Genomic DNA, 72,089 nt, shown 5'->3' on the forward strand with positions numbered 1-72,089 from the left:
TAATATGACATCAGATTTCGGCACTGTACGTGTACTTCGCTTTCGCGCGGATCATCCACTCGCGGGTATTCGAGGTTCTACTGTATATCGAATGTTTTCGAAATGAAGCAAATCTTCACATCTGGCATCTCTGCTTCCACAGAAGTTCATTTTAGCCGCAAGTGGCATTTGCCCAGAATTCCTTCATATTTGATCGATGTTGCTTCACCGAACAACCAACCATTCAGAGGGGGAATAAATGAGACGTTGTCAATTCAAATCGCCATTTATGTTTATGTTTTCATTCCTGGTAATCAAATTGCCGTCAATTGGTATGATTGGAAAGGAGTGCTCACCTGGGGAAATCGATTAGCAGGCAGACGGAAGTACATGAAATATCCAGGAAATATAAAATCGACTTTGTTTTGTGCGTGAACAAGAAATAAAAGATTCCACGGTTTTAAAACATGCAATGAATGTGACTAAAGAGAATGTGTTGTGATTTGGTTAGAAATGGGTGCTGCTGTATTTCGTGAGAGCATTAATTTTTCAGCTGACAGTTTTTGTTTTGTTTACAAGTTTGCCTAGGGCTGGAAAACAGCAGTGTGCAAGGGGTGTAGACAGGCAGGCAAGGCACAGCAAATCGATTTGTGTTTGTGCTTCGTATGGGGGTGCTGCTGCTGCTGCTTTGGGAAAAATGAACCGAGCAATCGGAGTAAAATTCCGCAACAAATTAGTGTTCGTTCAAGATAAATCACAATAACTCTCGATGACCATTACGTTGCGGAACGGTTTCAGCGCTCCTGCTCGACATCATAAAGTGAGTATCAATTGCTGGACTCGGCTAGAAGTAATATTTTTCCATCCTGCCATCGGACCGTGGCGATCGATGGGAATGGTGTTTTGAAAAGTGGCATACGGAAGACAGTTGGAAATTGCCGCAGCTAGTGCTCTATTTTTAGCGAAAATGACAAATGGTAGTTATTGCTTTGCATGCCGAAAGGTTGTTCAAAGGATTGATTGATTCTCTAGCGGCAAGTGTCGTCTCTTGCGGCACGCGGTTTGTTTATTTCATTTGCTTGTATATCCCTCAGTGTCTGTTTTCAAAGGGCTGTTGAAAACGCCCCTCTGTTTCTGCCAATACAGCTGTTCACCCCTTCCCCTGCCGAGCAGGTGAGAAAGCAAGGTAATGGAAGTGTAGGAACGATATTTTATGCTGCTTTATAGCCTGGAACAGTATGATATGATTCCATTCGTATTTTATAGAAAAAATAGTGATTTATAAATTATACTTACAATTCAACAATGACATTAATGTATGTTTTTGTATGCTTCTTGTTATCATAATTATAGTATAAATGAAAAGATTCCCAAAAGAACTAAATGAACTAGTCCCAATAATAACCAAGTAAAGGTAAGCTTTTGGGTTTATAGCATAACTATTAATACTATATTCTATTCAAGTATGAATTCTATTCGCACATTTCAGTCCGATCATGTCACTAGCTATTTTCTGTTTTTGTCTTGTCTAGTGATGTCAGATTTTCCGAAACCCTTGTTCAGATAAGGGGCTGTCCAGATACCATGTGAACAAGAAAAGCATGATTTTAGACTCTCCCCTCCCCCCACGAGAAGCAGCGTGGGCATTTACTAAATCCATCCCCTCTCGTTCGCGTGGAAATTTTTTGCATTCCCGCGGATCAAGGAAATAATTGAATTGCGACTTTGTTTAAAGCCTAATTTATATTACCGGAATTCTAACGTCAATCTTGATTTATCCTGATTGTAATATTAATTCAAACGATCGGCTTTGTAAAAAAATAAAGTAAATTGGATTTATTAGAAGTCGTGTTTTTCTTGTCCTTTGAGTTTTTCACTAACATTACTCAAGAATTAATTCGTATCGCTCTTCGGTTTCTTCCGAACTCCATTTATGTAGTCTTGATTTTTCCGTTGCCCTTTCTGCATCAAAACATCACTTATAGGCAGTGCCGAAAATATTTACGTTCACGACATTCAAATACGACGAATTTCAGCCTGACTTGTTTTGATAACCTACTGCTCAAGCGAGAGTCGAGAAGTATGGAACAACGTTCTCAATGAACATCAACATCAGCTTGTCATGAAGTTCATCTTTCATTTGCATCTTCATTTTGGTCATGATATTCGTAACGTCGAAATTGAAGATCATTGCGTGTTAGTGAAAATCAAAGCATAAAATTCATCGTCAACCAATTGAGAGTAAAATCGATTTATGGTGGAAAATTGCCATTCATCACACAAAATTCTTGTTTTTGTCGACTTCGGCGATGGAATGTATAGTATAACTCTTGCTATGTTTTATGAATTTACTTCCGATTGGCTGGAAATGGCATACACCCCCAATTATAAATGACAGACGAGCGGAAGACGAACATTATCTTGTTTTGATTTCCGGTTTAATTATACTGACTCTAAATGACCAGGAATGATATAAAACCTCAACGCTCAATGCAGTTCAACGCTAAACGTCGCTCAACCGCTCAACATCGTACAAACGGTCACCGCTCAACGGAAATTAATGTTATCTTTTCCGGATTTCTGGTCCGTTCTTTTTTCCTAAATATGAAAATCAAACACGTTTTAATGAAAATTCACCGCAGGCGATGAAGATCAACTTAACGTTCGTGATAATCACCTGAAATTATTGACAGTAATGAAAATGCCTGAGTGCAGGCTTCACGAAATTCGTTCATGCTGTTTTCGTTTAATGTAGATAATTTCTTCATTCGTGAATAAATTTTGATAATTTGTGGCTCGGCTTATAGGTTTCGGACAGATTATTTTAAGATTTGGCACATGCTATCATATACCTAATGATATCTCAAGACAAATTCTGATAACAACTGATCCTTAGAGAATCATATCTTGGAAGCCCGCTGTCTGATTAAAATACGATATTTGACAAAGTTTTTGGAGAATCAAAATATTATATTAAAAAATATAGCAGTTTGCTGGGAAAGAATGAATCTTAAAGCAGTATGAGAATATAACTTTATTATTTTAAGTGTCAGGATGAGTTCAATTGCATATATCATGCCGTCCGGGAACAAGCGCATCGTGAATCAATGAAAATCCGGATTATCATCTCATGAGTCGGCTGAACTGTTCAACTGTCCAAAACATCACGGTCTTTCAAATCCTGATCCAGGTTGCAATTCGAAGAAGGTCTAACCATTGGCAGGGAACCAGGAGATTGAAGTAAAGGTAACTGATCCCAAAACTCACTCGAAAGTGGTTGCTCTTTTCAAACGGACCCTGGATTTGTCAACGATAGACACGGACGAAATGGTACGAGCTTCGCAATCCTAAAATCAAAAAACAAATGGTGGGTTGAGAAGTGTCGAGACACAAGTTGCATCGAACCGTAATGCAAAGTAAAATCTGGAAGCAAAGAAACGCTCAAGGATGTTCTCCAAGAATTTGCTGATGAAATACGGTTGCGTCGTTATAGATGATGGAATGTACTGTAAGGTCGTTGTTTCTGAAAAGACTGGACAAACAATTTAATATCTCGTTAGGGGTTGTCCACATACCACGTGAACAGAAAAAGTACGATTTTAGACTCCCCCTCCCCAAGCGTGGACATTTTCATACCCCTCCCCTTGTTGTCCACGTGGACATTTTTACTTATTTCACTAGAATAATTGATGAAACAACTGAAATGCGCATAATGCGCTGTCACGCTTTGCTGTGGCACATTGAGGTTTTATGGTAGAGAAACGATTAGCAAAATAAAGCAAAGTTTCGTATGAGTTGAATTTTAGATACTCGAAATACTTTGTTTTTGTATTATCTGCGATATGATGTAAAGTCTATCTGGTTTCCCAACACGGAAACGTGCAAAGTACAGTTGAACAATCCGCATCTGAATTTAAACCACACAATTCCAAAGATTGATTTTGAGTAACGCCAATCGAATAAAAACTAATGGATTAAAAATCATTGTTAGATACAATTTTAGTTCACGATTTTTTAAACACCTTCAAAAAATATGTTGCTATCACATAGAATACATATTCAATACTAGAAAGTACATTTACGTTCACAGCTTTATTTCAGAAGCGTGCTTATTCCATCTGGAAATCATAAAACTTCCTGAGGTGTTGGCAGTAGCAAAAACAATCCTTGAAGTGTGTTGTATATTTTGTCATAATATAACCCATCAGTACCGAACTTTTCGAGCGCACACAAACGAACAGAACAATTTTTCATACATAAATTATTTTTCATTAATAAAATTTATTAATAAAATTATTAATAAAAAATAATTTCAAGGAAAGAAAAGATAAAGTAGGAAGCATGCACTGATATCTATAGATCTACATTTAACAAAGGTTTGAGGAGTAAAGGGTCGAAATTTTCAAGTGATTTCGGAACGCTGTACCGTTTTGACTTATATTCCGAACAGATTCGAATTCCGCACACTTCATTTTAAAATTAAATTTACTGAACATCAATGTTATAAATAATTGAATAATGAAAACCCCGATATTCATGCATTTTTGAGAAATTAGTAAAAACCCATTAAACACAAAATTTTAAGTTCCTCCGTTACTCCTAAAAGATATTTGGTTACATTAATTTGAATATTTTACAACTGTATTCATTTTACACGCAATTCTGTACTATACAGACATTATTATCCTAAGACCAACTATTTTCGACATAAAACCACACGGCCGTTCTACGCATAATTGTCCCTTGTTCCAAAATCAGCAACTGAGAAAAACGCAATCATAGTTTTCTCGCATATTTGTGTACCAAAAACTTTAAGCATTTCAATTTAGCAACGGGTTTTTTAGAAGCACTATACTATTGTTTAATGAAATGTGATGAGATCTCCTCACAGAATCAATCAAGCTTGATTACGGGTTTAAAAGTTCATGGTGGGACTTTTATGCCTAGAATGTCAACATGGGACGATTGAACTTGATGTTGTTTTTTGATATACTGGGAACAAACAATATTTTTTTGTGTTTTTCCGAAAGATTATGCATAGAAACATCGTTTTATGAAGAAATGAGTGATCTGCAACACCTTCGCAGAATATAAATCTCATTGTTATTAGGCATTCGCTAACAATCTGTACACGTGTTCTGTTAAAGTTTCTGTTCTTCCAAACCAGAAATGAGTGCATTAGCCCTGCTGAAAGTGTGACATGAAATTCTTGCACTTGAACCGATTTATTCGATATGGATCTACAAGAAAATACATGGTGGGACAGTTATGAATAGAATATCAACATGGGACGATTGAGCTTGATGTTGTTTTTTTTAAAGCTAGGAACAAACTATATGCTTTTTGTGTTTTTTCCGTAAGATTATGCATATAAACAATGTTTTATGAAGAATAGTAAAAGTCGCCAAAAAGTAACATGGGACAACTATGCGTAGAACGGCAGTAACATGTATAGCAAGTTATATCTCATGAAAAATCATTTACGCATACATGAAATTTCAATATCAATCTTTTGAAATAGTTTAATTATTATAGTTTTGGGTTATGGGCGTCTATGCATACTCCGTAACTATGAAAGTTCGATCAAAGGAAGTTTACATGAGATATTTTTAGAATATAGATTCCACTGAAAAAGTTCAATGATATGAGAAAAAAATATGAACGTTTGACTGAGCTGCACTCTCCGACGGCTCAATCCGTTTATTGATAAATATGGAGAGTTTTGAAATTCTTAAAAATGTAACAGATTGTATTTAAATTTGAATGTATAGGTGATTGTATTTAAAAGTGTATTTGTTCTTCCTATCCACGTGGATGAGGTCTGTACCCCCTTCCCCCTCTCCGTGGACAAGCGTGGACATTTTCTTACCCCCTACCCCCCTAAACTAGTCTACGTGGTATGTGGACAGCCCCTTAGATCTGCAAAGTGCCCAGGAAAATACAAAATAAAAAATTGTCAAATTCCAGAAAAAGCTACATACTGAATGAAAAATTAACCTCCTAACTTAACATCGTAACTCCTGCAACAATAAATCAGGATTCTTTTATGGAAGAAGTTCCTTCAGAAGATGTTGTCTTTTTCTGGTGTGAGATTATCTGCTTTTTTTTACCCTTCTTGGTAAACCGTCACTATTCAGATATGACCGAACGTTCATGAAGTACAACGAAGAATATTTGCTAATTGAGGACTTACTTGACTTGAAAACTTACTTAATGATGGATTTCGGACAGTTTCCTGGCCAAAAAAATCTTACCTAGATGGTGTCTCTGGCAGATTGAAATTCACATTCATGGATAAATTTGCTCGTAAATTCGTGATTTGACAACCTGGTGGAACGAAAGTCAATATATTTGTGAAAGTCTTGGTTGTTTGATGGACTTTTGACGTAGGACTATATCTTACATTAAGAGTGCCAAATCAGAAAACAGGTCACGTTTTTATGAAATAAAGTTGACGTTAATAACTATTTTTGCTGCGAACGGATTTTAACGATGTGCATACCAATCGAAGAGAATATTTGCGAAGTAAACCCCACCCTTGCATGGTAAGTAAGCTGTCGCTAGCTTATAAGTATTGCATCTCCTCTGAGGAAAACTCTCAGATTTTTTCTGTGCCCGAAACAACAAAGGTCGCTTATTCTGCTCGTTTTGTGTTTTATGTTTCCCACTCGAGCTGTTAACGCTAGCGAATATTTCACTTGAAGTACATCTGGCATTGCAATTAACACAACCATCCGAGCCATGGCAAAGTAGACAAAAAAGAGTGCAAGTGATTATATGTCGCTTCTAGCCATCAGTGTTTGACTTTGGGTGTGTTGCTTGTTTTCGTTGCGCGAAACTTAGAACTTGTTCATTTCTTGTACATGTGAATAGCACACCTTCGATACTTTTTGTTGTCTTTTGTATCGCATCGGCTCTGTTCTGATGTAACAAGTTCCTAGCTTTGTTGACGGTTTTGACCGAGAGTCGAGAAACGATTTTTCATAAACGATGCACGGAAGATGCCTTTGTTAAACACTCAGTGCAATGCGTGCATTGATATAAAGAAATAAATTGCGACATATGACCAATTAGGGTATTGTTCATGCAAAGGCAAGAAAAAATCGTTGCTTCTCGAAATGATTCCACAAAACCACGCAAGCCATTAAACCTTTTCAGGGTCCCCGGAACTTTTTACTAAAGAGTTATTTATTAAATTTCGACGTATTCGCGATTAACACAACCATTATCATTTCCGAAATGATAAACCAACAAATTAAAAAAAAAAAAGATTGCGTAGTCCTACGTCCTAAGCGGTCGTGTCTCGGACACAACTCCTCAAATGTTTTGGTTTGAATTTAATTGACAAAAACCTAGATCCACCCAATTGTCCTCAACTCCGCCCAATACAAAAAAAATAGGTAATCTTGAAGCGGAGGGTAAAGAAGATTGGAAAAATAGCTCAGAACACGGCACAAATGATTCGGGACACTTCGGGACAAACTATCGAAAGAGATTGATACTACAGCTTCGAAAATTGTGAATAAATTTCAGACTTCATTTATACTATACTTACTACTCGTGTACACGTGGACATTATTCCCTCACCGTGGACAAGCGTGGATATTCGCGTACCCCCTACCCTTCTAGAGTTGTCCACGTGTTATGTGGACAGCCCTTAATCATATATTTTTCAGCTGATTATAAAACGATACGAACAGTCGCTCCAGTGTCATCGATTAATCGACTGTTCGACAATTTTTCCATAATAAAAAAAGAAAAAAAATTAAAGAAAACTGATTTGTTCTTTTGTACTAGGGAAAGAGGGGGAAAAGTGGTCACCCTAAGGAATATTCCAATTCCCCGCATTCACATACAGCTACAATGCTCGCTCTTCGATCAATATTGTAGCACAACCCCTTGTTGCTCTAGATAGCATACGGTGTTGACTATAAAGATTTGAAATAGTACAGTTTTTATCATAGAAAAAAAATATTATAAAATCGATCATTTTACGTAAAGTGAACACCTATACCTATCATTCTAAATGGGATTCATTTTTGAGTTATTTCTTGTCCGAATCCGTCGTCAAAATAGTAGGTACATGTATGAAATAGGGTTCTATTCCAGAAAACGAGACGAGCAATTCGTCTCGTCTCGTCCCGGCTTCAGTCACTGTCGAGACGAGCAAAACATCCCATTCCAGAACACGAGTTTCATAGAAATGTTTTATTTGGATGACTGGAGAGACTTCAGTCAGTTTTTCTCGATATGATCAGTGATGTCAGATGAGAAGACATGTTTTTGTTTTGAGAAAAACAACAAACAATTTTAAAATTGATCAATCGATACTCTTTTCTCAGTGCCAAAATATTAAAAAACATAACGTTTCATCACTCAGACGTTTTGTTATTATGGATTTATTGGGGGCAATGTTTGTTCACCTAATCAACGATTTATCAAGGAAAGTTTTAAATCTATATATATCTATATATATATATATATATATATATATATATATATATATATATATATATATATATATATATATATATATATATATATATATATATATATATATATATATATATATATATATATATATATATATATATATATATATGTATATATATATATATTAGGCTGTCAAAAAAGTCCTGAGGTTTTTTTTTTGAATTTTCATTTGTTCATAAAATTAGTTACAATCATCTGTTTTAAGTCAAATATGCGCCGTTTTGTTCGATGACTTGTTCCCAACGAGATGCCAACTTCATAATACCCCTGTTATAGAAGCTCGCTTCCTTATTGGCAAAAAACTCGGATAGCCAATTTTCACAGGCCTCTTTTGTGAATACCTAGCTCGTTCGCCATGGACAAAAACAGGTGGTAGTAACTTGGTGCAAGGTCCGGACTATACGGCGGATGCAAAAGAACCTCCCATCCGAGCTTCCGGAGCTTCTGGCGCGTCACCAAAGAAGTGTGTAGCCTGGCGTTGTCCTGATGGAAGACAATGCGGCCTCTGTTTATCAAAGATGGTCTCTTCTTCATGAGTGCTACCTTCAAGCGGCCCAGTTGTTGGCAGTACAGGTCCGAATTGAGCGTTTGGCCATAGGAAAGCAGCTCATAATAGATTATTCCTTGACAATCCCACCAAACACACAGCAGAACCTTCCTGGCCGTTAATGAGGGCTTGGCCACCGTCTGAGCTGCTTCAGCGGGCTTCGACCACGACTGTTTGCGCTTCACGTTGTCGTAAGCGACCCACTTTTCATCGCCAGTCACCATCCGCTTCAGAAACGGGTCGATTTTGTTGCGATTCAGCAGCGATTCACATGCGTCGATACGGTCAAAGATGTTTTTTTGCGTCAACGTGTGTGGCACCCATACATCGAGCTTCTTTGTGAATCCAAGCTTCTTCAAATGGTTAATAACGGTTTGATGACTTATCCCCAGCTCTTGGCCGATGCTATGGCTGCTACTATGCCGGTCTTTCTCGGCTAATTCAGCGATTTTGTCGCAATTTTCGACGACAGGCCTTCCGGAGCGTGGCGCATCTTCGACGACCTCTACACCAGAACGAAAACGTTGAAACCATCGTTGTGCGGTGGAAATGGAAACTGTATCGGGTCCATAAACTGCACAAATTTTATTGGCAGCTTGAGATGCATTTTTGCCTTTGTCATAGTAGTACTGTAAAATATGTCGGATTTACTCTTTATTTTGCTCCATATTTGCGACACTATAACTCACGAACGACTTAACCAAACAAAACACTGTCAAGAACTATATTATAGCGAGCTACTCGTCTGTTTTTAGTCGAGCTCGGCTTGTGGAATATGAAAATAAACGAGACGAGCGCTCGTCTGCTCATCTCGTTTTCTGGAATAGGGCCCATAAGCTGGACCTGTCCACCTAGAATCGTAATTGAAATTTTCTCATGGGTAGTGGAGGCGAAGTGGTCACCTTCTTGTTTGGTAGTATAACCATTGACTATAGATACCGTATTTTACTTCTGTAGAGCCGTCGCATGCCAAAATATAAATAAAAACCGACAGATACCTATTCGGTCGTAGTTCTGTGCGCATCACATCTAAGGAATGTCTCATGAAATTTAGTTTATTCAATCTGATATCTTGAATCAATCAACAGTTTAGACGACTGTTCACATATTTTAGGAGCGGTGAACATATATTTTGTTTAACACATCGAGTGCCACGTGGTTTTATAGCGAATTTCGCTGATAACGTAGTACAGCGATGCGAAGCGCAAAACCAGAAAATTAGAATTTACTCGATGGAATTTTTTAACGTATAAGGGCCATCGTTTCTTATCGTAAGAAGGTATTTCTGCTCGAAGGCAGTAAAATTTATGCAAAGGAAGTAAATAAATTTCTACCTTTATCATCATATTTTATACTGTCAGTCACCGGTGACTGACGCGGCCTGAACGGAAAGCTCTGTGTCACCGATGACTGACGTGGCAGTCAACGTGTTAATCTCAGCGATTAATTCGCATAGAAATTACATTGATGTTTGGGGGCAAAGCGATCTTGGGCGATAACGGCTTACAATGTACTGTTTATTAAAGTTGATATGTCTTATAACATTCTGCTCATGAAAAGGTCCCTTATGCGGCTTTAACCCTGGAAAATATGCCGCACAAACTAAACCAAGTCTCATTATGCGAAGCATTATGTGTTTTTTACTACGCATTTGTATGCTTGAGAAAATTTCAATTATGACTCTAGATGAATAGGCCATGCTTTTTTTGATACATTTACAGGTCGGACTCGATTAAATACAGACTCGATGATATACTGACTCGATTATAGATGATTCGGTTACACTGAGTTCTGTTTTTATGCGTTTGATCCGCCGTCTCAAAAATCGCGTAATTTCGAACAAATCGCGTTTTCATCGGCGCGCGCTTAAAATCTTGCAGAAATTCTCTTCTCAACGAGGCAGCGCTTTCTCATTCATGTCTGTAGATTATACACGATGGAATGCAAAAAGCACACAACAAAAACCCCCCAGAAAAAAAATCGAGGCAACGATGGGCAGATAGCGTAATTTAAAAAAAAATCGCGTAATTTCGAGCAAATCGCGTAAAAAAAAGGAATCCAGTGTATATACAATTTTAGACTCGATTATATACAGTTTGAAAAAATATATTCTGAATGTGGATTATTTCAAGAAAAAATATAAAAGATCAAGGTTAAGGGGAGGGGGTCTCCGTAGCCACATTGGTTGCGCGTTCGCTTAGTAAGCGATCGATCGTGAGTTCAAAACTCAGGGCCCCCATTGACCATCTTTGTGTTGTTACATAATAACTACGTCCACGCAACAATCATCAGCGATGGAGATCGATCCACGGTCGAAATAAGATCGATTCATCCATACAACTGCTCTGCTCTGCCAGAAACATCGGGCTGCTGTTCTATAAATAACTCAACAATGGACCAACGACTGTCTCCGCTGTCCAGTCTTAACATAACATAATGGAGGAACAGATAGAAAACTCTTACGCCTAAATGGCTACTGTGTAAATTTGTACCATTTGCAATGGTATAGAAGGGAATACTCTAACGCCGAAAAATGGCAACTGTGTAATGTGCTAATTATAGATATGATAAATATGTGACATGTACACGTTTAAAATTCGGCTCTATTACAGCTAAAATGCTAATGAGCCTAAAATAAACAAAAAGGGATAAAAAAAAAGGTTAAGGGGAAAGTTAATTGGTTATTTGATGTACAGTGGAGTAAAAATCGTGATTTTTGAAGATTTTGATTGATGGCTCACCAGGAATTGTTTCATATGACATTGCAGCGAAATTAAGAAAGATAGAAGTTGGGTGTCGAAGAACAAATTGTAGAGCGGTTAGAGATCTGTAATTTGGTTGATAGAAACACTCAAGCTGATTCCTGGTATTTCTCCCAGATTATTTTCGGACACGATTCTCGTTCAAGATTTTTCAACCACTTGCAAATAACCTGTTTCTCCGTTACATGGAATAAATGTTTGATACAGAAAATATGATAGAATACAGACAGCCCTAAATCGGGCAATTCTTTTCTCGAGTTTTGCTCTCATCAACACATTCGGTGATCCATTTTTATTTATATAGATAGAATAAGTTATAGGAGTGCGTTTTATCACATTAAAACCCATTTCCACTTTAGCGCAAACATCAAATGGACTGTCTAATCACCATAGGAACATTTATTGCACTCTAACACCTTCAAATGCCAATTTTGGCTCCATTTGCATGAAATTTTTTTGAGTTATGTAGGAAATTTATGCTTCGTTTGTATGGCAACGAGGGCACCCTAGTACCTTCTGCCGAGATGGCCAAGAGTCCATCATCGACCTGACTTTCTGCGGTCCATCGTTAAGGTGAAGGTGGAAGCTAGCCACAAATGGCGCTCATTTCTTTCATCTCCCTCCCTCATCCCTCGCCCGAAAATCAATAATTTTGCGAAACAGTGTGAAGAAAATGATCGTTTTAGCACACTTTCCATCAAGTAATATCAACCAAACTCTAATCGATTACTCACAAGATATTAAATTTTCATCTGCTGTCGCACTGTGTAGTAAAAAACATCGGAAAACTCGAGCTAGTGCCCTAAAAAGTTAAATTTTCATTTTTCAATCTTCGGCAATGGTTTTGTTTGTATTGGTGATGGCATCGTTATTTTTTCGACACTGATGCCAGACAACATCATCGAAACAGCTATAAAAACCACTCAAAAAATGTTATTCCTGAGTCATTGCGTTTCATGTCATTAAAATCAATAGAATACAATTGTGTTGTATCAATATAATTATTATTTTTACGTTTAATGGGCCTATAATGTAAGTTTTAGCAACTTTAACATTGGGTAAGAAAATTGTAAAGCAGAGCTCGGAACACTGCCACGGCTATCTATGCTTTCAAAAACAGTAAACGGAAAAGTATTACATTCAATCAAAATGCCTCGGCCAACGAAGAGAAGGGTTAAGGTTCTCCAACGTGAATGTGTGAAAACAATACGATCAACGAGGGAAAATATTAAGAAATTATCAACATCGAGTTACTATGCGGAAGAACTTATCAATACCAAAAGAGTCCCAATTCGCATGCGTTATTTTAATGTGTTACATAAATTTGCCCATGTTGCGCTCGTGTATAATCAGAATTCTACTTCATATGCAAATGGACCTTCTATATATATATATATATATATATATATTTGTTCATCGGAAAAAATATCGTTCATACATTTTACTTTAGTATTGAATTGTTATTTTTTTTTCAAATGTATTCAAAGACTCGTGTCAATGAAGTGCCACATAGTGGCACTTCAATGGGATTACCTATACTACTACAATGGCTAGCTTCCATCTTCACCTTAATGACGAAAATGAGGTGGAGGGTATGCGAAGGATACATCCACGGTGATCATCAAGCCATCCGTTATACCATTGCACAATGGCCCAGGAGATGTATTTAAGTGGAAATTAGCATTTAGAGCTCGACAGTTATTATCTAGACAAAAACTGTCTTCGACAAAGTTGTTACATACGATAGAGCACTCATTGTTATGTTATCAAAAATAGGATGACCAAAATTGTCGATGAAATGAAAAATCTAACTTTCTTATCCTTAAAGATAGAGGTAAACATAGTTCGACAACGGTGTAGTCCCAGTTATTGAGACATCTTTGTAGAACAAAGTTTTTTTTCTAAGTTATGTTAGGCCCAAACATAACTTGGAAAACATGCGCTATATCGGTTATTTCAAGAGATATAAAAAAACTTTGTTCTACAAAGATGTCTCAAATAACTGGGACTACAACATTTTCGAACTATATTTACCTCTATCTATAAAGATAAGAAAGTTGGATTTTTTATTTCATCGACAATTTTGGTCATCTTATTTTTGATAACATAAAAATGAGCGCTCTATCGTATGTAACAACTTTGTCGAAGACAATTTTTGTCTAGAGAATAACTGTCGAGCTCTAAATGCTAATTTTCACTTAATTACATCTCCTGAACCATTGTGCATTGTCTGTAATCATTGTGATTATTTCCAACATTCTAAACATATTTTTCCTCACACTGCCATCAAAGAAATGGAATCAATCTCTGTTGCTAATTTCCACAATTATTTTTGCTACACCCGTAAGAAACATAATCAGTTCTTTTGAGTGATCACTGAAATCATGATCTACCTTACAATGAACTAATTTCTACATTTAACATTTCCTTGCAGACAAGATTCTTCCTTGTAATGATGCGCCTCAACCTGAAGTTTTTGCTGATATGTCTGTGCTTCGCGGTGTTCCTGATCACGTTCACGTTATGGTCAAATTGCGGTGGCGATTTGACCTTCGCGCGGGGGCTCGTGCCCAAATGGAACAACCACCGATACGATAGTGGTAATATTTAGCTTCAATTCAACATTCTTAACCTCGTTACTAATATTCCCTTCTACCAATCGCAGCAGACAATCAGCTCGAGCTGACGGAGGAGATTGACTGCGTCATCAACCAGGAGTACACAATCGGATGCCGCCGGGAGGGGGAGGAGGTGTATCTGCCGTTCTCGTTCCTGACCAAGTACTTCGAGGTGTACGGTTCGCTCAACACGGTGGACGGTGCGAAGCGATTCGATTGGTCGCACAGCTATGGGAAGGTTAACAACCCGAAGGGAGCATACGATCCGAAGGGGATATTCATGTATTTCGAGAATTACAATGTGGAAATGCGCGACCGGGTGAAGTGTATAAGTGCAATTGAGAAGGTACCAATTTCAACGCAGTGGGAGAGTCAAGGTTACTTTTACGCAACCCAGATAGCGCAATTTGGATTGTCGCACTACAGCAAGAACTTGACGGAACCGGAACCTAGGCGGAAGATCGTCGAAGACGGAGAGAAAGCGCTGGCAGAGTGGAAAGTGCCTAAAAATAGTTCGCTGAGCAGGTCGTACCTGAAGGAAAAGGATACGACTGTGGTGCATTTTTCAACGGGGAGACACTTTGAAAATGCCATCACGCTGCCTATGTATCACGTGCTCGATCTGGTGATGAGTGTGAATATTTTGCTGCGACCGAATTCGAGCTTTACGGTGACGCTGCAGAACCGGGAAACCCAAAAGCTGTACAATGTTATTTATATATTAGCGGATTTGATGATAAGCGTGCAGGACGATAATATTTACTACGGGATTGGACTGAATAGTACCTCCAGCTGGCGTACATTGACGAGGGATTTATTTGTGGATTTGCAGAAAGGTTTGCCACAGTTTATAAATACCGAGAAACGAAGAAAGATGCGACGAACAGAGTTGAAGGTGGTGGAAATATCGTTTCTAGGAAACGGTAGCTTTGACAATTTGACGCTTTCGACAAGTGAACATATCAGCCATTTTTACGACGCTGCAGAATGGTTGATCCGACATCAGGATCAAAGTACCGGCGGATGGCCGATTCCTGTTCGGCGAAAGTTGGGTTCAGGTTTCGGGGAGCTGTCGCGTGGATGGTATTCGGCAATGTCCCAGGGGCATGCAATTTCACTTCTAGCCCGGGCGTATTATCATTCCAAGGGAGACAAGCGGTACCTGAAGGCTGCGCTGGATGGGTTGAAACTGTTTAGGATACCTTCCTATCAAGGTGGAGTGTTGGCTACGTTTCTGGGAAAATATGCCTGGTACGAGGAGTATCCAACAACGCCGCCCTCGTTCGTACTTAATGGTTTTATATATTCGCTGCTGGGACTGTATGATCTCAATTCGACAGCCCCCGCAAATCACTCGAACGAAGCGGCTGCACTGTTCGAGCAAGGCATGGTTTCGTTGAAAAAGATGCTGTTACTTTTTGACACAGGATCAGGCACAAGCTACGACTTGAGACACTTTACGCTGGGTAAGATAATTGACATTAGAGATGAAACGGATATCCGGTAACAATATTAGAAGCATGTTAGCAAGCAAATTTATAATTTCTCATTAACGCAAGATAAATCTCAACAAAATACTTCATCAATATCATTCATACATGATTAAATAAGGTTCGATTTCTGAAATGTAAGATTTTTTTGGTCGCCTTTGAAATTTCAATCAAAATTAACAAATTCCATTCTCTATACTGTGTTTTTCATCCACTGCTCGACTTTTACTGTGTCATGAAGCTGCTTATTGTTAAAATCTCTATCTCTCTTCATTCTTTGTTTTTCCTGAAAATCACATGTATAGTAACGTTGTCCTCCATAAGCGGTCTTTTCACCGTTGGATAATATATGATTATTTAAAAAGTTATTTGCTTTGTAAGTCTGATATTACTAAACATTCTAATGTTTCACCGCGAAAATACTATCCAATTGTCTTTCGGTACACTATATGTGTATGTTCAATTTGTTTTATAATCTCGCGAATTTCCGCTTCATACAAGTTTCAAAGAAACGTCCCTGTTGCAAAACCCAATACCATAAAAGTAAAATAGGGGAAAGAAGAAGTGCATTTTCGTTCATATTTGACTAACGGATCTAGAATCATATAAGAATGTGCACAGAATCAGAAATATGTCGAGGGTTAGGATCCGAATGGAGTCTAACTTCTACGGATTTAGATACTTATATGCTTCTGGGAGATTCAGATGCAATTTCATATGCACCTGGTGCGTGCCGAGCACGAATTCCAACCGTATATCTATGAAATAAAAAATGGGGACCTGCATTCATCTTACGAACAAAGAACAGAAATCGTTTCTTGGAAATTATGCGATTTATTCGTTTTGATAGAAGAAGTAAGCGAACAATTAATTCAGCATTTGCGGACTGACAAATTTGCTCTCATGTCGGAGGTGTGGCTTACAAAATATTTGTTTCACAAATAACTACCATCTATATATACCAGCCGTATGGCACGGTATATATAGATGGTAGTCACTCTACCTACCGTCACCGCATATCTCACTATCCCTCTGCTGTAAAAGTTCATCATCGACTTCACGATATGTCAGATGGTGGTAAATTGGTAATTCGCGATGACAGAAAAATAGTGTCGACGTCTGATGGCGACTTCAAATTAGGGCCATAATTTGGGTCCCAAACTCGTTAGTGTAATCTCTATTAGATTGGAAGACACCAAGCCACATCGTGTTATTTAATTACTTGAGACACATATTTTTGACTTTCATTCAACCATTTGGCTATACAATTCCAACATTGTTACTGATTTTTTCATTATAATATAAAGTTGTCACCATAAACAGTTTTCGTATGAGACTTTTACCCCAACTGCAAACAAAAATGTTTTTAATTTAAATAGAATACTAATTTGATATGGAAAAGCTAATTTTCATTCATAATTTTAATTTTGAAAACGTTCATTCCGACTGAAAATCAGCTATTCGTTGACGCTCCCCTAAACTAGTAAACGAAGCACAATGACGCCAACGCGGATCGCTGTTTTGAAGAAAACAAATACTTTTGACGTTTGAGATGTTGGCACCAAAAACATGGCGGGTGTCATACAGCTGATATATACAGCCATTCCATGTCAAAGCGATATAGTGGTTCTCAGATTCCCATCTCCATTTGAGGGTGGTCCGAAAAATCATTTTTTTCCACTTTTTCTCAAAAATGCCTTTTTCAAAAATTCATTACTTTTGAACCACTGAACCGATTTAGATAATCGACTTGATTTAGATGTCGGACTTGCGTGGAGATTGAACGAGGTCTTCAAACATGTTGAATTTGCAAAATAATAACTCAAAAACGAAAAAAAATGCATCTCTGATATCGAGATATGTTATGTAAAAAAAACCTCAGTTTTCCAGAAAAATTATAAAAAATATATAGCTCCCTCTATCTTGAACCGAGAAAACTATAAAAAAATAATTCAATTACTAATTTCAGAGACAAAAATCCTATTTTTTCGCAAAAGTAATATTTATCAAAGCTCCAATTTGATGTGTCGATCATCTAAATCGGTTAAGTAGTTCAAAAATTTTCGTAGTTAAAAAAGGGGGAAATTTTGTTTTTTCGAACTATCGGTTAACTTTGAAAAATCATATCTCAAAAACGAAAAAAATACCATCTCTGATATCAAGATATACCATGATAAAAAATTCTCAGCTTTCAAGAAAAAATATAAAAACATATAGCGCCCTCTAGTCCAAAGCCATGAATACAGAAAAAAACTATTACGATCAATGATTCCGAAAATAAAATCTTTTTTTTTCTCGCGAACTTAATATTTTTGAATAAAAAGCTAGCTCATTGGCTTCTATTTGATGTGTCGATCATCTAAATCGGTTCAGTAGTTCAGAAGTTATAAATTTTTGAAGAAAGTAATTTTTGGGAAAAAATGGAAAAAAATGATTTTACGGACCACTCTAAAATGGAAATGGGCACCATGATAAAAAATTAAAAAATACGGGTCTAATGTTTTGCGATAAAAAACAAAATTACCACTTATCACGAAAATCTGAGAACCACTATATCGGTTTGGCATGGAATGGCTGTATATAAAAAAAATGGATTTCTGTCTGTCTGTCTGATTCTTATGGACTCGGAAATTACTAAACCGATCGACGTGAAAATTGGTATGTAGGGGTTTTTGAGGTCGGGGAAGCTTCTTATGATAGTTCGAGACCTCTTCCCCCTCTCTAAGGGGGGGGGGGGGTCTGCCATACAAATTAAACACAAATTTCTTCATAACTCGGAAATTTATCAAGCAAATGGAGCCAAATTTGGCATGGGGGTTTTAGGGGGCAAGAAACGTTTCTATGGTAAGTAGACACACCTCCCCACTCTTTTTGGTGGGGGTCTGCCATACAAATGAAATACAAATTCTGCACAACTCGAAAACTAATGTAGCAAATGGAGCCAAATTTGGAATTTGAAGGTTTTAGGGAGCAAGAAACGTTTCTATGGTGAATAGACACTCCTTCCCCTCTCTAAGGGGGAGGGGGGTTACCATACAAATGAAGCATAAGTTTCTGCATAACTCAAGAACAGATCACGAAAATATAATCAAACTTGGCATATAGAGGTTTTAGAAATCGATAAACGATTCTATGGTGGTTCGACACTCCTCCCCCCTCTCTAAGGGAAGGCTGCCTTACAAATGAAACACAAATTTCTGCATAACTCGAGAACTTATCAAGCAAATGGAGCCAAATTTGACATGTGGAGGTTTCTATGGTGAATCAACACTCCTCCCCTCTCTCTAAGGGGGAGGGGGGGCTACCATACAAATGAAGCACTTATGCTGCATGACTCAAGAACAAGAATGACTCGGTATATGGAGGTTGTAGGAGGCAATAAATGTTTCTGTGGTGGTTTGACACACCTATCCACTCTCTACTGCCACAAAAATGAAACACAAACTTTTGCATAACTTGAGAACTAATCAAGCAAATGGAACACTCTTATATTTTCTTTTATCTATATAAATAAAAGTTGATCGCCGAATGTGTTGATAAGGCGTCGTGTACAAATTACGTAACGCTAAAAATCCGGATTTTGGACCCCCTCCCCCCTACGTAACGCAATTTCCTATCTCTAATACACAGAAAGTAACGCAACCTCGACCCCCCTCCCCCCATCCCCTTATCGCGTTACGTAATTTGTGCACGACGCCTAAGAGCAAAACTCGAGAAATGATTTGTCCGAATTAGGGCTGTCTTTATTCTGTCATACTTTCTGTATCAAACATTTATTCCATGTAACGGAGAAACATGTTATTTGCAAGTGGTTGAAAAATCTTGAACAAGAATTGTGTCTGAAAATAATCTGATATTAGAATGACGAGTTTTGGTAGAACTACTAGGATTTTGATAGTAATATGTAATTTTTAAAGGAACGACTAGAAGATCAATCAATGAACAGTTCTGCGATTAGACCCATCATCGTGCGCTTAGTAATGTAAACGTGAATGTTTTAAGGTATCGATAACAAAAAATAAATTTTGGGTGGGACGAAGTTTGCCGGGTCAGCTAGTGAAATATACTAGATTATACATCAATATCGATATTGTCCCCTTCAAAGTACTCCCCATCGACTGCAACGCACTTATGCCAGCGCTTGTTTCAATCCTCGAAACATTTATTATATTCGATTTGCGGTATGACCATTAGCGCCATCTTCGATTTTGACATTATCTCATCTCGGGTGCTCAAATGTAGTTTCTTGAGTCGTTCGAATACGAAAAAGTCGCAGGGAGCCAAATCAGGTGAATTCGGTGGTTGCTGAATGGCGTTCGTTTCGTTTTTAGCTCATTTTGTATTTTTCGAAATAAATCCTACAATATTTCGTGTGAACGTCAGTGATTGGTTGTATTTTTCAGGGAGAAATTTCAAGCATACCTTCTCGATGAATTTGGATAAATTTGCTAGTGTGTGATCTGCTATTCAACCTTTATCAGTGTTACTTCGTGAGAATAAACCATTAATTATAATGAAAATTTCCACGTGCTTTATTCCTCCAGTGCTAACAAAAAGCTATTCCAATTGACACAATGTTGTTTGTTTGTTGAGTAATATAGTTAAATAACTGTATCATTTGGACCACTGTAGTCTGTACCTATTAAGACTGTGATATAAGATTAAACATAGTAATTCATTTTCTCGTTGAAAAAATCGCGAAAATCACATACTTTTTATGGTATTCATAGTGTACTACCCCCTTGAATGGTTTCAGAAGCCTAACGCACTGTTCCGAAAAGTCCCACTGTTGTGTCATCAAATTAGCGTGTGTGTAGCTGTCTATGCTAGATTTGATGAAGTAAGTGTACTCTCTCTCTCTCTCTCTCTCTCTCTCTCTCTCTCTCAGTTTATCATCCCTGAAGACAGATTGGTTATCTTCACTTTTCGTATCCTTACTCTTACGATTTTTTTCAATATATGCACAAAAATTTCATCATTGTAATAGAAAATCTTATCGCGAAAAAAAAACTGTTCCTTGCAGAAAACATGATATTCTAATAATGGATATTCATTCTAAACGAAAATTTTATTGGTCATTGATTGATGTGTATATGTATTCCTCAAAAAATGTGTATATGTATCCCTCAAACCTAACATGCCGGGGGTTCGGGTTCGATTCCCGTTCTGGTCGGGGAAATTTTTCTTCCAAGAAATTTCCTCTGACTTGCACTGTGGTCACGCGTATTCTAGAGCTTGCCACTCAGAATCAATTCAAGGCGTGTTATTTGGCATAGAAATCTCAACTAAGTACTAATAAAAATGACGCAAGTAATACTACGTTGAGACGGCGGAGTTCCTCTAGGAACGTTAGTGCCATATAAGAAGAAGAAGAAGAAGATATGTATCCCTAAAATGTATTCCTTTAACTCATGTACAAATGCAGTTTCTCCAATTTTCGAATTCACAAATAAAGACCCGAATATCCGGCTGTCGAATATTCGGCCATACAGTCTCAAAGCTTGCCGGATATCCGGCCAAACTACTATCCGTTTCATCGCTAATCAACATATTCTGACTCTCTACTCATTTACGAATTTTCATACTTCCTTATCTTGTACAGGGATTGCGCCCAATCTAGCGCGCTGGGATTACCACGCGACGCACGTGAATCAGCTGTTGCTACTGGCCACGATCGATCCGGACCCCATAATCGCCCAAACTGCCGAAAGGTGGAAAAATTACATGCTTGGTAAGCGAGCGCAGCACAATTAGTGTTTAACGTTAAAGTGAACCGAAACAATGGCTCTTCCTCTTCCTCCTAATGCCTTAACATGTAAGTACACAATGATGAGATGGAAATAACAAGAAAAAAAAGTAGTCAAATGCAAAAAGTACAATGCATTGTAGTCTTTGATATTAAGGGAAAAAATCACAAACACTTAGATCGACACAGGACACAGGTTTTGTAGGAAATCTATCACTTTATAACATTGGAGAGGTCACTTCTTCCTTGGTGCCCCGTTAGGAAACGACGGTTGTTCGAATAGATGCAGGAAACACGTACACATCTTCTCATGAAGGACCACCACACGAATGGAACACTCACTAAACTCAAACAATTGTTGCGCTCTTGTATCGATAAAGTTAATAAAAAGGAAACTTTGCGTGGAAGCAAACAAACGACGCATAATTGTCTAACACATTGGTTAGTAGAATAGGTAGTGTAGAATGATGTAGGGTATTAGAATAGAAACAAACTGAAAATGATAGTGATTGTGATCGTTAACGAGAAGTGCGCGCATTTTTGTTCCGAGGCCAGAGAATTGTGTAAATAAAAGGAACTAGTTGTTGCTCGGGTCGGATTTGGGAAAGTTGAATGTTTTCGAAGTTCGTTGTTGATACGAGGAAAGGCAACCATTTTCAGTACCGGATGAAACACATCACAAAGATTGATTTCTTGCCGTCTATTAGCTTTTGTTGAAATGTTTTTTTTTATATTGTAGGATGAATTTGCCTTGCAATTTTTATGAGTGTACATTTGTTTATTAAGTAATTAGGTAGTGTATAATATTGTTGAGCGATATATTATTTATTATCTAGATTAGTGTTGTACATTTTTCCATAACAATTATGATTTCTTAGAAAAGACTCCTTTGTTTAATTTTCAATGCTAAGCGATGCCTGGATAATTCAATACGAGAACAATACATATTGTCTAATTATTACAAGAATACACCGAAATATAAATATTAATTATTAGAAGAGCTTCTCAAGCAAGCGAACAATCCCAAAAAAAATAGACGCATGTAGCAGTTTCAAAGGAATTTGTTACGAGCTGGTAAATGCTTAGGATAATAGTAAGTGCTCAAATGGATAGGCGTGGTAAAGTTCATATGGACTATTAATTGAAACGAGTATTCATTCCCTCATACTGGATCTTTTTTATTGTTTCATACGCACACGAAATCAACCATTCCAATGAGTACTTTTTTTTTGTTATTTTTCCTGTTGACGAATCTCGCGCCAACTCGACCAGATGTTGGCATGACCCGCTCAGAACCTAAAGAAACTTTCTGGGCGTGAAGACCTTACCTAATAAAGTACCTTGGCATACTTAGTTTTCCGAAAATTTACCTATACTAACATATATCATTTTTTTTACTAGAAACTGGTAAGTCCTACAAAAAAGTGATCTATGGAAGAGTTTTAGGAAAATAATTGAATTTTCAGAAATAAAAATTCTGAAAAAATATTTTTTGAAATCCTACACTGAAAAAAAAATGTTTTAAAAATTAAAAGTCGATTTTCTCAAAATGGTCATCTCAGATTTTGATGAAATGGTAGATAAATATGTGCCCTACAACTCTTCCATACATCACAACTTGTGCACATTTAAGGCAAAAAAGTTTTTCTTACAAATACTCTTTCAATATTTTATTGAAATTAAGTTTATTTCTTCTTCCAGTGCAGAAAGCCAACCCAAAATAAAAAAAAAATCTCTGTATATATTATGAACTTTTTTTCATATTTTGAATTAATATTTATGAACATGCGGTTAGAGGAGACGAAACAAATGATGCTTGATGCATTTTTATGTGTATTGTATGATGATTCGACGCGCCAGGATACTGCAATTCTGCGATGTCGTGAGCAGTGCCAACAATTCATGGTCGACATGCACGCAAAGGTAGAGAGTAAACGACTGCGATTCCTACGACACAATAAACAGGAGCGGCGCGATGAAGAATACATTTACTTGCGAGACGCTATCATGAGCAATACCGACACAGCCTTTGCTATCGCCAGATAGGAACGCAATACACATGACATCACAACACGATGTTTGAACGGGAAGTGAAGTATCGGTAGAATGGCAAACGCGAGGATTATCTCATACACACATTTTTAGTTTGGTTAGTGGAAAAGACGGGTGGGTAATGTCGGGGACATAACCGGAAAGACGCAGGACTACACCAAGGGGTGTCCATTGTTCAAATATCATGGAGCACAGATCCCAGAATTACCAACTTTTCATGCACAAAATTACAGAAAAAAATCATAGGATAGAATAAAACCCCAGCACACAAATTTTGTTTTTTTTTGTATTGGCACCCTAAAACACTCAAACGCGATGCAAATGGTTTATTGTTCAACCGGCAACTAACACACACTTGATGGCAAGCATATCGTAATAGGAATTTACCGTCTGGTATCGTGATATAATTTGGATTTGCATTCCTCATAAATAACTGTGTTCTACTAGTCAATCCCTTTCACTTGATACCCATATTGATGGGGTTTAGAGAAAATATGTAATCCGCCATTTTGTAGTGTCCGCCATCTTGGATTTTCAAAATCATGAAATACGCAGTTTTATAATGACTGCAGCGATAAAGGTGTGTTCCAAATTTCAGATCAATCGGTCAACAGAAAGGGGGTACAAATATGTCACAGCTAAATAAAACCTTTTGAAAACTCAAGCATTCGTGCGCGATTAGCCTCTCCTTCGCCCGGCGCGACGCTTCCACCCCTTTTAACACACTTCGATAGGCTCTCCTGCTCCATATCCCATAGAAACTTCTGTCTCGCCCTCTTGCGGTATCGCACCGCATAAATCGCCTGCAAATGCATCGATAACTCTTATGCTGAAAACCAATCTCAAGATAGCGTCCTTCCTGCTAGGCGACCGATGATAGAATGTGGCCAAGCAGGTAAGGTAAGGTATTGTATTATAGAGACTTTAAACTTTTTCAGTTCATTCGTCTCTAGTCTTGAGAAAGGCCGTTGGAAAAGTTTACTCTACTCCAGCACCACTCCTCCACCCTCTTGCCTTGGGAAAGGCACTCGATCCCTCGCCGTCCAGCTCGTCCAGTAACGATGTTGTCCAGTCGGTGTCCACGCAACGAAACACCACCATCGCTGTCTTTATATAGCCATATAGTTACCGTTGTAGCGACCGCCTATATTTATTTATTATTTCTTTTTCGTCCCCCACCTTCACTTTGTCCATACGTTTTTCCCGTATCCGTAGTTGCTTGTAATGAATAGCTGTTTGCTGCGGGAGCGCAGACAAAATGTATGGGAAAGTAGGGATTTCTTTCTTCCAATTTTTCATCAATTTGAACTTTATATGAGTTGAAAACCCGTAATGTGTAGCATGCAAACAATTGCTGAGGATATTTCCTATCAATGTGTGTATTTGGAACCAAAATCCATTCATTAGTTGTGGAGGTATTTAACGTTCAAAAACCAAACACTTTTTCTCACGGAAATATTGAAATGATCCCCTATATTGAACGGTTAGACGTAGGCCTACGTCAAAAAATGGGCGGGTTATATCTATGATATAACCGCAAGGCTGACGTGGGACTACCTCAGCTTAGCAATTATTTTTTTGTATTGATTTAATTTTTGATTGAATGAATCAATTTCCGAATTCAATTGAATTCAATATATTTGCTTTGTAAGTAAAAAGATTGTATAATGCCATGTGAGGTCAATTCATGCATTTGGATAGATTATGTTCTTCGTTACAAGTAAATTTAATGACAGTCCTTTTACGTTTGGTATGATGACATCTTGGTTTTGAAATCTGTGTTAGCATTCAGTCGGAACAAAAATGCCCCCGATTTGCATATATTTACAATTCCGAGTTCCCCAGACACCTTCGCTTAAAAATCTATAATAGGTAAACACATTTCAGTCGGAATAAAAATGCCCCGAATCGCATGTATTTGCAATGCCAATTTTCCCACGCTCCTTGGATTTAAAGTCTGTGTTAAAGAAACACATTTCAATCGGAAGAAAAATACAGCCGACCTGCATGAATTTGTAATGCCAATTTCCCCAGACACCTTGGTTCTGAAGTTTGTGTTGGGGAAACACATTTCAGTCGGAACAAAAATGCCCCCGACTTGGATGTATTTGCAATACCAATTTCCCCACGCTCCATGGATTTGAAGTCTGTGTTAGGGAAACACATTTCAGTCGGAATAAAAATACTTTCATGACCTTCATGTATTCGTAAAGCGGATTCCCCCAGGCACATTGATTTTGAAGTCCGTGTTAGGGAAACACAGCTTGGTTGGAACAAAAATACCCCCTACTTGCATGTATATTTGCTAAGCGGATTCCCAGAGGTACATTGATTTTGAAGTATGTGTTCGGGAAACCGTGAATTGGGCCAATCAAAACTAGGCAGTTAGGGCGTTTAGATAACGCTTGACATTTCACGGTTATTCAATTGTTTATCTAATGAAAAATAACATTTTGTTCATTGCGATAGGAGCATAGAAATATTCCGTATCAATTGATGCCACCATCTTTCCGAACCAGTCATAAATGTTCGAGTTAAAAGCATTTGGAATCTTTCATTTTTTCCTTCATGTTCTGTGTTTAGGTTTTCATTTCACAACCCCCCCCCCCATATACTCCGGTTAGACGTAGTCCCACGTCAAAAATACGCTCGATGAAATCGATAATGTATTTTTTTCGACTCCTGATCCTACTACAGATGAATTACTCACTCTATTCTGAAATCCGAGATCGAGTCAGAATTACTCGAATATGACAACCTTGCCATGTGTTTATACCAAAAATCATAAATCACTGCGAGTGGAGAAAAATTTTGAACGAAAATTGTATCTGATAATGATTTTAAATTATGGACAAAGCTTTGACTGAGATGCAAGAAAATTTATAGAAAAATAGTTAAGTCAGGGTCATGTCTTCTAAGTACAGTATGTTACATCTAATTTGACATCTAGCTAATTGGACAGACCTGTAATGCAACACGTTTAATTGAACATTTTTGTAAACATAGAGTTCGGAACCTAAATTATTGCCCCACATTGAAAGTCGCCACCAGACGTCAATACTGTACCACTGTCATAGCGATTGTCCAATTACCATGTATATATGTTAACTTATATTCTAAGAGATACAATCATCATATATTTCCAATTTTTTCTTTTCATCTAACATTTTGAATTTGAAAACTTTTAGCTGCTATTTTCATCTACAGGAATAATGCAATGAAATTTTTGTGTTCCCGATATTGTTTTCGTATGATTGAATGGTTCCTCACTTGCCTTTTCTGTATGCTGTTCTTTGGATACGTAACAGGAATTCAACTCCGTGATACATTTGTCATTTTGTTTAACTGCCCAATCATAAAGATCTAGTGCTGTTTGGATTGTGTTTCCGTAATTTTGGGCAAGACTTGCTCTCTTTGCCATTCGTTTTAGTGTCCCTCCTATTGTATCACAGGGTCCTTTCCCGAGGGAGGTGGCAAAGAAATGCCATTCTGATTCGAGTCCGTAAACTTTTTTGAAATTACACAGGCTGGCGAAATTCTTTTTGTTTTTGTAGTGTGCTGCCAAAGGAGCGGACATGAGAGTCATTTTAGTAAAATCGATTATTTTTCTGACAAATTCTATCAACTTTTCTATAAACAACTGCACAGCCACAGTGTAGTGTGTTAAAACTTCTAAAATAATTATGATGCTTACGTTTTATAGTTTACCATATTTTTGTAGTATATTTCAAATGGCTGAATAGTTGCTTGCGAGTTATTCCAGTGATAACCCTGTGCCGCATTTTGAATTATGAATGGATAATTCTCTGAAAAATCACAATTTCTTGCGTCAAAGATTCTTTTTTTATTTCGCAAAAAAGCAGACTGCTGTTCGTAAATAACGTCATGCTCTATGAGTTTGTCTACTTTATCAGCGAAATACGGCACAAATTCATCGATTAGTTTTAAAATCGTTCGTTGAAATCAGCCATTTGATGAAAAACGATTTCTTCTTTTCCGCTGTCCTTTAATAGAAGAGTTGTTTCTTCATGAATTGATGACTTAGAAACACAATCCAACCAACACTAGAGCTTTATGATTGAGCAGTTAAACAAAATGACAAATGTATGTAAAGGCAAGTGAACTTGAGGATCTATTCAATCACGCGTAAACAATATCGGGAACACAAAAATTTATTCCTGTAGATGAAAGTAAAATCGCAGCTAAATGATTTTCAAATTCAGTAGATGACCCCAAAATCTTCAAAATGTTAGATTAAAAGGAAAAATATGATGATTGTATCTCTTAGAATATAAGTTAACATTTACATGTTATAAGATCAATGAATAAAAATGAATTTAATGTAGAAAAAAAGGCATAAGTTTTATTACATTTGATTTGAACTAGAGACCTCTGAAACACTCATTCAACATTTTTATTATTATTGTTTATTTTTTATTTTGGGTTGGCTGTCTGCACTAAAAAAAGAAATAAACCTAATTTCAATAAAATATTGAATAAGTTTTTGTTAGAAAAACCTTTTTGCCTTAAATATGCACAAGCTGCGATGTATGTAGTTGTAAGCCAAATATTTATATCTACCATTCCATCAAAATCTGAGATGACCATTTTAAGAAAATCGACTTTTAGTTTTTGAAATCGATTTTTTTCAGTGTAGAATTTCAAAAAATATTTTTTTTTGTATTTTTTTCTGAAAATTCAATTATTTCCCTAAAACTCTTCCATAGATCTCTTTTTTGTAGGACTTACCATTTTCGAGCAAAAAAAAAATATAAAAAATGATGAAGAATATGTTAGTCTAGATAAATTTTCGGAAAACTAAGTATGCCAGGTTGCTTAATCAGGTAAGTTCTTCATGCCCAGAATGTTCCTTTGAGTTCTGAGAGGGTCATGCCAACATCTGGTCGAGTTGGTGCGAAATCCGGCTATAACATAAACTCCGCGCAAGCTAACTACTAACTAACTAACTTTCTAGGAAGCATATTACTTGTAACACAACCAATTAACATACTGAGCTAAAAGCTGTTGGACTTAATTAGAATGAGTATAACTTTAGAGTGTCAGAATTTGTGTGTTCTACTTGCACAGCCTATCTATACTTGGGTTACGTCTCAAAATTTTACAAAACTCTCGATAAGAAATAATAACTACGAAAGACTGTTAACAACTACGAATTAGGTTTTGTAATCAAGGGCTTGAACGAACATGTTTAAATGAAAAAAAAGAAACCCACAACCTTGATTTTCGATTTCAGTTAAACTGATTTTGAACTATCAATACGTATCATTATATTCTAATACGGATGTTACGTTATAGTGCGTTTTAAAAAGACAATAAAAGTTTTGGAAGAAAAAGTTGTAGAGATAAACACTTTAGAAAAAAAAAGACACCAACAATGTCGAGTTATACTTTTTTATATCACGAATAAAGTAAGCAAAACAAACAAACTGTAGTTTCACACGTTTCCGCATTCGATAACTCCAAACCAGACTAGTTGAAAATGAACAGCGTAAATGATGCTTTACTCGAAAGTGCGCGAGAGTGGTTAGGTTAAATTTGCGGCGTCGCGATGCGATTCGAAGCTACCTATACCTTAAAAATGAAAAAAAATCATAAAAAAAGGCAAACAGCGAACTCATACAAACACAATTAACACAAATATTTAATCAATAACTGTACAAAAATACACTTGAGAAAATAAAAAAAACGTGAACAAGTAGATAAATGTGATTGAACAGACAATTTTAAATTTTTGTATCGCAACACCAGGCCAGAGATGCGACTGAGTGACTCAAATCAATTAATGACAACTCTATCCGATCGTAATATCAATACCAACAATTGCACGCAAACCAAACCAGTTCCTCAAAAAAAAAGTGTGTTTTTTCAAGTGAAATTTAGCCGGCCTCAACCACACGAATGATAACTGCAACTGTTTCACTCAAAATGATGCCAGTTGCCGTTTTTGAATAAACCACGCAAACTCACTACGAGTATCAGAATACATTTTTTTAACAATCTTGTAACTAGTAGGGAACACACACCACAAAAACAAAAACAAAAAAACATGCAAATGCAGCACTTAATTGTACCACAAGAGCGAAAAAAACATGATGATGCTTCAGATGTGAGCAAACCACAGTAAAATCAATGTTCAAACCACTACCAAAACCGAACCGCATGTCAATACAAGAAATGAAACCAACCATGAGAAAATAAAATTATGATAAAAAAACTAAAACAGCAGGGATTCATCATCCGAAATGTACTGTTTCGTATTTTTATTTATTTATTTACAATGATGCTACATCCCTTGAAGAGATTAGAACCGATTCACCGAACCGAACCGAATTGTTCCGCCGATGCACTCAATTCATAGCTACAGTTCACCAAGTTCACTGGCTGCACCAATTCTTGCCAACTCATGCTCCATCTAATTCAACCACCTTACTCGCTGGGCTCCTCCAAGTGCTTGCGATTCCTCCTCAAGCATCCACCATGCTTCGTGCCCATAGAGAACAACCGGTCGAATTAGGAATTAGTGCATGGTACACTTCGTACGGGCCGGAATTCGTTGTATCTTAAGGATTTTGCGGATCCTCTAGACTTCCATTGACTATGCGTCTTTCACGGCTGTTGTTGTCAGTTGTTATCAACGAGCCATGGTAGATAAATTCCTCTATCACCTCGAGCTCGTCGCCATCGATCACAATATAACTACCATAAAGAATTCTGTCGCGATCAGTCCCTCTTACTAGTATGTATTTAGTCTAAAAATCGACGAAGATGTGATGCGTAGGAACCTGATACTCGCGGCACTCTTGGAAGATCTGGCTCAGTGGAACAATCTGGTCCGTCGTCGAGCAACCGGGCATGAATCCGGCCTGATAACTTCCCACAAATCTTAACCTTACCAGCTGCTTTGGGGTTCATTAGCTGGTTAATGACCTCCTTAACTTCACCCGGCAAACTTCGTCCCGTCCAAAATTTTCGTTATCACATCCACGTTTTCTTACCAAGCGCACTTTGATGGGTTCAATCGCAGAACTGTTCATTGATTGATCTTCTGATCGACCTTTTAAAATTACCTTATACTACGAAATTCCTAGTACTTCTACCAAAACTCATCATTATAATATCAGATTATTTTCAGACACAATTCTCGTTCAAGAATTTCCAACCACTTGCAAATAACATGTTTCTCCGTTACATGGAATAAATGTTTGATACAGAAAATATTATAGAGCGAAGACAGCCCCAAATCGGACAATTCCTTTCTCGAGTTTAGCTCTTATCAACACACTCGGCTATCCATTTTTTATTTATATAGATAGAAGACGATATGGGAGTGCGTTTTATCACATGCTCCTCCTTGCTCTTAGAGAGGGGGTAGGTGAGTCGAGCCACCATAAAAACATGTATTGCTCCCTAAAACCTCCACATGCCAAATTTGGTTTTGTTTGCGTGATTAATTCTCGAGTAATGTAGAAAATTGTGTTTCATTTGTATGGTATCTCCCCTTAGAGAGGGGGGGAGGAGTGTTTTACCTCCATAGAAACATTGATTACACCATAAAACCATCAAAACCAAGCTTTGTATCAAGAGAATTTAATTCAATGCTAGCATTATAAAACTTTGACAAGGAACCCAGTATATTTTTAAACGATTTTATTTAGCTTCACCCGTTTGTATGTACGTTTGGACAGTGTTGAGCAGGGGACAGCGCATCGAGAAATATGTGCGCGTTTGTGCTGAGATCGTATTTTGAATGGCCGAAAAATAGTTCACTCTGCCCTAGTGATTTCGAAACTAATATAGTTTCATTGATATCATTTTTTATTATTCTCATAAATTCTTTAATTCTTCAATTCTTTTTTTTTATTTTTTAAAATCATTAGTTTTTTAATCTTTCAATTCATTAATTCATAACTCTCTTCCAATCCATCCCACCGTCGCAATCGAAGTTCTATAAAGAATACACTCAATGGTTTACGGAATTATTCGCAGGTCCTAGATCTACAAGAGCTTGATAAGTAGATCACATTTATTTATTGAAGAAATGCAAATCCAAAATGACCACAACTACAAAACGGTGAAACGGTGAATATTTTTTTTTTCAATACCCTATATTGATAGGTATCAAATGAAAGTGCTATTAGATTATGAAAAATCCAAATCCAAGATGGCCGCAGTCCCCAAATAATCAATAACTTTATTGAAGGGTTTCATTCCGCTTGACCTGTTTGTAAGTATATTTGAATGTCTGTGGGGTAGGTACCATGCATTTTTGTAATCCCCTCAATGTCGGTATTAAATGAAATTATTTGACTAATAGAATACAGTACATCATAGAAAACGTTAAACGGTTTCTTTGTGATTAAACATAATAATAATACAAATACTGTACTAAAAGCTAGAAAATAATTAGGCAAGTAGCAGTGAGCAGTTATCATACCCCTTCCTTCATTAATTAAGGAGATTGATGGAACTAAAATAAAATCGTGGGACACGTGGAATTTCCATTCTTTTTCATCATGTACTAATTATTTGTATTATTATTATGTTTAATCACAAAGAAACCGTTTAACTTAAAAAGTTTTTTTCAGGCTAAATTGAGTGTTTGTCAGGATATCAGGGAACGTACCAAAAAGCCTGGGAAATCCTGAAAAATTAGGAAGGATGACATCTCTGGATATATCGGTATTGGAGGCTGTGTGTGGAAGAAGGTGCTACGTATGGCCATGTTCTTGGAGGCAGCGAAGTCGATAAGTCTTAGGCCACGTTCGTTGGTTCGCGAAAGGGTGCTGAACCTATCAACTCCTCTGAACTCCTCCTCTTGGCCGACCTGAGCATTCAAATCACCGATGACGACTTTGATGTCGTGTTTTGGGCAGCGATCATATTCACGCACGCTGCAAGCTGCACATAGAATTCTTCTTTATCGTCATTGGTGCTAGTATACCTACGATCGCACCATCGAACCTTTCCAGCACACCTTCTGCAGCGCTACCATGTTAAAATTGCGGGCTCCCAATATTTCCGAAAGAATTCGGGTCCTCGCAAGAAAGTTGTGAGACTATCAGTTCATGTTCCGAGTTTCCAATCTGTGTAGGGATAGTAGTTACTGAACAAGAAGCTAAGGACCGCGGATGGGGTCTTTTTTATGCCTGCAGGTATGCGTAGTACCGATGGTACGCTTAGTCCAGTCGTTTACCAACGTCGTTTTGTGATGGTAAACGTTATTATGATCTGAGTGCTGACTGCTCACTAGTTAGAGCGAGATTGTGTAATGGAAATCGCCGATGACTTCTTTCATACCAAACAAGTAGCAAACAAGCGAAGATTAAGTTGCAATATTTCCCTTCTCCACAGTGTCCGTAGAACGAACACACAATCATCAAAATCGTAGCAAAAACAGGTATTAATATTGGAACTATTTCATAAAAATCGGAAATGTTTTCTGATTTGGCACACAATTAAAAGTCCCTACCATTATCGAATATTTGTAATACACAAAATAGTTAAACCATCAAATGCCATTCGGTAATGGATAAAAATAACAATAATGCGTATGTTGCAGAAATACACAAGCACTCTCCACTGAATGGCATGGAAACCGACGGGTTGTATAATTTCATTGAGTTCTACCTTGAATTTGAACTGCACCACGATTTCATTCACAACACGACACTATCAATGTTAACTGCTCACTAACTATCTACTCACTGCTTTCACGCTCTAGCCGTGTGACAATAAGTTACCATCGGGCGGAGCTAATATTGCAATAATTCCTCTCTCCACAGTGTCTGTTTTCATGCAGTGTTTGTTTTTTGCATCCACATTTCGAGCGACCGACGGTACGGATAGGTAAGCACATAAGGGGCTGTCCACATACCACGTGGACAGAAAAATCATGTTTTTGATCACCCCCCTCCCCCACCGTGGACAAACGTATACTTTTCCTATACCCCTCCCTCTGTTGTCCACGTGGACATTACAATAAATTACATTTTTTTCTAAAAAGATCAAAATAAAATTGAACTTCACTTAAATTTCATTTTGGGATTGCTTCTATTTTCTATTTTATAGTTTTATGGATAAAAATGTTAGTTTAATTAATAATAACGGTTTGTTTTAACACTTTACCGACCGGCCGTCGATTATTCGACTTTTGCTCCACAGCGCTTACCGACCGGTTGTCGATTAATCGACTTTCGATCTTTCTGTTAGATTTTTTTAGGTTAGACTGACAAGTAGCAAGCAGCAAGCATTTCGTATTCAAGAATATAATTTTGGAACCTTTCGAATGCAACTCTGGCGTAAGAATTATGCCAAGTTCCTCTGAAAGCGTAATAGATATTGTGAATTTATTCTTTGGAAGTGACCAATGAATGCGGCTGAATGGACGGTGAAAAGGGCATAGTATGTTCGAACCGCTACTGGTCGGTAAAGTGTTAAGAAAGATCTTTTTTCAATAAACAAAACAATTAAAAACATTGAAAAAATTGGTGGCAATATAGTTGCCACCTGCCCGTCTAGCGGTAAACACTTGATGGTAAAAATGTTTTTCTTATATTTGAATTTTTGATGTTAGTTTCAACAAAAACAATTAATAAAAATCAAGATGAGATTAAACCAGGTCCTTAACAGTTCATATGTATTGAAAACTTCAACAAATAGACTGTTTTTCAATGACTTTTCGGGAAATTTGCTCTTGCTGCTCTAAATTGGGAGTTGTTAACACTAAATGACTACAAAATGAATAGTTTTTAATTTGTTCGCGCCCAAAAAAATCAGACACGTTACTAGATATCAGAACTAATTACCACAGTTAGGCTAGAAGTAATAATTTATTGTTAAAGAGAAAAAAATAAAATCGTTGATGGCAATATAGTTACCACTACCTGTAAAAGGGTTCAGGGAAAAAAAAACCAAAGCATCACTCTTATAGACACACAATTATTCGAGTATACTGGGTCATTTAAAAAGTATTCGCGTTTCTCTGTTTTATTTCTGAATAATTATTTCGAAGTAAGACTACGTCTAACCGGAAGATTAGGGGGTAAAATGATAATCTAGGCACTGAAAAAATTAAAGATTTCGGGCGCTTATAACTCGATCATTTCTAAATAGATCAAAATTTGCAGGGTCTTATCTATTTCGTGGATGCATCAAAGCTTCCCAACTAATCGCCCTATTTTTTGGCGCGTCATCAGAGATTTATGTCACACTTTTCTGTTGATCGATTTTGGTGGTTTCTTCCATAATCGCATCGTGAAAACTATCCAGTTGTGAACCGCACAACACTGAATTAACCTTTTGGCTATGTAACTCCTCATGATCGAAGATTCGCTTCCAGTTCCACCATAAACACAGCGTCCCTTTTTTGGAGTCAAGGCTTTGATGATATTTGTAGTGGTTTGTCTTGCTTATCCCATGAACTTTTGCGAACGATATCGTATTTTTCCAAGTTCTATCACCCGTGATTATATGCTCCAGAAATGGGTTGATTTAGTTGTGCTTCGCTGATAAAAAATAGTCAATCAACTTCCTTTAGAATAATCCATGCGGCTTCCAAACATCTAGTTTCTCTGCGTGGCCTCTTTTTCAAACTATTGAGTGTCTAATTCTTATTCCTAGTTTACACAGTGTGTGGTATTGTTGAATCGATCCTTCCGCAACATCTAAGCCCAACCTCCCAAAACATGTTTGGTTTCTCGTAAAAAACTGGGCAAGGTTATTTGTTATGCTATGAGTGCTATGAGTCGAAATTATTGCGCTCAAGAAAAGTGGCCCGAACAATTGATAACCGGAAGGTGCAATATCTGGTGAGAACGACGGGTGAAATTGCACACCTTAGGGAAACATAACATATTCGGCCGGGCTGTCAAAATGAATGAAATTTGACATTGTCCGGTGGAATACGACGTCTATCATATTGACTAGTTCTGTTAGTTTGTTCTGGATCGCTGACTTTAATTTCGTTTAGTTATAAACAGTACTTGTTAGAATTTATCGAAGCTTTGTAGAAGCACATAAAGTAGAATTTTTAATCTCACCAGACACAAGATGCAATAGTATGGAACCGATATATTGTAGCGTTCTACGTAACCAAGCTTCACCATGTAATTCGTTGTTCATTTTCCTTTGGTTCATCACCTTTGGAGTTCTCCAAATACAGATACAACAACAAACCCTAAACTATGTCGTGCATTTTTCAAATTACAAGATTCTAAAATTCTTTGATGGTGTCTTCGTCCTGGCGGAATGTAAATAAGTTCATCATTCTCAGTTCATGTGAGTTACTCTCAGAATACGCTTTTCAGCGAAACATCCAATGATATGAAAAAATATGATCTTATATGGAGTACACGTAAGGAGCGGAAAGATTGAAATTCGATGAAAATGCAGAGCAGATTTCATTTATTTTTGATTATAGTATTTTCAGAAATATTTATTTTATGTGTCCACGTGGACATTATCTAAACCCCCTCCTCCCTCACCGTGGACAAGCGTGGACATTTTCGTACCCCCTACCCCCCCCCTAAAGCGGTCCACGTGGTATGTGGACAGCCCCTAATGAGCAGTTAAAATTTTTTTCGAATTTTCATCAATTAAAATCAGTTACAGACGAGATGACTGTAATGTATAGCATTTTAAACTCATCATTAGAGACGAATGAACTGCAAAGTTTAAAGTCTCTTTCAAACAAAGAACAAAACGAACGAAACTTATCATGGAGAATTTTCGAAGAATTTTTTTGGTATCCAAATAGTAAAAATTTATTCGCATTCGTAAACATCTACATATTTTCTACAATATAAGGAGAAACATTTGCTATTTTCACCGTTAACACATGCTATGATCTCAATTTCAAACAGTCGTCTTCGAGATGAGAAGCGGTACTTCGTACATCGCAATTCATGCATTCATACATTCGTTATTATTTGAAGTGGTAACAAACGCTTATCTACCGTATGTGTGATGTATGTATGCGTGTTTGGGTTTTTTCGCATAGACATGAGCTGTCATTATTCATATCAAAATAGGCTGCGAATCAATGGAGCCGGTTTCCTCAGTTTGAAAGTTGCACCCTGACAAAGCGGAAGCGTATTCATGATTTGTCCCACTCGTGGATTTCAGTCGCCGCGGGAGTGTTCCGGGGTCTTGGACCGAGAACAGAAAGCGAAGGTGGACACAGGTCGTCCGAGGTCAGCTCGGACTCCGAGAGTTACGCTGCACACCAAAGGAATATTTGGACGAATCCAGTAGGTCCAATGAAGAAAATGGTGAAGGAACACAGAATCAGCGACTTTACGGCTCGGAAGTACTTATAGGAAGTTTGCGGGGGAGATAAACCCGATGTTAATTCCAGAAGGCGACAAAGAAAACACGGAGGTTTACATTGCGACCTTAACTTGATGATGATGATGACCCACCCCATACCCCTAGAAAGGTTTGAACTGGCCGATTTATCTTATAGATAATATTTATATTTAACCAAATTAAGATTTCAGTATTATAAAACAAAACAGCGAACTGACTCTGTTGCAGGCATGAATTTCTATTAATCGAACATCATAAATAGGCAAAAACTTTAAAAGAAAAACAATGGTCCTATCCTTATCGACATTATCATAATGATACTCCCAACTTCAGACCCAAAGTTTTTTTAAGGCATGTCAAGAAAATTTCCAACCCGGGAAGATCCTTGACAGATTGGGAATCGAACCCAATATCTAAAAGTGTCTACTTAGAACATGATAGAGATCTGCCACATTCAGAAATACTCGATATAACCATCTTATAAAAAGATAGTTTACGACAATTCTGAATGAGCTATCCTCATTCCTGTTTCCAGTTTCCAGTTAGGAATATGGAATATGTTTTCCGTGTGTCAGAGAGCAGTACGGCCCCAAGCCAGATGTTGTATTTCAACATTTGATGATGGAACTCCATACCACACCTCGAACTACACTCAGAAGTAGTTGCAGGAATATTTGTCGATCTGAGCGAAGAATATGTGGCCGCCGTCCAGTTCCGATCTTAATCTGCTGGATTAGTCAGTATGGCGCCTCATGAAGGCCAAGGCCTGTTCTAAACATCACCCGAGGAACAGCAGGCTTGAGACAAAAATTGATCTCTTATACTCTTATTTTAACGTTTGTGACACCCCTCGGACATGAGCTAATATTTTGCATAAGGTATATTATTGTGCAAATCAACATTTCGTAGCAAGTTCCGAATGAAAAACCGAGATAACTATTTTTATTGGCACCCTAAACCATACAATTCGTTTCGCATGCCGAAAAAGAGTCCCAGAGTGTCGATTTTTGACAAAAATTTTTTTTTTTTGAGATGACACTAGATCTCGACGTTTCATGCCATTTTAAGACATTTGGCATCAAAAAAAAAATTTCGAACCCCCGATTTCGTTTACTCCTCCCTTGGGTGATTTTTCGATTTTCAAAAAACCAGAGATCGAAATGCTCGCCTATTTGAGACGAAAAACATCCATTTTCACCCACAGAGAAACATAGCTGAAAATATAGGAGGCGAGAGAATATTATACGCTCACTTCGATTCTCGCTGAGAAACGCAGAGCCGATTTTTATTTTTCAGTGAGTTATAGCTGATTTACACATTGACCAGTAATTGGCGCCAGTTACTTGAACGTCAACGGCACGCCATATTTAGATCACCAGTTGACTGGTGCTGTGCGTTCATACACATTTTCAGCAACTGGACACCTTGGCTGTCACTTTATCCTCGATGACGAATGACAGTGTCGACGTCTGGTGGCGATAACCATTTTGGGAGGCAAATTAATCTTTATCGGTTTTGTAGGCCCGGAGGCAGTTTTAAATTGTCAAAATTTGAATTAAAAATTTCATTTCTTGTTAATTTACTAATTAAAACACGTCGTACTGAACCTTCATCAGCTGTTTTTATTTATTAATTAAATATATATTATTATTATTATTAAAATTTATAAATTTCCTGATATTTCCATGATTTCATTGTCTATTATCATTTTCGCTTCACAAATCGAACACATGAAGCACAATGCCGTCAACACGAATGAAGATTCTTCCATGTATACGTTGAGGGAATTGAATTTGATTTTGATTATCCGGAAATGTATATTTTTTCAGTTTTGTTTGTTTTGTTCTGTACGGTAAGAACACAGATTTTTCTCATAAAGCACCGACAGGAACAGTATTTAAACGGTTTTATTTAGCTTACCCTGTAATTTGTAGGTTTGTATGTTTGTACGTTTATATATTTGCAACATGTTTGTCTGTAGCGCTTTACCACATGAATAGAAATTTGAGCCCCTTCCTGTTGACCGATTGATCTGAAATTTGGAACACACCTTTATCTCTGTAGTCATTATAAAACTGGGTATTTCATTATTTTTAAACTCCAAGATGGCTGCCGCTACAAAATGGTTGATTACATATTTTCCCAAACTCCTTCAATATGGGTATTAAATGAAAGGGCTTGGCTAGTAGAACACACTTATTCATGAGGAATGCAAATCCAAAATGCCATTTTCTAGCGGCGGCCAAATCAAATTTTCCATCAACATGGAATACGCAGTTTTATAATGACAGTAGAATTAAAGGTATGTTTCGATGTTTGTTGGGATTTTTCATGATCTACTGTGTTCTATCAGTCGAGCACCTTCATTTGATACCCATATTGATGGGCTTTGAAAAAACATGGCGCCATTTTTTGATGGCGGTCATTTTGGATTTACATTTTTCATAATTTTCCATAAATTTCTGAAAATATGTAATCCGCCATTTTGTAGTGGCCGCCATTTTAGATTTGTATTTTTCATAAATAACTGTATTCTACTATTAAAAGGGTTTTGAGAAAATATGTGAACGACCGTTTTGTGGTGGCGGCCATTTGGGATTTGCATTTCTCTTGAATAACTGTGTTCTACTAGTCAAGCCCTTTCATTTGATACCCATATTGATAGGGTTTTGAGAAAATATGTGATCCGCCATTTTGTAGCAGCCGCCATCTTGGATTTTTTAAATAATGAAATACCCAGTTTTATAATGACTGCAGAGATAAAAATGTGTTCCAAATTTCATACCAATCGGTCAACAGGAAGAGATAAATTTCTTTTAATGCGGTAAAGCGCTACAAACAAACATGTTACAAACATACAAACATACAAATTACAGAGCAAGCCAAATAACACCGTTTAATAATTGTCTTCACCATAGCCGAAAAAGATTTTTCACCTTCCAGTACAAATAAATATGTGGCAACACTGAAACTACCTGGCATTTCGATTTCACACAAATGTCTAATATGACGCACTGTTTGGAAGCAATTGTCATTTATCTATTGGCGCCAGTATCTAGAAAATTTTCTATTCGCTGGCGTGGCCAATTACTTGTGCGATACTTGCGCAAGTAACTGGAGCCGGGTGTTTACATGGCTCTAATAACTAGACTCTAGTGATTGGATTCTTCTACTAGCGCGTTGACTGGCACCGTCTAAATCAGCCTTTATGATTGCCGAAAAATGGTCTCGTTTTCAGTGACTCCTTGATGCCGATAATGGTTTTTCACTTCTTCAGTACAGCTGAAAACATGCGGCAATACTGGGTTTCATCGTGAAGTGAACATGAGATGGATTAATATTTGTACAATTCACATGCTGTCCAAATGCAGATCGTTTGGACGAAAAAGCATTCTCGTTGAACTTCCGAGATAGAGATTTTCGACATCTCTTTCTCTCTGAAAAATAATTTTCGGTGAAAAAGAAGAGACGAAAATATCAACGATACATAGTTCATCGAAAACTAGATTGATTGAATGAATATTTATCGCGCAGCCGAGCGAGAATTTCGATCTCTGCAGAAAACTCTAACTTTGACCGCTTTGCACCACCCTCCCTTAAGTCCGATTGAGCTGATATTTGGCATAGGGTGTTTTTTCGAGGTGGTGAACATTTTCTATGGGGTAACTTTTTGAAACTCAAGATGACCATTTTCATTGGCACCCTAGTGGATACAGCCCAAGCTACTAGAGCTCGTGCTGAATTTCAAGGAAACAGCTTTGTGATCATTTGTCACAGCGCCCAAAATAGTCGCAGACATCTCTTCTATCGCTAGATCCTTCACGAAGTGAAAGACGACGACAAAATTTCAAAATTCATTATGCTTTATTTTAATAATTTAATTTCATTAATTAGTTTTCGAATGAAGTTTATAGCGCGCACATAGGCCAAATTCTAACCATCAAGTTGCAAATTTCTTTCTCTCATCTCCCGATGTATGACTTCGATCAATTCTTTGCATCCACCGGGGGCACCAATGTCGATATCCATCCTGTCAACCACCCAGCGATCGTTTATATACTTGGAGTGCGGCAAAACGGACAACGTCGAGTTGGTGTAATGGGTCAGTGGATTCACGTGGAACAAATGTCTTCCCTCCTGGCTGGCGACCTGTTTCGGTTCCCGTCGAATCACCCGCATCTGCTGGTCAAGTAGGCACCGAAACTGTGTCAGCTGATGGAAATCCATGCACTCCTGAGTGCGGGAAATCATCCACAGCACCGGATGGCTGCTGTCCACCGTTTTCGTTGAACCCCAATAGGTGAAGTACTCACTGGAGAATGTGTGGAACAGATTGAGGATCGGGAAAGGGGTTATTTTGATTACCGCATCCGGGAAAGTGATCTGCTTCAAGTTCGAGATTACCGGCGCGATGTATTTGTTTGGGTCGGACTTCAGATTGTAGAAGTAAACGATGACTAGTATTCCACCAACATGCTTCACGGCTTCCTTCCGATCCTTGAATTTGGTGCTGAAGTGGACCACGTGCATTTCCAGTGGCAGCGACGCCCCATCGATGGTATGCTCACTCCCATCGACAGCCGAGTTTCCCCAGTGGAAATGTATCTGCGAGAACAAATAGGTTCCCTCTAAAGGGCCCCCTCGAATGGATGGATGCTCCCCTTCAGCCCACCTGGCTCTTATAATGACAGTTTCTCCGGTGTTGATCAGTTTAAATTTCAAAGAGGTTTTCTCATAATTATCCCACGAGAGAGCTGGTAATTCAATGCGTTCGGCGTTGTTAATGTTGATGTCGATTGGGGATGGCAAGGCAGCTTCCTCGCATCCCAGGGCCACGATTATATTGGAAGGTGCTTCATTTAGTTCGGAACTATTGACTTCTGACAGTGTGTCAGCAGCATAATGGTTGTCTTGGGCCATCACAGATAAGTTCAATTTTTTGACTTTTTCTTCATAGATTACCATGATCGAATGAAAAATGTTTGTGGGGCGACTGTGGAATGCTTCTCTATCGCCTTTTTCTTAGCGATTTTTTTCGCTATTATTCATCATGTTTTCGAAGTGAAATTTTTTCAACTTTCACCAATAATTTTAAGTGCAAGCATCAATCGTGTAGTTCACATTTTACTCAAGAGGTTTCTCCTGAGCTGAGAGCTACAGTGACTCAAACTCGAAATCGTACCCCACAACGAAGATCTTTTTTCACTACTTCTGAGAGTCGAAAACAAGTTATTTTGATTTGTGTGGATGTAGTGAACGAAAATATCAGGAAGAAATAAGAAATCTATTTCTTTCTGTCTTTTCAAAGATTTTAGGGATTGACTTTTTTTGCCAACCTAAATAAAAAGTAATTTAAATTACCTTAGTCAATCAGATTTCATTTGGGTCCAACATTGTTCATGTCGTACTTTTCCATATAAATATATGAACGAATACCAAGCTTTTTTCTTTGATCCATTTTTGCAACAGGCAAAAATCGAAATCACGTGTAAGAAAAGCAGTTGTCAAAAATAAACTGAACATTCAAAATAACCGTACTTGTCACCACAAGTGAGAGACATGAGTGCCAACATAATGCCACAAAAACCCGCGTAAATTCGAAAGTCGCGATACTTTTTGAACAGACCTCGTACATGCTAGCTGCGGTTTCTTTTACTCGCTTGCATTTGTAGGGATCGGAATAAGGTAGTGTACAAGAAACTAATAGCGAATTAATTTTTGTTCAGTTTCAACCCCAGTGCCAAACTAACTGCCGTCAAAACGTTTTTTTATTTACTCAGTTTCAACCAGGGTTGCCAATAATATTTTTCAAAAAACTGGAAGATTACTCTTAAAAAAACTGGAAGAAAACTGGATCTGTAAAAGCGTTTCATTTTAGGAAGATCGACTATGATTTATCTAAAATGATTTTTTTAACCATTCCAATGCTTGAGAAATAGAATTTTCTTTGAAGCTTCGTGTAGTATTTATATCTTCTTCTTAAATGGCACTAACGTTCCTTGAGGAACTTCGCCGTCTCAACGTAGTATTACTTGTGTCATTTTTTTTATTTCTCTATGCCAATAACACGCCTTGAATGCATTCTGAGTGGCAAGTTCTAAAATACGTGTGTGACCACAATGCAAGTTGGAGGGAATTTCTATGAAGAAATATTCCCCCGACCAGAACGGGAATCGAACTCGGCCACGGGAGCACGTATTTATATGTAGTTCATAAAACTGTAACTGTTTTTACTGTGAAATAATATTTAATAGACGGTTTTATTTTGGGCAAAACATGAAGAGTCTCGTATTTATCGCTTCATGTCCATAAAATCGTTGATAGAAGATCGTCACAAACCCGCGAATAGTTCGATACATCAAAAAGGTACGGATTAGCATGAGATACGAGGTAAAATACTAAAGAAAAATACCATAAACAACTTCCCACAATATTGTTTCAATACTCGAATAAGCACATTCAATGCCAAAACAACACTGCTCAAGTATTACTTTGGTATTGAAATTGTCAAATTTTGGTATTGAGCTATTGAGCGTTTCAGCTATTTCTCTCAATCTTTTTTGGTATCAAGATAAAAATGAGGTATCTTTAAATATTTCCTCTCAGTCGAGAAAGTATTTTTGAAAAAATATGCATAGTACTATTTATGTATGAAATTCATTATATTTAGAACTAAAATTCCTCTGAGTGACCATGAGAAACTAATATTCATTTGATGTAAACGGAAGCAAGGTTACTTAGGTTTTATATCCATATCAATTAAAGTCAATGGAGACCATTTACTCTCTATGACCTTCTGAACTTTAGTAGGATTTAAAGGACCTAGAACATCTAATATTTATATTAATCAAAACACAGTATAGCTCGTTGCTTCTTTGGTAAGCTGTTGAATAAGATAAGACGAATTCAAGAAAATGGGAAGAACCAAATTACAACCTCACCTGTCGCAGAAGTTTATGAGGTAGATGGAACACGACTGAAAAACAGTCATTTTCATCACAGGCATTGCATGCTGCCCGTATTGAATTCGGAAGTGTAAGTAACAGTGAGTTGACTGTGTAAAAAAAGAGAGATCGACCCAAGGTCGAATGATAAATGGTAAAAAAAAAGACGGGTGGGTAATGTCGGGGACATAACCGGAGTGACGTAGGACTATACAAAGGGGACAGCTTTTGTTAAATATATATTTTAAGTATATTGTTTTATTTTCTTCTCCTACGTGAATACCTACCTATCTACCTGAAAAATGGATTAGTTTACTGTTTACTCTTTATGAATATGTTGATGGTTCTGAAAAGAACCTTTGGTGTTGTGTTTTTGTTATCACTCGATATTCCCATCTTGTTCGGTTAAACCTTCCTGTTTAGCTATTGCGTTTGCACTCGCCACAGCTTTCACAGTTGGAAAATTTCTTCCCATCCAGCTTGTGACATGTTGTTCAGTAAATTACATTTAATGCGACGTGCCGGAGAAACACTTTGCCACTCACTGAAACTAATTGTTGCCTTGATGAGCGCCGAACCGAAGCTGCTCTGTTCTTGATGCGGGTTTTCTGATTGTCGTGAGCAGCTTTGCAAGCCAACTCGAGCACTCCGACGGCCGAAACTCTATAATCGCTGTTAGGTATACTGGTGCTCCGGCACCAATCCGTTCGGCCTAGTTACCCTTGCGGAGCAATCAGTGAATGCGACCAACAGGGAACTGGAGACCTGCAAGGTTCGAGTGAGACTTTGCCTTTCCCTTAACTTGTTCTCCTTTGTTACGTCCACGATGCCGATGCCGTACAACCACACGGGTTTACGATTTGAAAGAAAATAAGATATTTTTTTGGGGTCCGCGTGTTTTATACTCTAGCGGTACGCACTCGCAGGATAGAGAAAAATCGGCAGACTCAGCCAGAGGGGCGAGTCCAACGAGACGAACGAATGAGCGTTAAAAGGGAGCGATGGCAAAAAAATACATTCTAGAGGCGAATGAACTGCAAAGTTTAAAGCCTCTTAAAAACAAAGAAAGAAGAAGAAGAAAAATACATTCATTACGATTTGTTCGCTCGTTGGATTCACATGCAGGCTAAAAAGGGTCCTTTTCAGGATCACAAAATTTTCTTCAATCTAAAGAGTTTATTGTTTTGTTATCACTCGATATCTCCATCTTGTTCGGCTAAACCTTTCTGTTTAGCGATTGCATTTGCCACTCGCCACAGCTTTCACAGTTGGAAAATTTCTTCCCATCCAGCTTGTGACATATTTTACAGCAAATTACATTCAATGGCACGTCGCATTACCACCACTCAGTATCAGATTGGAGGTAATTTTAACCTGTAATTGAACATTTGCGATGACAGTGGTACAGTGTCGACTTTCAATGTGGGGTCATAATTTGGACCCCGAACTCTATGTTTACAAAAATGTCCAACTAAATATGTCGCATTGCAGGTCCGTCCAATTAGCTAAATGTCGAGATAAGTGTAAATTACTGTACTTTCAATCTAGAAGCAATTTAAGAATTGGTGAAAATCAATAAGCTCAGAACAACTGCCAAATTCACATAAAGGGTGTGTCACATCAAATTGCATCACGGAAAAAACGCTGTAGAAATTTAATTTTTAGGAATTATATCTTCAGCTTTCGCTTATAATCAGATAAGTGTGTATAGATCACGTTGGCCATGCTTCACTGTCAATTTTTCGTAAATTTGGAAAAATGTCGTCGAACGAAAAAGAGCGTCGTGAATTAATCTTGTGCACTCATTTCGAGAATTCGGAGTTGTCACATCGGGACATCGGTAAGATGCTGGGAATCGTCCAATCCACGGTCAGCAGAGTACTAAAACGATACTTCGAGAACCTAACCATCGACCGGAAGGTGAAGAACGGCAAAAATGGATGCTCCGTCAGTGAAAAAGAACACAAGCGCGTAGTTAAACAGTTTAGACGTGATCCGAGAAGTTCGGTCCGGGATGTCGCCAATAAGCTGAATTTGTCAAGTTCATTCGTCCAGCGGACCAAGCGGCGGTAGGGCCTGCGTACGTACAAGGTTCAGAAGGCTTGTAAATATCTACGGTCCGCAGGGCCAAACGGTACGAAGCCAGCTCACGCCATTGCTTGAGAATCAATCGACACGGATATCGACTAGCTTACGAAACACTTCTTACCTCGTCAAGAGTCTGCGGAGAAAGATGACCGGCAGCGCTGACGTACCCACATCCGCTGTGCCGAACTGTCAAACTTGACGTCTGTCGTACCACCATTGCATGACAGTGTTACCAGTAGTTCAAATGTGAGAGAAATGAATCTATTATTGTTAAGCCCAGCATGCACCTTACAAGGCTCCTAACCGCGACGAAAGGCACAACATGGTGGGGAAGACGCGAGCCCGGGAGCTGTACACCGAAATGCTGACGAAGCCGCATTGCCTGGTAATGGACGACGAAACCTACGTCAAAGCGGACTTTCGTCAGCTGCCGGGCCTGTTGTTCTTCTCCGCAGAGGACAAATTCAGCGTTCCGGAGGAGATTCGCAAGCAGAAACTATCCAAGTTTGCCAAAAAGTACATGGTGTGGCAAGCGATCTGCTTTTGCGGAAAGCGGAGCGCCCCCTTCGTGATGACCGGCACGGTAAACGGGCAGGTTTACCTTAAGGAGTGCCTACAGAAGCGCTTACTACCACTATTGAAGCAGCACGAGGGCCCGCCTATCTTCTGGCCGGATCTCGCTTCGTGCCACTATTCAAAGGACGTGTTGGAGTGGTACGAAGCCAACGGGGTCACCTTCGTGCCAAAGGAAATGAACCCGCCCAAAGCGCCGGAGCTTCGCCCAATAGAGAAACATTGGGCGATTATGAAGCAGGCCCTCCGGAAGAACCCAAAAGTTGTCAAATCGGAGGCGGACTTCAAGAGAAAATGGATTTCTGTTCAAAAAAAACTACAACCTGACGTTGTACAGAACCTTATGGACGGGGTAAAGAGGAAGGTGCGAGCATACGGGCTTGGGCTCGAAGTATGAATAAAAATAAAATGCCAAAAGTTGTTTAATAGTTTTTATTTTACTGTCTAAAATTTTCAAAAGGATCGGTCTACTGGGCGAATTTCTACAGCGTTTTTTCCGTGATGCAATTTGATGTGACACACCCTTTACTCATCATATCCTGGCAAACAAATTATGAAAAAATCTATTTGTGTTTTATTATTATTTTGGATATTGTTTTAGAAAGCATTGAACTGTATTTCCTAAACTCTTTTTTGGAAGGTTTAATGGCCCTGAAAAGCGCCTTGTTTTATGGAATGGTTCCAATTTAGAAAACTTAGTACTTGGGTTTTGAAAAAAACCATTTCGAACGCCCTCGATGCCGCCTTGTTCTGGATTTGCCATCAAAGCAGTTTGTATAAAGAACAAACTTTTTTCTTCTGCTACCTGATACCATTTTGCGATTGCGTTTGCCACTCGCCACTCGCTGCAAGTGCCTGTTGTCTTGATGTCCACCGAACCGAATGTGTTCTGTTCCGAATGCGGGTTTTCTTATCGTCGCGAGCAGCTTTACCAGCTAACTCGATCACTTCGGCGGCCGAAACTATATAACGCCGGCTAGGTGGACTGGTGCACTGGTACTAACGCGCTCGGCCTAGCTACCCTTGCGGGGAACTCCAGATCAACACGGTTCGAGCGGGATTTTGCCTTTCCCTTCACTTTTCCTCCTTTACCATGTCCAGACATGACTGCTTGTGTTGGTTTGTTGATGTGATGTGATGCGAAACGATGTGGTGTACGGTTTGAATGAGAATGATCGTTACGGCAGCGGAGCGGGGATTTTTAAGCTGACTGGCTGGCTCGAGAATTGGCGATCTAACGCAAAACGTAAACGATCGGTGAGACATCTGGATTTTGTTTTTGAACTAAGAAAATGATGCTAATGTAACCTAAAATTCAAAAACAAAACACGTATATTTTACTTCCGGGCTTTCCAAGGTAGTTCTCACATGCAGGAATCGTGCATTTTTCTACTTGTGTTTGATTGTGCTCTCGAATTTCCTTCTTTAATTCAACCATTGTCAACATTTTTATAGTTTTCACTACTGAAAGAAGTAAATAAATAACATGTTATATATAAAACTGCGCAGCATTAAATTTCTTACAAACTCATCGCATTTTATGATTATAACATTGTAATTTCTGGAAAGAACTACAAACCTTCCATAAGCTCACATGGCAAAATTTAAAACCATCATCACTTTCACCGCAGCGCCGTCTAGGTGTAGATTTGTACGTTAGATCGCCAATTACGCATGTGTGAGACTGCGACCAATGTTTCGTTCATTTTTTTCTTTTTCCTTTCCAATAGTGCTTCATTCTAAAGGGTGTGTCACATCAAATTGCATCACGGAAAAAACGCTGTAGAAATTTAATTTTTAGGAATTATATCTTCAGCTTTGGTTTTATAATCAGATAAGAGTGTATAGATCACGTTGGCCATGCTTCACTGTCAATTTTTCGTAAATTTGGAAAAATGTCGTCGAACGAAAAAGAGCGTCGTGAATTAATCTTGTACACTCATTTCGAGAATCCGGAGTTGTCACATCGGGACATCGGTAAGATGCTGGGAATCGTCCAATCCACGGTCAGCAGAGTACTAAAACGATACTTCGAGAACCTAACCATCGACCGGAAGGTGAAGAACGGCAAAAATGGATGCTCCGTCAGTGAAAAAGATCACAAGCGCGTAGTTAAGCAGTTTAGACGTGATCCGAGAAGTTCGGTCCGGGATGTCGCCAATAAGCTGAATTTGTCAAGTTCATTCGTCCAGCGGACCAAGCAGCGGGAGGGCCTGCGTACATACAAGGTTCAGAAGGGTCCTAACCGCGACGAAAGGCAAAACATGGTGGGGAAGACGCGAGCCCGGAAGCTGTACACCGAAATGCTGACGAAGCCGCATTGCCTGGTAATGGACGACGAAACCTACGTCAAAGCGGACTTTCGTCAGCTGCCGGGCCTGTTGTTCTTCTCCGCAGAGGACAAATTCAGCGTTCCGGAGGAGATTCGCAAGCAGAAACTATCCAAGTTTGCCAAAAAGTACATGGTGTGGCCAGCGATCTGCTCTTGCGGAAAGCCGAGCGCCCCCTTCGTGATGACCGGCACGGTAAACGGGTAGGTTTACCTTAAGGAGTGCCTACAGAAGCGCTTACTACCACTATTGAAGCAGCACGAGGGCCCGACCATCTTCTGGCCGGATCTCGCTTCGTGCCACTATTCAAAGGACGTGTTGGAGTGGTACGAAGCCAACGGGGTCACCTTCGTGCCAAAGAAAATGAACCCGCCCAACGCGCCGGAGCTTCGCCCAATAGTGAAATATTGGGCGATTATGAAGCAGACCTTCGGAAGAACCCAAAAGTTGTCAAATCGGAGGCGGACTTCAAGAGAAAATGGATTTCTGTTCAAAAAAAACTACAACCTGACGTTGTACAGAACCTTATGGACGGGGTAAAGAGGAAGGTGCGAGCATACGGGCTTGGGCTCGAAGTATGAATAAAAAGAAAATGCCAAAAGTTGTTTAATAGTTTTTATTTTACTGTCTAAAATTTTCAAAAGGATCGGTCTACTGGGCGAATTTCTACAGCGTTTTTTCCGTGATGCAATTTGATGTGACACACCCTTTATTTCGCTGCTGCTCTGGTTGCCCGTTTTGGTCGGTACGATTTGAGGAGCACAAAATGGACCAATCAAAAATGGTCACATAGTGCATTTTGACAATGCTTGATATTTCACAATTATTCAATTATTTATCTCAAGAAAAATGAAATGTTATTCGTTATGATAGATGCGTAGATATATTTCCTATTAATTGATGCAGAAACCTTTGCGATCTATTGAGAAACGCTCGAGTTATAAGCGTTCCAAATCTTGCATTTTTTCCTACTAGTTCAGTGCCTAGATTTCCATTTCACCCCCTATATCTTCCGGTTAGACGTAGTCCTACGTCAATAAAATTGCTCAAGGGATAGGAAGGTGGGGGGAGAGATAATATTTATCGTTGTAAACTTATTTCACAAAAAATGGGTAAAACTAGAGCAAACATATAAAAAACTTGATAAAACTGGACGATAATCCAAAAAACTGGATGACTGGATCGAGAAAAAAAGACTGGAAGAATCCAGTTTAAACTGGAACATTGGCAACGCTGGTTTCAACCCAGTTTCGCACTAGGTTCAACCCGAAAGATGTTAGTTTCGCACTGAGATGTTTCACGGGTTCGCCCTCGGGTTCACCAATACAACTATACTGAACTGTGAAGTTCCGAGTATTGTTTTGGAGAATCTAAAAATAAAGACTATGAAAATGGAAAACCTGCTGCTTTTGCTCTTGTATTATTGGAATCGTAATCCAATTCGGATTCTGATTTTGAAGAGTATATTCGCGTAGACGGCATTAAGCTAGGAGAGTGGTAACGCTAAGAAGGTGACCAAGAAAACGTCAGCTTCGAAAAGGGCCACCGTTTCCACAGATAACGGCTGAGTATAAAGGGTGTGTCACATCAAATTGCATCACGGAAAAAACTCTGTAGAAATTCGCCCAGTAGACCGATCCTTTTGAAAATTTTAGGCAGTTAAATAAAAACTATTAAACAACTTTTGGCCTTTTCTTTTTATTCATACTTCGAGCCCAAGCCCGTATGCTCGCACCTTCCTCTTTACCCCGTCCATAAGGTTCTGTACAACGTCAGGTTGTAGTTTTTTTTGAACAGAAATCCATTTTCTCTTGAAGTCCGCCTCCGATTTGACAACTTTTGGGTTCTTCCGGAGGGCCTACTTCATAATCGCCCAATGTTTCTCTATTGGGCGAAGCTCCGGCGCTTTGGGCGGGTTCATTTCCTTTGGCACGAAGGTGACCCCGTTGGCTTCGTACCACTCCAACACGTCCTTTGAATAGTGGCACGAAGCGAGATCCGGCCAGAAGATGGTCGGGCCCTCGTGCTGCTTCAATAGTGGTAGTAAGCGCTTCTGTAGGCACTCCTTAAGGTAAACCTGCCCGTTTACCATGCCGGTCATCACGAAGGGGGCGCTCCGCTTTCCGCAAGAGCAGATCGCTTGCCACACCATGTACTTTTTGGCAAACTTGGATAGTTTCTGCTTGCGAATCTCCTCCGGAACGCTGAATTTGTCCTCTGCGGAGAAGAACAACAGGCCCGGCAGCTGACGAAAGTCCGCTTTGACGTAGGTTTCGTCGTCCATTACCAGGCAATGCGGCTTCGTCAGCATTTCGGTGTACAGCTTCCGGGCTCGCGTCTTCCCCACCATGTTTTGCCTTTCGTCGCGGTTAGGAGCCTTCTGAACCTTGTATGTACGCAGGCCCTCCCGCTGCTTGGTCCGCTGGACGAATGAACTTGACAAATTCAGCTTATTCACGTCTAAACTGCTTAACTACGCGCTTGTGATCTTTTTCACTGACGGAGCATCCATTTTTGCCATTCTTCACCTTCCGGTCGATGGTTAGGTTCTCGAAGTATCGTTTTAGTACTCTGCTGACCGTGGATTGGACGATTCCCAGCATCTTACCGATGTCCCGATGTGACAACTCCGGATTCTCGAAATGAGTGCACAGGATTAATTCACGACGCTCTTTTTCGTTCGACGACATTTTTCCAAATTTACGAATAATTGACAGAGAAGCATGGCCAACGTGATCTATACACTCTTATCTGATTATAAGCGAAAGCTGAAGATATAATTCCTAAAAATTAAATTTCTACAGCGTTTTTTCCGTGATGCAATTTGATGTGACACACCCTTTATGTTCGGATTTCGAGAATTTATGTGAAAAAGACGGGATGATTTTGGAGAATTTCATTCTCATTTCCACTACTCTCGCATGTGGAAATTCAAAAATGGCGTATCCTAGCAAAAACAAAACAAACAACCTCCGCTCCACAAACCGTAATCCCCTTCTTATTGAAGTGATGATGTTGCTTCACCAGTTATACATTGATATAAACGCCTTGGTAAAGTCTGATGTGATCTAGGGCCAGTGGCGTCGAGTGAAAGTGTTCGCACCCGGGGCGCCTTGCTCATAGATGACCGAGCATTTTGGAAATTATTTTTCAATCACTTTATTCTAGTTCACTTCATTCAGCTATGTTGAATTAAATTAGAAGTTGAGTACATTATCATTCAAGCTCCAAAGCATTTTAGAACGCATATGAACTTGCAACCTAAGGGCAAGCTTGTTATACAGTAAGATATCAGGAGCATGTTTGGACATGAATTTGATGATGACTTCCTTCGTGTTAAATCGTGTATATGTTTAAAATACAGAGAAATGTTAAGCATCCTTGAAGGTCTCGTACGCTCAAACACATTATCTTGCACAATCCTGTTTTTTATTTGCCGAATTACTTGTACTTTTTGTACTTTTTTATTTTCGTCTTGTGCACACTCATCGTCTTGTTGAGTTTTTAAAATGTACAGCAATAATATTTTCAACTTAGATATTAGTCATTCCACATATACAGAATATTCTGTTTTTTACTGTTTTTTCGCCAAATTTCAGATACGGAATCTGAATATATAGAATTACAGATTTTCTGCGAGGATTTAGAATTTAAAGATATTTTTTCAAATTCTAATTTAAATGTTAAATTAATTACAGTTCATTTTCTCTGTCTTCCTTCTTACTAAAAAACTTTGTTGTTTTTTTTTATCGTTGAGTCATGAAGATATGCACCTTGATTTATAAAAATGTTCAACCATATGAAATGTCACCTCACATATCCATTCCTGATAAGGATGTTTTTGGGACACTTTTTGATAATTCCACATTCATCAGTGTGTGTTGAGTGAATATTCTCGCTTCACAATGCTAATAAAACAATGTTCTGAAATCGGTTGGCTTCCACAATGATGAACTCTATTTTGAAAGTAAAGAACTATGTATCGGCTCAAGGAGGAGCGATGAAATTGATGGAAAATTTAAGAAAAGTATTGTTTAACTTGTATAAACATCATACAGCTTATTATGTGAAAACTTTTATTATGATTTATTTTGTTGTATTGATACGACTGAAATGAAAATAAACCTTTTTTTTCATAGAGTGCCGCAATGTTTTGATGTAAAAATTTCATCAATCCGTCATGAAATGACTGAACAATAAGCGTTTGAAATTGGACATCTTTCACGATGCGATCGATATTCGTTTTTCAATTTGTGCCCCAATATGTTCCCGAAAGACGTGATCCTACGTCAAAATTGATTTTGGGGGTCGACGGGGTCTGAGTGTCAAGCCCTATACAATAACACAAGTTCTTATTTGAAATATTTAAGATGCTCCATAAGTTGTGTTACGTGAACCACCCTGTTATAAGAATGACCAGGGTGGCCACATCTTGTAAAATTTTCTGAAAAAATTTTTCTTTATTTGTAGCAGAAAAACCGTATCAAAAAACTAACGGAGAAAATGGAAAGAAAGGTTTATTTTCATTTTGAATTTATTGTTCTTATGTATGGTTTGAAAATAAACCTTTCTTTCCATTTTCTCCGTTAGTTTTTTGATACGGTTTTTCTGCTACAAATAAAGAAAATTTTTTTCAGAAAATTTTACAAGATGTGGCCACCCTGGTCATTCTTATAACAGGGTGGTTCACGTAACACAACTTATGGAGCATCTTAAATATTTCAAATAAGAACTTGTGTTATTGTATAGGGCTTGACACTCAGACCCCGTCGACCCCCAAAATCAATTTTGACGTAGGATCACGTCTTTCGGGAACATATTGGGGCACAAATTGAAAAACGAATATCGATCGCATCGTGAAAGATGTCCAATTTCAAACGCTTATTGTTCAGTCATTTCATGACGGATTGATGAAATTTTTACATCAAAACATTGCGGCACTCTATAACAATTTTTCACCTTGAATAAAATAATATATATCATGTAATTAACTATCAAACAATTGAAAAATTTCAACCCCTATCCAAACGGTACTGATTGGTCGAAATTGACGTCAATTCTTTTTCGCCTGCTTCGCTTCTTTCGTTCCCCGATAAGTCAAATATTTGCATGGCGAGCGAGGTGGGGGCGCCTATTTCTCACAAACGAACTGATATAAAAGGACGGTAGCATATTTGGATTTCTCACATTCGAGTATCTGCTCCCGTGCTGATCGGTCGCATTTTTGGAGAGCTCGTGTTTTTTGACAAAGTTAAACTCGTTCGTGGCACGTTGCATTCGGCAAGTGCATTCACCCAAGATATGGGGAAACCACGCTCTAATAAAGGGCAATCAACTGCTGCGAAGCGGACCCGTTCTGAAGCGGAATTAGGTGATGAACCGGCTGAAGTACAGCAACAGCTGCTTGCAAACAATAAATTTGCAGCGCTCCCGGTGGAGGATAGCGGAAATACAACAAGGAAAGAAAAAATGCCGCCATTTTATACGAAAGGTTTCCCGGACAAGTTTCGTGAGGAAATGAAGCTGCTCATCTCGAGGGGGCTACAAGTGAAATTTAGCCTGTGCACTGACGGCTATAAAATTATGGTTCCCGCGCTGAACCATTATAAAGCCGTCCAAGAATACTTAAAAAGAAAAGGTGTGGAGTATTTCACCCACGATATGGCAGCTGACAAGCCATTCAAGGTTGTGCTTCGGGGGCTCCCGGACATGGAAATAAAAGAGGTGCAGGATGGATTGACCGAACTAAATTTAAAAGTGATGGCTGTGCATATAATGAACCGACGGAATAAAAAAATCAGGTATCGTGATCAACTGTACCTGATACACCTTGTACGTGGATCCATCAACATGGTCGGACTGAAGGAAATCGATTCGTTTGATCATTTTATAATTAAATGGGAGCGATATAATCCCATCCATCGAGATGTCACCCAGTGCACAAACTGCCTGAATTTCGGGCATGGTGCTAAAAATTGCCATATTAGCAGCCGATGCAATTCTTGCAGAGGAAATCATCGTACTAGTGAATGTATCAAAGAGGATGTAACCACACAATGCATACACTGCGATGAAGAACATCCGTCAACCAGCCGTCAATGCCCTAAGCGGGCAGAATTTATTGAAAAACGCAGAAATGCATCGTTGAATATGAAATCAAGCAAGAGAAGTCTACAGATTCAGCAACCGGTCCCACCGCACAATCAAATTAGGAGATCCATTCCAATCCTGGCGCCTCTCCCTCTTCCCACATCGAGGATGAACGAATCGGTTAATCCAACGAGTCTAACAAAAAATACGCCGGTTCAGTCAACATCGCGTGAGGTACAACATCCCCCTGGAGTGATGAGTTTCGCCCAGGTAGTAGCAGGTGCCAATCAAACAACAGCAGACACAGATGATCTGTATTCATGGGCGGAGATGAGTGCCCTCTGCGTCGAATTCTCGCGACTATTAAGTGCCTGTAAAACCAAACAGGACCAAGTCACCACGATGATGAATTTCTTATACCAATATGGCAGACCATCCATCCAACCTTAGAATTATTACATGGAACGCATGCTCCCTCGCAAAGAAACAGGTTGAACTTGCAGAATTCCTCAGGAACCACAAGATCGACGTTGCAGCAATCACGGAAACTCACCTGAAACCAAATATCAGCTTCAGTCTTCCAGAACATACAATCGTCCGACTGGATCGTACCAGCTCACGTGGGGGCGGAGTCGCTGTAGCAGTGAGAAGAGGTTTGAAGTTCCTTTCGTTGAAGAGCTTCAACCTTAAAATCGTTGAGGCCATCGGCATCGAACTGTTAACATCAATAGGGCCAATTAACATCATCGCAGTGTATTGTCCCCGTCAAGTGAGGGAAATAGATGGTTCCTGTTTGCTACTACGCAGAGATCTAGTCGCGCTCACAAGAAACCGTGGAAAATTCATCCTAGCTGGAGACCTCAACGCAAAGCACGAATCCTGGGGGAATCTCCGGCGGAATATGAACGGCACAGTTATTTTCAGCGATCTTCCTTGCGGGCACTACAACATCCTGAGCCCTGAGGAAGCAACGTATTATTCACCTGCCGGGGTCCCCTCTATTCTCGACATCTTCGTCACCAACATGGCGAACGTTCAGCAGCCATCGGTGGTGCACGATCTGAGCAGCGACCATTATCCAGTGATGTTGATTCTCGGTGAACAAGCGGAAACTAGAAGATTGCAGCGTCGAAATTATCATCGGGTCAACTGGTCGGCATTTCAGCAAACGGTAGACGCGGAGGTACGTTTTGATCATCACCTTCAGACTCCAGAGGACATCAACAACGCGCTGGGTAGCGTGGAAGACGCACTGCGAGTCGCCCGAGAGCAGCATGTCCAACAAGTTCCAAGTGTGAGTAGCCTTCTTGAAATTGATAATGAAACAAAAAAATTCATCCGTTTGCGAAACATTTTTCGGAGGCAGTTCCAACGAACTCGCCTTCTGGAGAAGAAATTGGCAGCGAACCAACTTTCCAGAGTGATCCAGGCCAGGATCTTGGATCTCAAAAACAGAAATTTTTCAAGAAAATTGAGCCAGCTCCCATCCTATTCCCGCCCCTTCTGGAGGCTAACGAAAATCCTTAAAACCAAGCCTAAACCTATCCCACCTTTAATCCCCAGTTCCCCAAGTCCTGATATTTTAATAACCCCCGCTGAGAAAGCGGATGCATTGGGACAGCACTTCTACAGCTCGCATAGCATTGGGCAGGCTATGTCAAGTCCCCGGGAAGCTGATGTCGCGGAAGCTGTAGCTGAAGTGGATCGGGTTCCATTAACTTTGAGTGATGAGCAGCGAGTAACTGCTGATGAGGTGGAAGCTAAAATAAAATCCTCCAAAAATATGAAGGCCCCCGGCTTTGATAACATTTTCAACCTGGAATTGAAACATCTAAGTCCCAGGTTATATGAACATCTAGCATCGATTTTTAATCGATGCTTACAACTTGGCTACTTCCCCTCGAAGTGGAAGTTAGCTAAAGTTGTTCCTATCCTGAAGCCGGGGAAAGATCCAACATCATCTGGAAGCTATCGCCCTATCAGCTTACTCTCTGCTCTCTCCAAAGTCTTTGAGAAACTGATCAACTCCAGGCTTGCGGATTTCGCGACCGAAAATAATATTCTCTCTGACGAGCAGTTTGGTTTTCGGAGTGGTCGATCCACAATTCATCAACTCGTCAGAGTAACGAACAACATCAGACGGAACAAAACAGTCTCCAAAACAACTGCAATGGCATTGTTGGACGTCGAAAAGGCGTTCGACAATGTCTGGCATGATGGTCTGGTGTTTAAGCTGCATCAGCGACGTTTTCCAGGTTTTCTGATAAAAATTATCAGAGACTACCTTTCAGGCAGAACATTCAGGGTATCGCTGAATAATGTCTGTTCAGGGGAACTGAACATCATTGCAGGGGTGCCCCAAGGCAGCATCCTGGGACCCCTGCTGTTCAACATATACACGTCAGATATTCCTCCCTTACCAGGTGATGGCCAATTATCTCTGTTCGCAGATGATACGGCTATTATTCTATAAGGGACGAATAACACGTGCTCTGACGGAAAAACTTCAGCGGGGCCTTAATGTCCTGTCTGAATACTACAACACCTGGAAGATTCGGGTGAATGCGGCGAAAACCCAGACTATCCTTTTTCCCTATTCAAAATCCCCCCGACTTGTTCCGTCTGATGACCTCAGGACCAGTTTAGGAAATACTTCCTTAGGCTGGTCCAAGGAGGTAACATATCTCGGTGTTACACTAGACAGTAGGCTGTTATTCAGACAACATATCGATAAAATTGTGACTAAGTGCGGTATAATGATCAGATCATTATATCCACTCCTGAACAGAAAGTCTGCTCTGTGTCTGAATAACAAGCTTGCTGTCTACAAACAAATCATCTTCCCGGTGATTGAATACGGCATGCCGATTTGGAATAGCTGTGCCCAGACGCATCGGCTCAAGCTCCAGCGAATCCAGAATGAAATCCTTAAAATGATCCTCAATCTTCCTCCCTGGTCAAGAACATCTGAGACCCATGACCTGGCTGGAATCGATACACTGGAAGACTGGTTCGCTGTCAAATTAAACAAATTTCGAGAGGGCTGCTTACACTCGGAACATCAAGTGATAAATAACCTGTATAGGTAGACTAGTGTTAAGTAGCATTTGGAATTTTAGGTTAGGTAGGTTATCAAATTCAAAACCAAAAAAAAAAAACTATGTAATTAGCGCTTTTTAAAACATGCATTCGGCAAAACATAAACCTCATACAAATATGTAAATACCAATGTTTAACAAAGATGAAAAGTGAAAAATCATTATATCACTTGCTATGTAAATAATAGGAAAGACTAAGTGTACTGTTAAATAAATATGAATTTAATGCAAAAAAAAAAAAATTGGATTTCTCAGAGACGAATGAACTCTCAGAGTTTAAAGTCTCTCTAATTCAATACCTTCCTTCCTTCCTTGGATTTCTCATTCTCGTTCAACGCTCAGATCGGCAAACATCTGGGCTTCTAGTGTGCAGTGCTCTACAAATCAACCAACACCATACGGTGCTCAAAGGAGAGGAAGTCATCGGCAACCAACGATGGATGCGGTGCGGCAAAGGGAGCAAAGAAGAGGAAGCAGCGGAGAGCATCGAATTAAATCTAGTGTGCATTGCTGGTGCGCTCCTCTTCACATCAACAATTGGATGCGGCAAAGGAGGCAGAGGAGCGAAGTGCATTGCATCGTATCGTATCACACCCGCTATCCGTCGTAAAGCTACCGCTCCCAAAACTAAACTGCTACATCCGACTGAAACGCAGCAGATTCCGTACAACCCATTAAACCATTCCAGTTTTTCTCAGGACTATCAATTTGTTTTGAAACAAAAGAGTTTATTTTAATGTTTTCCACTTACCACAAAAACTATATAAGACTATGATCAAAAATACTGCTTTTTTCACGTAGGATTACGTCTTTCGGGAACATATTGGGGTACAAATTGAAAATCGAAAATTGAGTATATCGTGAAAATTGTCCAATTTCAAACGCTTATTGCTCAGTCATTCGATGATGGATTGATGAAATTTTTGCTTCAATCGATTTCGGCACTCCATAACAATTTTTCATATTGAAGAAAATAATATATGTCATGAAACTAACTATCGAACAATTGAAAAATCTCAACCCCTACCCTAACGGAAACACCAACTTCTGATTGGTCGAAATTGACGACACATGCGGCGGGTCCCTGACAGAGACATCAAAACCAAGTTACCTAGGGGAAATCGGCATTGCAAATATATGCAAGTCGGGGGCACTTTTGTATTGCAAGTAGGGTGAGTGATACGATTAATTCTAGCAAATAAAATTTAAATTTGGAACTTTAATGTTGGTTGCTTCGTTAAATTTCATATCAATGACCGATCGTGTATTGTGAAAAATTTAGCACAAGTGTAAGTGTAGTGCAAGGGGACGAATTACCCGCAAAGGAAGGAAAGGAGGGTATAAGGATATAGGGACAATCACACACGAGAACTTGATACATGAAAGATTTATTTCAATTTTCATAAATAAAAACCAAGGTGTGTTCCCGCTCGAGAACGGGTCGTTTGGTCTAAGCTGTCTGTTTTGTTGTGTTCATTCTCACCCAAAGAAAGTTTATACAATGAGAAAAATTGGAAAAGTGAAGAAATATTAGAAAATATTAGAAAGTGATTTTCCATATGCTCTACATATAAGATTAGGTGTTGTTAGTCCAATTTAAATTCGCATCAACAGATAGCCTAACGGAATCCTACGTCAACTATGCGGTCGTGTCTCGGACACAACTCTCCTGTGACTTTTTATCTATAACACAGTAGCCGTTTAGGCGCAAGAGAATTCCTATTCTATCGATGTACAACACATGTCGCCTTTTTTCAGCGTAAGAATATTGCTATTGTTCGAATGTTCACAGTTCGGCTGTTCACAGCGGGACTGTTGATATGAGGCTTCCTTTGTTGCATTATTAATAGTGCCAATTACCGATGCAGCAGACCGAAAATGTGAGCGGTAAGGAACCTGGGATTACCGAAACATGATTGTTGCGTAGACATAGTAGCTAGAATAACACACTAAGATGGTCAGTTGACGGGGCCTGAGTTATGAGCTCATGATCGTTCGCTTAGTAGCGGACACACAATCAATAAGGCTACGAAGACCCCATGGGGTTCAGACATAATATGTAGTCCGCCATTTTTTAGTGGCATCCATTTTGGATTTACATTTATCATAAATAATCGTATTCTACTAGTCAAGCCCTTTGATTTGATACCCATATTAATGAAGTTTTAAAAAATATGTAGTCCGCAATTTTGCAGTGGCAGTCATCTTGGATTTGCATTTTTCTTAAATAACCGTATTCTACTAGTCAAGCCCTTTCATTTGATACCCATATTGATGGGGTTTTGGAAAACCCATATTGAAGAGGTTTTGAGAAAATATGTGATCCGCCATTTTGTAGCGGCCACCATCTTGGATTTTCAAGATCATTAAATACGCAGTTACATAATGACTACAGAGATAAAGGTGTGTTCCAAATTTCAGATCAATCGGTCAACAGGAAGGAGGTCAAATTTCTATTAATGTGGGCCAGCGCTACAGACAAACATGTTACAAACATACAAACATATAAACAGATTACAGGGCAAGCTAAATAAAACCGTTTAAAAACTAGCCGACATGAAGTGTACTAGGTCATGAAGGCCGTATAAGGTGTTTCGGGGCTCAAGCAGCAAAAAATCCAGTTGGCGAAGCAATCGCTCAGGCGCGTAAATGTTGAGTTGCTGTAACAATTCAGGTGCTTTAACTGTTCCGTTTATTTTTTTTTTTGCGATAAACACAGCTTGAGCCATGCTTCGTCTCTGCTGCAATGTCTGCAGTCTCAGCAATTGGCATCGATCTTCGTATCGAGAAAGGTTTATCGGATCACGTCACAAAAGACGACGGAAGGCATAGGGTAAATGATCTTGGTTTGTCCAATTTGGGGTGTTTTTACGCAACTAGTAAATGCAAATCGATTTTTCTTCATGAAAATCACACATAATCGATACGAGTTTGGGTTTGTTGAAAAGCCCCAAGACTCTAGTTGCTAATACTACCATAAGGTGTTGAAATTATTCAAATTTTTATGTTTTCGTTTCTGTCGACCCCTGGGAAACCGATATCGACCACTTCGAGAAACCCTGCTCTAGACAGTCAGCGGTCATGTTTATGCTGAGGCCGAGGGACAATTTGGAAACTTGATGGTTCACTGATTTGAGAATTGTTTGCGCCGCTCAGTACAAGCATTTAGTCGCTTACTTTACATCTGCACTGTATAAAAATAAGATAGAGAAGCAATATAATGAACTGTCTGGTTTTTCGGGCACAAACGCATTACTGTTCGAGAAAATTGTGTTCTTTTTTAAACAAACTATCGTATACTATTGTATTGTATATATTGTATATTATATACCCAGCAGTGGTTGAATCAAGCAAACAAAGCTCGCCCAACATGACCCGAAGAATGAAGGGACGTCGTTTTGCCAATACCCCTAACCTAACATAAACACGAGTACTAAAGATTCCGAAAAACGAGTTCTAGATATGAGATAAAGCTAAAGAAATAATATGAGATAATCATACGGAGACGACTAACATAATCCTGCAGTTAATATTCTAGCGCAGAGCATTTTATCTGTTTTCAGATTTGCTTTGAAATGTAATCAAGTCCAAAGGGGCTGCTCTCGCTGCATAGCTGCGGCAGGAAAGAAATTGCGACTTTGCGGAATTAATCCGCGAAGTCCGTGTTAAAGTTCCTTCCATGATTATTACACGCGGCGCTGATAATTTATGGATGTGTGTGTGTGATCAAAATGCGCCTTTGACTATGAAATCAACGGAAACTGTTATCACACTTATCTTGCAACTAAAGCGCCATTTCAGCACCATTAGTTACCACGAAGAACTTGACTGGCTTGCTGATGACGGTTGTTGTCTTTGTAGCTTTACGCTTAACTTAAAGTAAACGACTGATAGACAGGAAGAACGACCCTTTGAATGTCATTATAGAATAAATTATCGACCATTTTGCTATCGAGTTCGTGATATTTTGAACGCCAAACCAAGCCCCTCTAGCTCAAAAGTATATGAAATTGCTACAGCAATTTACCCCATGAACTAGTTGACCACATTCAAAACTTTGTGCCAGTTCAATGGCTAATTTTCATGCGCGCCTGGTGCATCAATTCGAAGGGTGCACTTTATCAACTGGTATCAATGGCCATAAATATTCGCAATTTGATTCGCACCTTGTCGGCTCTCATCTGGCATTTATTTATCACAACCATTAGCCCAGTCCGTGACGGGGCAATAAAGCTGTCGATTATTACTCTCATGACACCAGTAAACACATTCCTCAAATGCAAACTGGTGGCGCTAGAGATTTAAATACCAATTGTCACTAACCAAATACTAAACCATGACGGATTATCCGACACGAAGCGTAAACTTTGCGTTTGCGGTATTTGCACACGTGCATTTGGCGGCAGCATTTTCCCATCGGAACAACGGCAACGAAGACGCGGAATGATAGCACGATTGGTTGCTTGAAGCTGTTTCAAATTGAATCCCTGTCGATCCGTGATAGGTCCCTTCCCACCCTGAGGCGCGTAAGTGGGGTCTCTGTGCGTGAACACTTTTAGCACTCACAATTATTCCTTCCTTGGGATGATTACACTTCCAAGCATGTGTATCGCTAATTACAATTATTATTATTATTGCCAACATCTCTCGAATCAGCAGCAGCCGGTTCAGATGCGTTTCAATTTGTCAAACTGCGTGTTGCCATGTCAATGACAGTAGCAGGATCCACACAGGAGGGGAGGATCCTGTGATCTTGGGAATAACATTACGATCATGGCATACACACACCTAAAAAAAAGGGGGGGGCGGTGCTAGGTGCCATCAGGTTATCGAACGACTTTTTCTTATCACGCGACTGTGTCGTGCAACGAGAGTAATTTAGTATGGATAATTTACTAATGTATTCCTCACTTAGCGGAATTCAGGTTTTGTAAGATCCGGACGACAAATCAGCCAGGTACTTTCGATCAATAAGCTATCGAGACCAGAGGAATAATTATACGTATATGTCACAGTACCTTGTCAAATCTTGATTTCACCCGCCCAAAATGTTTTCGACATAACTTTGCATTGTTTCGTGAACACCGTAATTCTGAATCATAACAGATGTTCATGCAAATAGTACACAAATTGCCCACAAACATGTTGTTCGATTCAAGGCGATAGCCAATTAAATTTGAACAATCAATTCCCACGCATACGAGGAGGACATATGAAATGTACCAATTACAGGCAGTGCTCGTTCATTGCTTGTATGAGATCCAATTTCGCCTACCAGATCTCGTAGATCATGTCAAAATTTCACACACAACACCGAAGAATTTAGTATAATAAATGTAGTACCATACAGACAGCAAAGGGCGTCCATAAATTATCTCAATAAGACAAATTTCAATGCAGAAATCACACCTAAACACTAAAACAAAACCTATTTCGTTCTTAAGACATAGCCTCAAAGGCTAGCGTAAAGTGTCGGAATAATCGGTTCTCCAGCCCATTTCCGTTACACGTATTCCTACATAAATCGTATCTAATACTTGATGTTCTGACAAACACGATAAAAAAATTGAAGGAACAGAGTGCGATGTCGAATTTTTTAGGCGTTTTTTTTTTTGATATGCTGTAACTTGGTAAAAAATCAAACATGAAGATGGGAAATACCTCATTTTAAAGCTACAACTTTCAAGTTTTGGAATATTTTACAAACACATTTGTACATGGGTGTGTGTAGATGTAGTGGAGAAACATTCCAGAATGAAACAAAAACTTTTTCTGTTCTTTTTTCAAACTTTTTTGTTTGTTTTTTTGCTAACCATCTAATTAGTAAATTCAATTAACCCAATTGTTGAGGCACCGGTAGCCTTGTATATCTTGATCGTACCACCTTGATTCACTATACATTGGCAGCCATTGTTTGTTATCAATAAATTGACAACAAATTTGTTTTTGTTGACAATTATTCACACGTCAAAGGTAATTGTGAGATGCGATATAGAGTGGAAAGAGTGAAGCAGTGGAAAGTAAGATAAAAATCTGGAAAAGAGTGGTAATTAGAATATATAGATGATTGAAGTAGAGAAATTTCAAAAACTTATGAGGCTGAAAGGTATAGGAAAGGACGATACAGGAGTAGCAAAAGAGAAACTATTTATTTTTGAGCCGTTAAAATAAAAATATACGAACTGCAAAAAAGTAGTTTGAAATCGACCCAAACTCCCAAAAATCGCGCCAACACCTATCAACCAGCTTTAATTTGGTTCCTAGAACGTTCATAAAGGATCTTTCCATACAGTGCTATTTCTGTTCAAATGAAAAATTACTCCTTCGTTTATGATTGATGAATAAATAAGGATTTCACCGCAAACCGAAAGATAGCTTCGAAAACTCCAATAAATTCTGTATAAAGATAAATTGTTGACTTGACAAAAAAAAACATTTGACTTTTTTGCTTCGATTTTAGAAAAGTGAATTTCTGATGTTAACAGTCCCATTCTAAGCCTAACGTATCCCCCAATTTCATGTGGTACGCTCAGCCATTTTTTCTAGCCGATTTTTCAAAGTTTGGAGTAAATTAAAGGAACACTTTCTCGCAAACTGTACCAAAACTGAAAAATGCTATGTGTACCATCAAAATGAACGATTCGCAACTTTCGTTTTCGAAAGTGCTTTTGACGCATGTCCAACACAATCTCCTGACATCAATACCATTGAAACACTATGGGAGTATCTGGGTAGGAAAGTGAGAAATCATGAGATATCTAACAAAAACGACCTTAAAACTCGCTTTATGGATGAATAGATGAATATAATTACCGAATATGTCAAAAATCTCGTAAATAGCCTTCTAAAAAGAAACTCGCAAAAAATCGCATCCCTTTGTAGTATCTTGAAAAGAGTATCACCTTCCTTGCCTCACAAAACTCCATTCAACTTCTATTTGGCATGCATCTATTCTTAACTCCAGTACGGGCTACTGGACTGGGACTATGCATGCAAAACAAGACCCTAAAAAAATCAGACATTGCAGAACAGGTGTCTCAAAATAATTTCTAGGCTACAGAGTCTGTATTCAAATCTAGACTTGCATAGAAATGAGACCCACCGGATCCTGCCTCCCATTGGATTGTAGTAACTTCAGTCCATGCAACATGTACATAGTATATTACACTCTGTCCAACTTCTATAAGACCACCCTGATTCTATTTCGTTGCAAAACAAACAGTTAGAATTTCAACAAGATACATTCAACAATGTATGAATGCTTATAATAAAGTATATTTAATCTCGATTTCGTTCAAAAGAGTTGTTTGTTTTTTTATTGTGCTTGAATATGATAATTTCAGCTGTCCAGTTTCCACAAGACCATTTCAAAATTATCAATGAAAAACTCAAAACGGTCGGCTGATTTACATGTCAATAATTGGCAACCGTGCCATTTCGGCTAAAAACCTGGAAAATTCGTGTTGAAATACTATTTACCAAATGCTGCTGAACGATTTTTTTTCCATGTTTCCGAAATTGCGACCTTAAGCTCTTCAATCGAGGTGTACCGTTTTCCCTCAGTGTAGATTCTGCGTACAAGGATTCCCCTGAAATTTTCAACAGGATTCAAGTCTGAAGAGCGAGCCGGCGAATAAACAAAATTAAATTTTTGGTCCTTAATCCATTGCTTAGTATCCTTGCTGTTATGAATATGATATGATATGTGATTTTTTTGTGACAATTTCCACGCAAAACCGGTTGGAGAGGTGATCAATTTGCCCCCGGATGACGGTACCAAAGATTTTGTAGCTTATTTTTCTACGCATTTTTGTGAGCGTAAAAAACGAAATCAAAGAAAACGATTCATAGCTTTCGGTGACAAGTGGTCGGTATTAAGTCAGAGTGGACCAAGTCGCAACATTAAAAATTTCGAGTTATTGATTGCATTAGGTTAAGCATGTTGTAAGCTACATACCACGTTTATCAGATTTGAAAAATCGAGCGTACAGTAGAAATAACGGATCGGCATTATTTTGAATGATCAATGAAAATCCCTTACATCACTAAACTTCAAGCTCGTTTTTCTCAAGTCTGACTTAACACCGAACAAGTGTCCTGAGGAGTAATGTAGTATGATTTCAAATCCCATTTCCAAATCTCATTTCAAATCCCATATTTCATAGGCCATATATCATTCCATAACCCATTTTTTTAAATCCATCCCCAAAACCCATCCTCATAAGCAGTTGATTGTTTCTTAATAAATGACTCATGCGTAGTCACTTCGATTTACAATTCCCATGAAACATTCCTCAAGCACAACTGCATTATTTAGTTAATTGCTTTTCCCCACATTCATTCATAGAAACAAGCCAACGTGCGCTGACGATATGAATGTACTCTTACATCATATCGCGCGCAGCTAAAGGCAATAAACCAGTAGCCAAAACAAACCTAGTTCTATTCTGATGAAATACGCGACCATATACAAAGTCGTCGTGACACTTTACGATTTCCCATGAAATCGATATGCGCGCTTACGAGTGCAGTAAGCATTATTATTTCTTGACCCCATTCACATCGAACACTGCATTCGATTGATTGGCTATTCCCCTTTGAAATCAACTTGGCTCCTCCCAGTGAAACTCTACACAAATTGTTGTAACTACTAGCTTAGGACTTTAGTAACCAGTGTTAAGAGAGTTCTAGAGACTCACGCCACGCGATAGGTCGTGTTGAGTTTTCTTCAGATAATTTAATATAAAGAGTATCGTGTCTTTGGTAAAAAAAAAAATGAGAAATAAAGTGTATAGAAGTTATTTGATGTTGACCGTGTTTGTGAACTAAAAACAGTTGATGACAACCGTGAGTTGAGCATGGGTAGAAAAACATTTGATGGCGACCGTGTTTTAAAAAGAATTCATGCAATCTTCGGATGCGAGTGCGATATGATAGTGCTCGACACGTAAAACGAGCCACAGGAAAAGCGATCCGATGTAACAGCTCTAGATGTGCGACGGTATTTGAATTCATCGGAAAATCGGCGGAATTCCAGGAGATCCAGTGCAATATTATTGAGGATGAAAGTGAGCAAGAGTACTGTGGTGCAAGAGTGAAATGAAGTTCGCTGATAAGAATTAGTAATCGAAATTCTTGGTGTGGCTGAGTGAAACAAAGCAAGAAAAAGTGTGTGCAAAACCAACCAGCCGTATCACAACAATGTACTAAACTGTGATAGTAAATGTGAACCCAAAAATTGGAGTGAACAAAGCATGGACATTACTGATTATCACTTCAGAACTTTTTTATCGCAGTGCGAAACGGTGCCAGAGAAAAAAAAAAGCAGCTAACTGAGTAGTGAGAGAAACAGTGCCAGAAGAAAGACTAACTGTATCGCAGTGCGAAAGGGCCATGAAAAAAAAAAAAGTCAGATAACGGACTGTAACAACAATTACCGAAGTGTCCAGTGAACAACGACCTGTGCAATGAACATGGAAAAAAGCTGCCTAAGAGTTGGCTCGCAAGTGCTCCTTGGAAGGCGAGACCACTGCCAGCAGTAAGGAACTGGCAGGCGGGTAGATAGAAAACCAAAAGAGGCGCAGAAGAAAATTCCCGGCGAAGGCCATCAACTAGCAGCAGCAGCGTGAGCAGCAAACATATGAGCAGCAAATCAACCTAGACGGTGGTCCAAAGGAAGTTTTCAAGTAAATGATTAAATCTGTTTTTTTTATCGATTACGTCTGTAGATTATATACGATGAAAGTTCACTTCAGAAATTTTTTTTAATCAAAATGATATGATGAAACAAGAGTGAGTTATTTGAAAAAAAAAAGAAGACTAAATAAATGAAATGCAAGTAGATATTATACAATTAAATAATTTTTATCATTCAAATATCATCAAAGAATTAATGAAATAAATTAATGAAATAAATTAATGAATCACGAATGTAACACGAATAATAATGAAACTTTAAGGAATTCGAATATGAACTAACATGGGATTGTTTAGCTCTAAAAAGGTAACGAATACTGGAGATCCACAGGTCACAGTTCTAAATTACCTTGAGCAGCATTCTCGATTCCATGAAACTAATGAAGTTATATTGTGTGTGATTTTAATCATCACACTATTGCTTGCATTAAACAAAGTTTACAAACTGTATAAAAATTGTACGCGGACAGAAGCTTTGAGAGCCGCTCGAACTATCGCTGGTCTACAGGAGATAGCATAAAAACACATATGCGTATATACATTTTTTTTTTCTCTTCCTCTCTCCTCCTATTTAAAAATAAATTTAATCTTTTTCTCATCAATAATTAAATACAAATAACATACAAAATGATTTCGGAAGTCGAGCTCAAAGAATTTCTAGAATTCCTAGATGAAGTAGGAAAAGGTAAAGGAACGGGACCATTTGCTCCATTACAAACGAGCGAAGTATTCAATTCTTGGGAAGAATTGTTAACTCGAATACGTGAATTGCCTGGAGATGATCCAATTACCTGGATAGATTATGAAACTGGCAAGAGATTACACCAACAAAATGAGAAGTAGGGTGTACAAATTAAACGAACAAGTTCTCTTCAATGGATCGACTTAGAGAAATCGAATTCCATTTAAAGAAAGAATTTCAAAACCTAACCAAAAATAAACTTCGACCTAGGACCTTACAAAATATTGAAATAAAAAGACAGCAAATACAAGAAAACTTGGAGGAATATAGAATAGTTTTAAAAACATTCGAATTCAGAATCAATGCATCTAAGTGGAATGAAGAAGTAGAAACCTACGGAGCATTGAAGGTAATATACCAAAAGTGTATAAAATTACTTGACAATTCTCAAGTTATACAACGAGAATATGACAGTGAGCCGGAAACAAGCGAAAAACCTCCTGGCTTACTCCAATATTTGAAACCAGACACTGAAGACTCATTGTTAAGAGTGCGCAGTGAAATAAATCTGGTCAAGAGAAAATTTAAGCTCAAAATACTAGCAAAAATTGTAGTTTGGTATCTAAGAGCAAACAACAAAAAGATAATGGCGTTAAGTATTAAGACAGCTGCTGAACTAGCAACACTTATACCCACCTATGATGGAAGTCCAGGTGGAGTAAAATCCTTTATTGATGCAGTTAATCTGACTAGTACAATAGTACCAGATGTAAATAAAGCTGCAGCGATTCAAGTAATATTGACAAAGTTGAGTGGAAAAGCAAGAAACTTATTTTCCACAACTCCCATCGAATACGACGAGATCACAACCAAGATAAAGTCAAATTGTGAAGAAAAAGGAAATTCAGATTTAGCATTAGCTAATTTGAAAAATTTAAAATTGAAAAACGCCAATGAAATCGAGAATTTTATTAAACAACTCGATGTTTTAGCAGACAAATTGAAAGACACTTATATTAGAGAACAAATTCCTGACAATGTAGCGAGGAAAATGTCTCAAAAGGCAGCAATCCAAACACTTATCGACGAGACATCAAATAAAGAAACGAAAATGATGTTAAGAATTGGAAAATTTGATAATCTCCAAGATGCCATCAATGTCATGGTGGAGAACGAGAAGACGGGAAATAGAGACACAAATGCAGTAGTACTGCATTCGATAAAAAACAGGCAACCAAACAATTCTGGACAGAATAATAACAAGTACTTAAACCACAATATTAACCATAGAAATTCAATGATGACCGATCGATTCAACCAGAGAAATTATTCTCAATGCGGATATCAGAATAGATACCCAAATAACAACAGAAATTTCAATCGGAATTGGCAACAATATCCCATTAACAGAAATTTCAACCAAGGGTCACAACAATATCCTACTCAAAGAAATTTCTACCAGAATAACAATAGAAATCCTAACGGAACTTACAATAGAAATAACATTCCAGCTAGGATGTACGCTGTAAATCATCAAAATATTCCTCGACGGAACGCACATACTAACAATAATCAATTTTATCCACAAATTGAATCGGATAATAATTGCCAAGCTTTGGTACCATTCAATAACAACAATACAGTACCTAACCCCAACAATCAAACGACGCAATCAGGAAATTACAATTCTGATTATTTTTTAGTCAACCAGTAACAATTGAACGCAGATGTCGACTAACTGGACAATTGTTACGGTCAGACTCACCGATTTTGACAATAAATTTAAATGCATCAAACTTTATTCAGGTCAAAGTGCACATGACTGGAAATAAAGTATGCAACCTAATCATTGACACCGGTGCAGATATTTCGTTGTTTAAAGCACGAAATATTCTCCCAACTCAACCTGTAAATAGTAACAATAAAATTAAATTAACCGGAATTACGGAAAACAGTGTAGAAACTTTAGGTATAACAAATACAGCTATGTGTTTTAATAATACTTTAACTTTAAATCATGATTTTCATCTAGTTACCGCAGACCTACCAATACAAGCAGACGGTATACTAGGAAGGGATTTTTTAATAAATTATAAGTGTTTAATAGACTATGAATATTGGCTACTTACCTTTAATATAGCTAATGTACAGATTTCAATACCAATAGAAGATAATTTAAAAGAAGGCTTCATGTTACCAAGCCGTAGTGAAGTAGTTAGAAGGATACCATATTTAAATATTATAGAAGATATGGTAGTTCATTCGGAAGAAATTTATCCAGGAGTTTTCTGTGGAAATACTATAATTTGTAAAATTTGTAAATACCACAAACAAACCTTTGTATATACACTATTCAGAATTTAAACCTACATTAAGTATTTTAAATAATTATACAATACTTAATAGTAATAACAAAAATAATAAGAGATTCGATGAAATTTTTAAAATCATAGATACAGAAAAAATCCCCATATATGCTAAAGACAAGTTTAAAAATTTAATTGCTAGATATCAAGATATATTTTGTCTCCCAGAGGAGGATGTGACTAGAAACAATTTCTATTCACAGAATATTGTTCTTAACGACAAAGTACCTGTATATATTCCTAATTACAAGACGATTCATGCTCAACATAATGAAATAAATAGACAAGTGAATAAAATGTTAGAGAGTAATATAATCGAACCCTCGGTTTCACCATATAATTCACCAATTCTTCTTGTACCAAAAAAATCTTGTGACAATGACAAGAAATGGCGTTTAGTTGTCGATTTCAGACAACTGAACAAGAAAATTTTAGCAGACAAATTTCCTCTACCAAGAATTGATGATATTTTAGACCAACTTGGAAGAGCAAAATATTTTTCAACCTTAGATCTCATGTCAGGTTTTCATCAAATACCTTTGGACAATGAGTCTAGAAAATTTACAGCATTTTCAACACAAAATGGACATTATCAGTTTACGAGATTACCGTTTGGATTAAATATAAGCCCAAACAGTTTTCAACGCATGATGACCATTGCAATGGCTGGTTTAACTCCAGAAATATCCTTTATTTATATTGACGATATTATCGTCACGGGATGTTCAGTTAATCATCATATTTCAAATTTGACTCAAGTTTTTGAACGATTAAGATTTTATAATTTGAAACTTAATGCTCAGAAATGCAAATTTTTTAGCACTGAAGTTACCTTTCTAGGTCATAAAATAACAGAGCATGGCATGTTACCAGATGATTCTAAATTTTCAGTAATTCAAAATTACCCAATCCCAAAAAATGCAGATGAAGTCAGAAGATTCGTTGCATTTTGTAATTATTATCGAAAATTTGTACCAAATTTTGCATTGATTGCAAATCCACTTAACCAACTTCTAAAAAAGGATTCAAAATTCAGATGGACAGATAATTGCCAAAACGCATTCAACATATTACGAAATTCATTAATGTCACCTAGATTACTCCAATATCCAGATTTTACGAAGCAATTTATATTAACAACAGATGCTTCAGACATTGGCTGTGGAGCTGTATTGTCACAACAAACACTAAACGGAAATTTACCAATAG

At 38.3% G+C, this 72,089-nt stretch overlaps 2 protein-coding genes across 4 annotated transcripts; one reads left to right on the forward strand and one right to left on the reverse strand.

The window, feature by feature from the left end:
* The first annotated feature begins 301 nt into the window (after window positions 1–301).
* LOC129767384 (D-glucuronyl C5-epimerase B) lies at window positions 302–29,928 on the forward strand. Of its 3 annotated transcripts, XM_055768245.1 has the most exons (5): window positions 302–799; window positions 1,333–1,393; window positions 14,216–14,381; window positions 14,447–15,865; window positions 21,492–29,928. In XM_055768245.1, exons 3-5 carry the CDS (start codon window positions 14,234–14,236, stop codon window positions 21,641–21,643), a joined length of 1,719 nt encoding a protein of 572 aa, XP_055624220.1. In that variant the 5' UTR covers window positions 302–799; window positions 1,333–1,393; window positions 14,216–14,233; the 3' UTR covers window positions 21,644–29,928. The 3 variants fall into 3 exon arrangements, with proteins under 3 accessions (XP_055624220.1, XP_055624218.1, XP_055624219.1); XM_055768243.1 differs by lacking the exon at window positions 1,333–1,393; XM_055768244.1 differs by lacking the exon at window positions 1,333–1,393 and having other exon boundaries at window positions 14,450–15,865.
* A 10,930-nt stretch (window positions 29,929–40,858) lies between these two features.
* On the reverse strand, window positions 40,859–41,933 carry LOC129770655 (carbonic anhydrase 1-like). Its single transcript, XM_055773609.1, has one exon. The coding sequence runs from the start codon at window positions 41,931–41,933 to the stop codon at window positions 40,947–40,949; it is 987 nt and encodes a 328-aa protein (XP_055629584.1). The 3' UTR covers window positions 40,859–40,946.
* Window positions 41,934–72,089: the final 30,156 nt, after the last annotated feature.

The sequence above is a fragment of the Toxorhynchites rutilus genome, chromosome 2, assembly GCF_029784135.1.
Source record: "Toxorhynchites rutilus septentrionalis strain SRP chromosome 2, ASM2978413v1, whole genome shotgun sequence".
In the NCBI taxonomy this organism is placed as follows: Eukaryota; Metazoa; Arthropoda; class Insecta; order Diptera; family Culicidae; genus Toxorhynchites; species Toxorhynchites rutilus.

Bases quoted from the DNA above. Each gene is read 5' to 3' on its own strand.
- LOC129767384 (XM_055768243.1), top strand. From the start codon at position 749: ATGACCATTACGTTGCGGAACGGTTTCAGCGCTCCTGCTCGACATCAT. The intron at 800-14,215 runs GTGAGTATCAAT...ATTTCCTTGCAG, and splicing joins CTCCTGCTCGACATCATAAA to ACAAGATTCTTCCTTGTAAT. The intron at 15,866-21,491 runs GTAAGATAATTG...TATCTTGTACAG, and splicing joins CTTGAGACACTTTACGCTGG to GGATTGCGCCCAATCTAGCG.
- LOC129770655 (XM_055773609.1), bottom strand. From the start codon at position 41,933: ATGGCCCAAGACAACCATTATGCTGCTGACACACTGTCAGAAGTCAAT.